The 72,089-nt window shown below is 39.0% G+C and overlaps 1 pseudogene; it reads left to right on the top strand.

Annotated features, from left to right (window-relative positions):
* The first annotated feature begins 23,333 nt into the window (after positions 1 to 23,333).
* Positions 23,334 to 55,422, top strand: LOC121990878 (annotated as a pseudogene).
* Positions 55,423 to 72,089: the final 16,667 nt, after the last annotated feature.

Here is a 72,089-nt window from a genome sequence, read left to right as displayed (position 1 = left end):
ATAAGCATTCTTGAGTCCAGGCTTTACCCTATGCATCTCACACCATTCTATGTTTTTCAAACACAAGCAAGGTATACCTAGGTGTTTGTGAGATGCTCTGGCTTAAATCTAGGGGAACATGATTTCTAGGGTAGAGCCTAGGCTAAATCCAACTTTTGAAAATTCTAAGAAATTGGGATTTTAAAATCATTATTTTTCCTAGATTTTTAAAAGAATAAGAGAATGAGTTTTGAAGTAAGATAATGAATTTTGAAAATTAACATCTATTCTACCCAGCACATTCCTATTTGTCTTCTAAGTGCACTGAACTCAAGTTCAGGTAAGGGTTTTGTGAAAATGTCAGCTAGGTTTGATTTGGACTCAACATAGTTGAGTGCAAGTTCACCTTTAGCTACGTGATCGCTTACAAAGTGGTGCTTTACCTCTATGTGTTTAGTCCTAGAGTGGTGAATTGGATTTTTTGTTAGATTAATTGAGCTTATATTATCAATTAATATTTTTATATTTTTGTATTCTAATTGATAGTCTTTTAAGGTATGCATCATCCACAAAAGTTGAGAGGCACACTCTCCTAGGGCTATGTATTTAGCTTCAGTGGTGGATAGAGCAACACAATGTTGCTTTCTGCTTGACCAACTTACTAGGCACTGACCTAGGATTTGGTAGCTACCACTTGTATTTTTTCTGTCTAATTTACACCCGACATAGTCTGAGTCAGAATAGCCAAACAGGTCAAAGGTGCTAGTTCTAGGGTACCAAAGTCCTATATTGAGGGTGCCTTTTATATATCTAAGTATTCTTTTAACATATGTTAAATGTGATTCTTTTGCACAAGATTGGTATCTTGCGCACATACCAACTGCAAATATTATATCTGGTCGACTTGCAGTTAGGTAGAGTAGGCTTCCTATTATACTTCTATAGTACTTTGGGTCTACTGATTTTCCTTCTGGGTCCGAGTCAATGTTGATGTTAGTGGCCATTGGGGTATTTATGATTTTAGAATGTTCCATGCCAAATTTTTTAATTAGTTCTTTAGCATATTTAGTTTGGTAAATGTAGATTCCATCTTTTGTTTGTTTAATTTGTAAACCCAAGAAGAAATTTAGGTCTCCAACCATACTCATTTCAAACTCATTTTCCATTAATTTAACGAATTCTTTTAGAAATTTAGAGTTAGTTGAGCCGAAAATTATATCATCAACATAGATTTAGGCTATGAAGATGTCTTTTTCTATAGTTTTTACAAATAGAGTTGGATCTATGTGACCTTGGTTAAAGCCTTTGGATGTTAAGTAATTAGATAGCCGTTCATTCCATGCTCTAGGAGCTTGTTTAAGTCCATATAAGGCATTTTTCAATTTAAATACATGATTAGGATAGTCTAGGTCCTCAAATCCTGGGGGTTGGTTTACATAGACCTCTTCCTTAATGAATCCATTTAGGAATGCGGATTTTACATCCATTTGGTATAACTTAAACCCTTTATGTGCTACATAGGCTAACAACATTTAATGGATTCAAGTCTAGCTACTGGTGCATAGGTTTCATCGTAGTCTAAACCCTCAATTTGACTAAATCCTTTGGCTACTAGTCTGGCCTTGTTTCTAACTATTTCACCCTGATCATCCAATTTGTTCCTAAATACCCATTTGGTGTCAATTATGGACTTCTCTATGGGTTTAGGTACAAGTTCCCAGACTTGATTTCTTTCGAATTGTGCTAGCTCTTCCTGCATAGCAATGATCCAGTCTGGGTCGGGTAGGGCTTCTTCTATAGTCTTAGGCTCAATCTTTGAAATAAGGGCAATCTGACTCAGGTTCCTATATGAGGATCTAGTTCTGACTCCTAGGTTTGGATCACCCAAAATTTGGTCAGGTGGGTGAGAGGTACTTGCTCTAGTTGGTCTTATATTTGGGGGTAGAAATTGGTTCCTCTGGTTTATTAGTGTTGGGATGAATTTCATCGTCTTCAATAATTCTTGGATTAATGTCAACATTTTCATTTAAGTTAGGTAGATTATTTTCTTCATCAAATATTATATTAGTTGTTTCTTCAACTTTTAGGGTATTTTTGATATAGACTCTATAGGCCCTACTGGTTGTGGAGTACCCTAAAAAGATTCCTTGATTTGATTTGGGTGTAAATTTTCCTAAGTAATCTTTAGTATTTAGAATATGAACTTTACATCCAAAAACTTTTAGGTAGTTTAGGTTGGGAATTTTATTATAATACATTTCATAAGGATTTTTATTGTGATATTTGTTAATTAGAATTCTATTTTGAATATAATTTACTGTATTTATGACTTCGGCCCAAAATTGATGACTTAAGTTATATTCAGTTAGCATGGTTCTAGCGGCTTCTTGTAGGGTTCTATTTTTACGTTCCACTAGACCGTTTTGTTGGGGGGTTCTACGACATGAAAATTCATGTTGGTATCCATTGATTTTACAGAATTGGGTAAACCTATGATTTTCAAATTCCCCCCATGATCACTTCTTATTCTTTTAATTTTAGTATCTTTTTCATTTTCTGTTAACTTGCAAAAATTACTAAATTCTTCAAAAGTTACATCTTTTGTTTTTAGAAATTTTACCCAGGTGAACCTAGAGTAGTCATCAATTATTACTAAGCAATACTGGTTCTTGCTTAGTGACTTGGCTCCATGTGAATTAAATAGGTCAAGGTGAAGGAGCTCAAGTAAAGAGTTAGTTCTTTCTACATTAGTTGATTTGTGGGTTGACTTGGTTTGTTTTCCTTGTTGACAAGCATTACAGATTGAGTTTTCAATATATTTTAATTTGGGAAAACCTTTAACTAGACCATTTTGACTCATTTTTGAAATGAGTCTAGTGTGAGTGTGACCCAATCTTCTGTGCCACAACTCAGTTTCCTCTTCTTGTGTTAGAAAATACTTTATTGAGGAAGTGGGTAGATCAATTGAGTACATATTATTTTTCTTAAGCCCCTTAAGTGTGATTTCAGGGTTTTCAATATTTTTAACTAAACAACTAGATTTGTCAAAGGTAACTAAGTATCCATTATCACACAATTGGCTTATACTTAGAAGATTAAAATTGAAGTTTTCAACTAATAGAACTTTTCGAATAATAAAATCGGAACTAAGTTTGATGTTACCTCTTCCGATTACCTTAAGTTTTCCGTCATTACCGAATGCAACAGACCCTAAATTCTTTAGTTTGAGCTTTGTGAACTTTAGTTTATCTCCAGTCATGTGTCTGGAGCATCCACTATCTAACATCCACTGATCCAATTCTTTATGTTCCTACACATAAATTGTTTGAATTGGACTCTATTTGATGAAAAGAAAGTGATATTTTGAAGTTAATAATTTTAAGTTAATTAATATGAAATTTTTTTTTTAAGTTAATAAATAATTTTTAAGTTGATTAATTAGAAAAGTAATTTTAATTAATTTTGAAAGTTAATTTTTAGGTAAATTTATTTCAAAAAATAATTTCAATTTAATTAATTTTGAAAATAATTTTTAAATATTTTTGAAATTAAGTTTTAAAAGATTTTTAAAATAATTTTGAAATTGATTTTGAAAATAATTTTGAAATTGATTTTGAAGATAAATTTTTTAAAAAGATTTTTAAAATAATTTTTAAAAGATTTTTCAAATAATTTTGAAATTAAGTTTTAAAATGATTTTTAAAAGATTTTTCAAATAATTTTGAAATTAAGTTTTAAAAGATTTTTAAAATAATTTTTAAAAGATTTTTCAAATAATTTTGAAATTAAGTTTTAAAAGATTTTTAAAATAATTTTTAAAAGATTTTTCAAATAATTTTGAAATTAAGTTTTAAAAGATTCTTAAAAGATTTTTCAAATAATTTTGAAATTAAGTTTTAAAAGATTTTTAAACTAATTTTTAAAAGATTTTTCAAATAATTTGAGATTAATTTCATTTGAAAAAATAAAATTAATTAAGAATTTAATTGTAGAATTTGAATTAATTATAGTTACGAATTTAATTTTGAATTTGAATTAATTACAGTTACAAATTTAATTTTGAATTTTTTAAATTCCTTAGTCATCTGACCCGATCTAAATTTTCAACCAGGTACTCCTATAATTGTTGTGTGATGAATTGAGGTTCAATTTTAGGATTTGGTTTAACTTTGTGTTAGATTCAGGTTTAACTTTGGGTTCAACAAGTAGACATTCTTTGGATAAACTTCTGGGTTATGGTGAGTCACAAGGACATCATTAAAGTAACCATGCCTTCGAGGTTTTCCAAATAGTCCTACCCATTGAACTTAATACAAAATCTTGATCTAACTAGTTAGGATCCCTAAAGGGTAGTTTCGGTCAGTTCCACTTAGCCAAATGCACTAGGTCGAAGTCATATCTTCTTAGACATGCGATGACTAAGTTTCCCCAATGTACTATCATCCAATACTTCACCAGTACCGTGGGTTAAGTTAAACCTAACTCCTTTTAATCTAACCTTAATTACCCTGGCGGGTAGTCTACTCTTGTTTATCCATTTTGGGTAGATTAAGTTGGGTTACCCAGTCGGGTAGATTAGTTGGGGGTGCCAGCTATTCTGGATCCTCCTTCTATAATTTTTTTTTTTATTTAAGTTGAATTTGAATTAATTTTGAATTGAATTTAATTTTTAATTTTTAATTTTTAATTTAATTTTTAATGAATTTTGAATTTTAATTTAATTTCAAATTTTTAATTTAATTTTGAATCTTAATTTAATTTTAAATTTTTAATGAATTTTGAATTTTGAATTTTAATTTAATTTTGAATTTTAATTGAATTTTGAATTTTGAATTTTGAATTTTAATTTAAGTTTGAATTATTAATTTAATTTTAAATTTTGAATTTTAATTTAATTTCGAATTATTAATTTAATTTTGAATTTTTAATGAATTTTTAATTAAGTTCGTTTTATTAATATCGTTTTTCTTTTTGCTTCCCTTGGATCAGAGCCTCGATATGCTCTATCAAGATAGTGTATTTGATCCTTCGGGATCCAATATTGACCAAGTCCAACTTGATTAATCAATTTGGACTTGGCGCCCATGCTTGGACTGTTTTTCTATTTATTCTTTCTATAAGAGATAAGTAGGATTTATATTTTCTTTTTGGTTTAAATCCTAGACCAGTTCTATTGTAAACGACTCTTTGTGTCCCAAGAATTAGGTCAAGATTCTTGGAACCTAAAGAAAATCGTTCTAGTGTTTTTTCCAGATTCTTGACTTGAGTTTTCAGACTGGAGTTCTCTTCTTCAAGTTTTTGAACTTGAGTTGAGTTTCCAGTCTGAACTGGTTCAGTCAAAGATTTGGAGTCAGTCACTTCTTTAAGGACAGCTACTTCCTTTAGAAGTGACTTAATTCTATGATTCGACTTAGCTAATTTTCGTAATAAATAATTGACTAAGTTATTGAGTCGAGGGATACTTACAGAGGGATCGGGCCCTTCGAAAATGGATACGTATCCATGGCTTCGCTTGGACTCAGCCTCCGACTCGATCTCGCTCTTGGATTCGTCAATCTGGTCCCAGGCCATCAGCGCAAGTAAACTCGTCTGATCGAGTTCGTCGTCATCGTCTTCTGAGGAAGATTCGTCCCATGCCACCTTTAAGGCCTTCTTCCTTCTTTGCTTCTTTTCATCCTTTTGATTAGGGCAGTTGGCCTTGATGTGCCCCTTCTGGTTGCACCCGTAGCAGATCACTTCGAACTTTACCTTAGAACTTGGTTGGGCCTCCTTGGATTGGACTGCCTTCTTTAGGTCCTTCTTGTTGAAGCTTTTCTTCTTCTTGTAGAGTCTCTTCACAAGGTTCATGAGCTCAGTTGTTAGTTCTTCATCTTCATCATCTGAGTCGGGTTCTTCTTCTGACTCTGGTTCAGTTCTTCGTCGTGATCTCGGTTCGCGCGTTCGACTGGTACCTGCAACCAAAGCAACCCCCTTCTCGGTTGGTTGTGCATTAGTCTGCTCATGTAATTCAAACTCACAGAATAATTCATCTAACTTTATTGAAGATAAATCCTTGGAGACTTTGTAGGTATCTACCATAGATGCCCACAATGTGCTCCTCGGAAACGAGTTTAGTGCGTACCTTATGACGTCCCGATTCTCTACCTTTTGCCCGATTTCGGGAGAGAATTGAGGATGTCTTGAATTCTTGCGTGCAGTGAACTTGCCGTCTCACCTTCCTGCATTTTCAGATTATATAATTTATTAAGTAAAAGATCTCTTTTACTTACCTTGGTATTGGAGTTCCCTTCGTGAAGCTCGATCAGCTTCTCCCATAGCTCCTTGGCGCTTGAGAATGGACCGACGCGGTTTAGTTCCTCCTTTGTTAGTCCGCACTGGAGGGTACAAGTTGCTTTGGCATTTGCCTCCACCTTCTTGATTAATGCAGGTTCCCAGTCCTCGCAGGGTGTAGGATTGCCGTCTTTATCCGTTGGCAGATCCAAACCAGTCTTGACGATCATCCACATCTCGAACTGGATCTTCAGGAAGTTCTCCATTCTGCCCTTCTAGTAACCAAAGTCTTCTCCGGTGAAGAGCGGGGGACAGACAGTGCTATAACCCTCTTATTGGGCCATTTTAGATCAACTATGAAGAAAATAAACGACAAGAAAATTCCAGGACTTGGTCTTGGATTAGTAGTGCGGGAAGTATTTAAAAGAAAACGATCTCGAGTGGTGTTGTACCAACTTCGAGCAAAAACCAATTCGAGAAAAGAATTAGAATATAGTCATAAAACTAAATTCTAATTGACTCCGAAAAAACTTGAAAATACCACGAAAAATTATTTTGAATGGTGGTTACACCGATTCAAAATAACCCCGCTCTGATACCAATTGTTGGATTGAGAAGCGCTAGAGGGGGGTGAATAGCGCTCGTGGCTATTTCGTTCGATTCGTAAAACTATCGGAGTTAAAACACACAGCAGAATAAAGAAAAACAAACAGAAAGAACATGAGGATTTACTTCGTTCGGAGCCTAGATCGACTCCTACTCGAAGGCTCGCGATCCTTGATCGCTTTACGTGGACAACAACTATAAGCTCGATAAGGTTTACAAGTATAACAATTTACATCATAATTTAAACCAGAAATCTTATATCGACAACAATGGGTGAAAAAGTGAAGCTTCGGGTCGTCGGTGTCAAGTCGCAGCACTTCCGGGTTGTCGATTTAGCAGCACGCAGCAAGAGGATCACTTGGAATAAGTTGTTTTGAGCTGCTGGTCGAAACCCTCTTATAAAGGGTGTTCAAGGTGCCTCCATTAGGCTCCAAGGCGCCTCCATCAGGCTCCAAGGCGCCTTGAATCCCTAAGTATTATCCCATAAATGACTCCGCGATGAAGCTTTGACCGCTGCCTTTTATCCATCTTAAGGCGCCTTCATCACTGTCCAAGGCACCTTAAACCACCTGTTCAAGGCGCCTTGAGCTTCCTTCAAGGCGCCTCCAACTCTTCTGGATAGCTGGCTTCGGCTCGCACTTGAGGCACCTCAGTACAGTTCATCCGAGGCTATTCTTTGCACTTTGGTCCTTGCAAGATACATTAATCCCAAATATACCCTGCAGCACAAAGTTAGCACATAAAACATAATAATATAAGTGAATGTGAAAGTTTCACAGTCTCCAGACTGTCCGTGTCTGACTTCGGATTTTCGACCGGAAACCCTAGGTCGACCCGACGCCTACTGTTCCCTCTACGGGGAACGCGTCCTCACCTACTCCACTCAGGAGATTTACCTGTTGCCAGTGCGATCCTCCAGATCGACTGGACTTTTGCTCGGTGCTCGATGCTTCCGGACTTTCTGCTGGACTTCCGCTTCTCGGCTAGTCCAGTCTTTCACCTGGTTCGCGACATCAGGACTTTCCACCTAGGGTTACCCCCCCCCCCCCAGGACTTTTGCCTGAAGCACTCGACCCACAAGACTTTCCGCATAGGGTTACCACCCCCTATAACTTAGGGTTACCACCCCCTAGGGTTTTTACCTTGCCTAACCACAGTTGGGGCTTTCCTGCAATCTCATTCAGACCATTAGATCACCACACATCTTAACTTTGAATCCTTTGCCATTATCAAAACTTAGGTTCGATCGTCGGATGCTTCCCGCACTAACATGTAGTTCTATAAATCAGTTCTATAACCAAATGAAATTCATGTGAGTACCATGGTTGAAAATCACACGGAATTAGGACTAGAGATGGAGATGCTCACCTTGCTAGCTATTTTCTTTCTTCCGGAGCAAGTTGTTGCCAGAAACAAAGATGGAGTTGCTGCTTAAGCTTGTGCCGACAGCTTTATCTGTGTCGGAGACCTAATAGAAATCGGCTGTTGATATACGTGAAGAATGAACCGGCGATAGATGGCATGACGAGGATAGCACTGCACAAAGGTGATGCGATCGGAAGAGGGCAGTGGATCCAAAACTAGGGCACGACGTCAACAGGGAAGACGACGCACAGGAATCAGATATGGGGTTCGGCTGGCCGATCATGGACCTCGACATCATGGTCGGCGACACTTAGGGAGAGACGGAAGAGGAGAGGTTCGGCATCGCGGCTCGGGAGAGAAGAAGAGAAGACGACCGGTGGTGAAAAGAGAAAGGGGTGCCAGTTGGGGAAGATGATCGGGTTAGGGGAGATGGCGTCGCGAAGAGGAAAAGGGATCGGCGTCGGGTGAGGGATAGGGCACATGACAAGGAAAAGAAGAAAAGAAAAGGAAAAAAGAAAAGAAAAACTAAGGGTGTGCTTGGTTTGGAAAATATTTTCTATTTTCTGTTTTCTATTTTCTATTTTCTATTTTCTATTTCTGTTTTCCTATTTTCTGGCTCTGTTTTCAGAAAACAGAAAATGTGTTTGGTATGATATACTGGAATTCTATTTTCTGGAAAAGAAAACTGGAAAATACGTTTGGTACGTTTATATTTAAAACAATATGCAAAACAATGAGAACCCAAAACAAATTGAATATTTCAGACATCATGTTTCATTAAAATGTTTTCCTCATTGACAATCTTATACGTGCCATAATCGATTATCACATACCGTAATCACAGAGAACGAGGTAATCGATCACCTGATCGATTACCAAACTCTCTGTGCCATTTCCAGAATCACAGAGAACTTGGTAATCGATCACCTGATCGATTACCAAACTCTCTGTATCGCAAAAGGGGACCTTAATCTACTAGAGAGTTCAGTTAACTCATAAGTCAAGTGAAGAGTTCAAATCATGATCAACACTAATCAGAATAGAACAAACAGTTCAACTAGTTTAATACATAACATTAAAGTAAAGGCATGCATAATTTACAATAATAATGTGATAGATGTTTCTTCCACGTGATGTAATCAGAAAACAAAAATTATACCAACTAAGGAAATGGTATTGAATAATGAAATTATAAAACAGATATAAAACAGATTGTAACACAATATTCAATGGTAACAAAAACTATCTTTTCTATTCCTTCACAAAAATCAAGAGCCACAGATTGTAACAAAAATCTTCCCATCTGAGCTAATTATAGATTGTAACAAAAAGCTTCCCAACCAAAATTCAAAAACAAAAAACAGCCAATTATAACAGTCATTCATAACAAAATCAAGAGCCATAAAAGGCTGAACCCAGACATTAGCTAATTACGGATGATGCTCCACATAATCATTCCACATATGGCTTGCAATGTCATCACGAATGTGTCCCATCTGAGCTGTTTGGCTTGGATCAATTGGAATCGGCTCTTGATCACCAAAACTATCTTCAACTCCAGACATGAGCATATCTTCAGATGAATACTCCATAAATAAATTATCCATTGCATGATGCCGACGTATGAAATTATACACCGCACAACATGCAAGTGGAATTAATCTTTGGCTAGTAATTGGATAGTTTGGCATATCTTTTAAAATTTGAAATCTTGCCTTAAGCACCCTAATGCATCGCTCAATAATATTACGACATGTGCTATGCCTATAATTGAACAACTCTTCCTTCCCCCTTGGTCTATCTTGCCGTCGATAATCTCTCAAGTGATACCGTTGACCTCGATACGGAGCAAGAAACCCCGACATATTTGGGTAACCAGAATCAACCAAATAAAATTGATCTGTGATAGTATTTTCATATTAATTAATAATGTAAAATACCAACATAAATGAATATATATAGAGAATCTTTTCTATTACTTACCACCTCACGGTTTAGGAAAATGATTTTCATGCCTAGTCAAAGCGTCTATGAACATCCTTGAATCATTTGCTGTCCCCTCCCAGCCCGTATACACAAATGTAAAAAACATATCGAAATCACATACAAGCATCACATTTTGTGTGATAATAACCTTTCTACCACGAAAAGATGTTTGAATTGATGTCGGTGCCCATGCCGATACGTGAGTTCCATTGATAGCTCCAAGACAATTCTAAAAATACACAATGTCTTAGTAAAGATATGTTGTTAATGTAACTAGATACATTAGGGTAAAATATATACCTTAAAATATGGAAACCACGTTGGATTATGCAATATGTGAGGATGGACGCCATTGTGTTCATATGGTCAAATAATATGTGTGCCCAATGTACAAACAGCTCATAAAACTCGTTTGAACCACTTGCTACAAGTGTACAATGAATGTTGAAATCGATCTGCACATATTCGATGTCGTGTGTTGTGCCCGATGATTAGTAAGAACATAGCGACACCTTCTTCAACAGTAACTTTCTTTCCATCTTGTAATAGATTCATCTCTTTTAATGTCCTACAAAAATTCACGAACACATGTTTCGACATACGAAAATTATCAAAGCAAACTTGAGGGTGCCCATCAAGTATTTCTTGAATATACATCCTCCCAGTAAGAGATGACGTTCGACAAGGCATCCGATCAATAGATCTATGAAACTGAGTCATTTCATGAAAAAAATCATTTGCATGGCTCAAAATAAGAAGCAAATTGATATCTGGGCCTAATTCATCATATTCATCATCAGAGTTTGACATGATCTGCAATAAATCGATATTAAACTCAGCACACATGTATAGAATTAATTATGAATTGAGGCAAACCAATAAATAATTAAAATTTAAAAAGCATGACATAGTCATCAACATTAAATTTCAAAATATCAAATATGTCTTAAACATTCAATCCACAAAATAGCAAACATGTCTTACACATTCAAGTCACAAAATCAAAAACCATCATTACTTAAAAAGTCTCCGGCTAGGTAATAAAAGCAATCCCCATGAACTTGTCAACATATGACCCTACACATGGTCGAGATTGATGCAATCCAACCATTCAGCTCTCCTATTTGATGGAATTTTCATGAAAACCTCTCGTAGCCAAGGTTTACCGAAAGCTTCTGTAGCTTTTGTGTAAACTTGAGTAGATAAGTCATCCATCTGATTTAAAATCTGCATGCACATGTCTATAGAGTAAGGATCACTGAAACCGCTCGTTCCAGTAGAGGAAGAAATTTCTTGTTCGCGTTCTAACTTAGCAGCCCTCAAATCCAAGTATTTTTGCCTAGCAATAGATTCTTGACTCAGGTGTTGCAAGGTATCACTCCACTTGTCCATATAAGCATCATATTTTTCAGTTTTTGAATGCTTAGGATCTTTACGTCGATGACTCTTTGTTGATTCTGTACTACGATGTCGCCGATTGTTAGGTTCCCCTCCAACGTCCTCATTCTCGTCATCGACAACTTCAACATATGAGCTGACACCTCTGTTAATGAATGCTTCTTCGAGCTCTCTCTCTTCATCAGATGTGGGAGGTAATTGAGTAGAAGCTCTATGCATATCACCAGTTGCAGTTGTCCTGCCGAAAATTTCAGTAAGAATGTGAAAATGATCACATCCTTCCTTTCGTATTGACTTATACTCCTTTCTATTTTTCTGTTCCATTGATTACAAAAAAATACATTTTATTATACATAAACATACAATAAAATTATATATTTGATAAGATAAAAGTATTTACCAGATAAAATTCTGCCCACACTTCCTCTGGAGCATTCACTTTATCGGTGTCAGGATCCATTATCACACCAGTATGCGCAAGCAATGCTGCAAAAAGACGTTGTCTTGTGCGTAGACGATTCCATTTACCTTTGAGCCTTTCTACACCATAATTCTTGTTCGTAACCTGATATAATTCTTTCTTGATCTCCTCCCAAACCGTATTAGTGAAGGTAGATGTTTGTAACTTATTGTGCTTCACTTTTTCATAAATGATATAGACAAACATGGCAACATTTGTCTTTGACCAATCATACTTCTCAATTTCGATACTTGGATTATGCCCTCCCATAATGTAATCTCTAAAAATTGCCAATATTAAAGCCGACATAAAAATGTGTTTGGTAACATATATTAGAAAATGTAATACCCAAAGCAATACCTTAAGCAAGTTACATGCATGTAGAGAAAAAAAATTGGTATGTACATCCAAGTTTTAACCTTTTCATCTAGTAAGTTGATGCCCCAATGTAGAGAAAACAAGGCCCTGAGATTGAGTTGCAATAGACAATGGTACTTGTGATATGCATTGTTAGATATAAAGTAGATAAGAAATGCTACTAAAAAATATAAGCAGTATTTAAATGTGAGAGAATTTAGTTTATAATCACTTGCTCTTCACTTGGTACTCTCCTTCCATCTCAAAATATTGTTGCATGCCTGTTCTAGTTTGTGTGCTACTTGGTAAAACGTTTCCCTTTATTAAATTAATAATTTGATACCTTTTTGGTTGTATTAGGAATTTAACATTGAAAAACTGCAACTTCTTGAGGCTGATAAAAAGAAGATCAGGCAAGAATATGAACGAAAGCAGAAGCAAGTTGAGATTCGTAAGAAAATGTAATGTGCCTTGCATCTTCATCCCAAACCTAGAATTTTGAGATCAAAATAGGAGAATGAATCCCAGCGAACAGAAAGGGTCCGTTTGCACAAGAACAAAAAGAAAATAAAGGAAGCAAATAGAAGAACAAAAAGAAAATTTTCCCTTAAAGAAGAACCAAAAGAAAACAAAGGAAATCATGTGAAGAAGCTTACGCCAAGGGAACGAAGAGGTCGAGTCACAGCGAAGTGGGCATGAATCGGCGAACTCAGATTGGTTTGGAAAAGCCTGGAGGAGGAAGCAACGAAGAGGAGGAGAAGACGACGAAGAACATGAGCACGAACCGGAGAAGACGGCGGAACGGGCTCGAGCACGAAGCGGCGAAATCGTGAATGAGGAGCTGGATCGGCTCGAGCGTCACCGGCGCCGCGATGAAGAAGGGGAAAGGGTAATCGGCGTCATGAGAGAGGGGAGAAAGAAAGAAAGAAAAGGAAATAAGGGAAAATGGTAACGGGGGCAGCGCGTTTTCTCATGGAGACAGCGCGTTTTCTCATTTTCCATATTTCAGCGCCTTTTCCCATTTTCGTTAGAAAATGATAAAATATCGTTTTCTATTTTTCTAGAAAATGGCTTTTCATTTTCCAGAAAACAAAAATGGAAAACACACAACAAACAGCTATTTCCAGAAAAAAAGAAAATGAAAATGGGAAAATATCAAACCAAACGCACCCTAAACTTTTCCTCATTTAAATGGGGTAGCCTAAACATGCTTTACCGTGACCCAATAGTTGATCCCCTTAAACTCGTTATACGAGCTCCGAAAAATTCTCAGAAAATTTATGAAAATTCCTAAAATATTTGTTAAAGCTATTCGTCCGTTATCAAGGTGGCATATTTTACATTCTTCCCCACTAATAAAAATTTAGTCCCCAAATTTCGTTATTTATCATCAGCAAATATTAGCAAAAGCTAAACAATATAAATGCTGAACAGAAGTTTAACCCATATATCTTATGTAAAAAGATGGGGGTATTGAGCTCGGATCGTATTTTCAAGTTCCCAGGTGGCCTCCTTGTCAGAATGATACTGCCATCCGAATTTAACCAGCTGGATAGTCTTATTTTGTAGTTGACGCTCTTTGTGGTCCAAAATTTGTATTGGAACCTCCTCGTAGGTAACATCAGGCTGAATGGGAATTGGTATATCTGACAGAACAAGTGTTGGGTCCGCTACGTATCTCCTCAGCATGGACACATGCAATACTTCATGAATGTCTGTTAGAGCCAATGGTAGTGCCAGACGATAAGCTACCGTTCCAATCCTCTTCAAAATTGGAAAGGCCCAATGTATCGTGGAGCTAGCTTACCATGGAGGCCAAATCTCTTCACCCATTTCGTGGTGAGACTCTCAGGAATACATGGTCGCCAGTAGAGAACTCCAGGGGTCTGCGTCTCCGATCAACATAACTTTTCTGGCGATCCTACGCCTCGGACATCCTTCGTCTGATAGTGCGGACCAACTCTACCTCCTACTGACCTCTCTGTAGTGCTAGCAGCTGGGCCTCCCCAACCTCCTCCCAGAGGGTGGGTGTCCGACACGGTTTGCCATACAACGCTTCAAACGGTGTCATCTGAATTGCCGAATGATAACTGTTGTTGTAGGCGAACTCTACCAATGGCAAGTGGTCTTCCCAATTGCCTCCAATATCCATAACGCAAGATCTCAGTAAGTCCTCTAAAGTCTGGATGGTCTGCTCTGACTGTCCATCTATCTGCGGATAGAAGGCTATACTAAATCAGAGCTGTGTGCCTAAGGCCTGCTACAGACTCTGCCAAAACCGGGACATGAACCGTGGGTCTCTATCTGATATAATACTCAATGACACACCATGCAACCTTATGATCTCTCAACAATACAGCTCTGTCAATCGATCAAGTGAATCGGTCTTCCGAATCGCTAAGAAGTGCGCGGATTTGGTTAATCGATCAACGATCACCCAAATCGCGTCATGGCCTCGTCGTGTCCTAGGCAATCCCACCACAAAATCCATAGTGATGTGTTCCCATTTCCACTCCAGAATCAGAATCCTATGAAGTAATCCTGCAGGTCTCTAGTGCTTATGTCACGCCCCCAGAGGAGACCGTACCGAAAAATTTCGGCAGCATCTCCCCTGTACGGGTGACAATCTGAGGCATACATACATACAAAATACATCAGCCACATACGGCTGGAATATATATACACAACCACGCAGTTATATAATCAGCCCACTCGGCTGGAACAGAAATAAATACAACCACGCAGTTATATAATCAGCCCACTCGGCTGTACTAAAATCAACACAGCGGAAATCACAAATAATGATCACAAAACATAAAACAACTAACTGCGAGCCGGCTCGGCTTGACACAATAATATCAAACCCAATACAAACCAATACAAATACATAAACAAGTACAAAATCCAAAATACAAATAACGTAAGAAATACCAAAATCGTAAGGTCGTCCTCGAATGTGACGTGGAACTGGCGGACAGGATCTCCAGGCGACTCCATAAATCCTTTACCTGCTACCTGGTGAAATTACCAATATACGGGGTGGTGAGTATAAAGACTCAGCGGGTAATAGACAGATAGTGCATGAGTAATAGTAAATCAAACTAGAGATGCAAAGGTATACAGTCTCGTATGGAAATAGCAGATACTACAGTGATATCATAATAAGTGTCCATACCTGAAATCATATCCTAGGCTAGTAAGGGAAGGTAGATGTAGCAAAGTCCTGCTACAGTACTGCTCATAACTACATGGTATCATGTGAGGTATATACAGGTCAACAGTAAGTAAGCCAGTGTCTAAACACCTAACACAGGTATAAATCTCAGCCTAAGTAAGCATAACAGCATAAATAAACAACAGTAGTATAATCTAGCAACAGCAGCATAGATAAGCAACAACAGCATAAGTAAACAACCAGCATATATAATAACAACAGCGTATGTACGGATGATCACCCCGCCCACCTCTCTGCACCACGACCCCTGTATGGTCGAGAGGCCGGATCGATGACAACTGTACGACACTCCAGCCGCCACTACTCTCGAGTGACCGAGTGGACAGTTGCATAGTAGCTGAATAGCTACGTCTGCGACGGGGTCCCTGCTGCCGCGACTCCAGCCGCCACTACCCATGAGTGGCCGAGTGTGGCATGACAGGACAAGCGGCACGCTCCAGCCGCCACTACCCATGAGTGGCCGAGCGTGCGGCCCTGGCCAATGACCCTCTCAACCACAAGGGAGACATGGTCGCCGGCATGCATGCAATGACATGATGCGAATAAGGCAGCAGTCATCATATATATATAAACAGAAAACAGGTATGCTACATGGAGCCAGCATGCTCAATAAGAAACATGAATAGATAGCAGTCAAAGCAAGTAGACATGGTATCTGGCATCTATCTAAACAGAAAACAGGTATGCTACATGAAGCCAGAATGCTCAGCAAGGTGTGTAAATAAACAGTAATCAAGTCAGGTAAACATGGTATCAGGTGTCCATATATCCAATATCTACTATCTAGTATCTGGTATCCAATACCTAGTACTATAGTATCTGCTAAATATCATCGATAGCAACGAGAGACTGTATAGATACAGAAAACGAGTAACTCAAAGATTGAGTGGAAGTATCAAACGTAGGAAAATAAGAGTGGAGTCAAGATAGATACAACAACTATCTGAACATAAAGCTCATGCACTAGGATCAAAATACTAAAGAAATAAAGCAAGAAGTACCCGCCTTTATACGTAGCGCGTGTCAACCGTCTTCAACAACTCCAGATGATCACATCCAACTCGGATCCTACAAATACAGGATACAAGACAAAACTAAGGATCTATAATCAATGTATCAACTATCAACAAACCTAAACCGATCCAACCTCTTTATTCACATACTTCCATTTAATCCAAGAAAGCATAATCTACCCATCCAACTTATCTAGTCAAATTTAATTCCATCAACAACTAAACATCATGAATCGAACATGCATAATTCTTCCACATAATCCATTTCTAACTACCACAGCTAACAATCCAACCAACACAACTAATTATTCGTTAATCAAGATACCACAAATTAAAATCTAAATCAGAAATGGATACACAACTATATCCACCCCGCACCATCAACCAAAATCAACCAATCCATCACAAGACTACCAACCAATCTCCAAACACAACTCACCTCATTCATCCATTAATCAATCCAATGCTATTTAATCAACACATCACAACTGAATCCACAACTTCTAATCAACTATCAACCTAAGCATCATAAATCCAATACAACTTAAATCAATTTCTATTCCATAAATAAAAATCCATCCCTTGCATCAATCTACATGTAACAATAAACCAATCTATCGAGATCTTTAACCAATCAAAAGATTGATTTAATCACTGTATGAAAACTATCTACTCCACCTATCTCTTAACCAAAACTATAACAATCTCAACTATTCATAACATTCCATACTCAACTCAGTCTAAGATAAATATAAACTAATTCCAACAACTCACCCTAATAGGAAGACTCCTTTGTGGACTCACAACTGAGAAAGGTGGCTTCCAGAAATGATGGACTGAACTGTGGATCGTCGGCAAATAGTGCTAGCTGAAACCACAAAAAGCAGCTAAATGTCAAAATCTCCACACACCAATACATATAATGGAAAAACAATCTATGCTAATCCATTTCTAAACATTACCTTTCCCCTTAACAAGATCCGTAACCTCCTCTATGAAGAAAACCAAATACTACCATGGTGTCATCCCAAAGCAGAGTGTGGCAATCAGTGAAGATCAGCTGTAATGGAAGCTAGGGCATGGCGCAGACGACAGAAAATCGGCTGAGAGAGCAGCGACCTCGGTGCGGCTTCAATTGGAGCGACTCCTGCGAAAAGCAGCGGTGAAGCTAGGGCACGGGGAATCGAAGAGGGCGGCTAGGCGGTCGAGTGCGAGGAGGGTCCAGCGGTTACGTCAAGCTCAAGGAGACGGGTGGAAGTGAGGGCACAGCTCAACTGGTGTCCGTCGGCAACACAGCAATGGATGGCGTCTAGGTGTTGGGCGAAGACGACACAAAGAAAGACAGAAGGGGAGACGACGCGGATCGGCAATCCAGTGGTGGACCGGCCTCCGTCGCGCTCGCATGGGATGAGAAGAGAAATCGGCGCTACAAGGCTAGCGGTCGAGTTAAGTGAGGAGAAGGCGGAGGTCGCGCGAGGGCTCACCGTCGGCTAAAGGAGGTGGCGGCGATGAGAGTTCGGGAGAGGCGGCGCGTGAGGGAGAGGAAGAGGGGATCGGGAATGAGGAAGAGGGGTAATCGGTGGAGGAGAAGAAAGGGATAATAAAACTTAGGTTTTTAATTAATCAACTTAGGTTAATCTAATTAAACCCTAAATTGGCTTCCTCAATCAACTCCCACTTTTAGGTATTTTAAGCGGGCTTCCACTTAGCTTATAAATGATCCCCTTAAACTACGTCAAACGGACTCCGAAAAATTCCCAGAAAATTCCTGAAAATTCTTGAAAAATCCAATAAGATTATTTATCCAATAACCTTATTATTTAGATATTATTTGGGCACCGTATTTTACATTCTCCCCCACTAATAAAAATTTGGTCCCCAAATTTATCGCTCAACTCAGGAATCCACATCTAAGTGTAACAATCCAACAACATACTCATATACAGCTCCATCCAAATATCCAGTCGTAAGAGATAACTCTGCGGGTTATGTGCTCACCCTGCTTCCGCTACTCTCACTCTACTGTCTAGTCAACTGTGAGTAACTCAATCATCCAAAATCCACAATACCTAGCATCAGCAGATCCTCTAACATCCACATTAAACTCTCAATCTGTTCATCTGTCTAAAAGATGTAAAGCGGTTCTAAAATAGAACTTTATACTCATGGTCTACTGTAAAATCTGCCACTATCGTGATGTGAATCATAAATCTCCATCCAATTCAACACTCAGGGATATACCCTGAGGTCCGATAATCTCTCTACCATAATCCTGCTACTGGATCTAAAGAATCCATCCTACAAATCAATAACTAGGGAGCAAATTCATCAACCAATCACTGATTTCCCAACGCTTCGTATCCTCTCCATGTCCTGTGTAATCTCACAACAAAATCCATCATGACATGCGCTCAACTCCATTCCAGTATCCGAATCTACTGAAATAATCTTACTAACCTCCGAGGTTCAGCCTCCACTTACTGACATACTAGACATCAAGCTACAAAATCCGCGATGTCTTTTTCATGTCATTCAACCAATATAAACGCTCTAAGTCCCTATACATCGGGTGCCACCCAGATGTATCACAAATCCATATCGAGGTGTTTTCCTACAAAAACTCCTCCCGGATAAGAAGTAACTCAGGATCACCCCTAACCTCCCACAGATATAAAATATCTCGTAAGTGTTAAGCAACTAGCTCCACACTTTTCCACGTCAGTGGGGTCATCTATCCAAATGTACCCTCAAGGTCATCCTACCAGGTATATACAGTCTATGGTTAAAGTCTCCATAGAATAGGATACATCGATCCTCTACAAACTAGTCAAGCCAGCAATGGTATGCAGCTAACTTAATCAATTCTTCGTCTGTACAAGTCCTGAACTCAAACGTAACTTTTAGGTTATCTAACCAGCACACATAACCCGAGGATCAGAATCTCTATAAAATAGAGTAAGTCGGTTTCCTACTGACTGAACTACTGACCGAACTAAGAACATAAGAGTGGATCAGTCCTCTACTGACCAAGTCAACAACGGTAAATCGAATCTCTATAGACTAAAGCAACTAGAATAAGTCGATCCTCTACTAACCGAACCAACAGAGTAAAATGATCCTCTACGAACCGAACCAACTAGGATCCTCTACTAAGCGCAACAAGAGTAAATTGGTCCTCTACGAACCGAGGCAACAAGAATAAATCAATCCTCTACTACCCAAGTCAATAAGAGTAAATCGGTTCTCTACAAACCAAGGCAATACGAGTAAATTGGTTCTCCACGAACCGAAACAATATGATATTTAGCAGATACTAACCACTACTAAACTAGTGATATCAGAAATTACTAATACTAGTGGTATGGTAAAAGAAGTCCTATGAGGCTGTATTCCTTGATCTCTAGTAAGGTCAACTGTGATCAGTGAATGACCCAACACATGTGATGTATGCTACAAACAACTGGACAGGTACTAATAAAAGCATACTAACACATAACATAACTAACATAACAACTATGCATGCACTAATAGAAATGTAAGGTAATAATATGCAAACATACCTCCTATAGCTTGGAGAATCCTGTCGTTGCCTGGTCCCAAAACCCGAAAAGTCACATCGAGGAACCAAATCACGAAAAAACCGAACGAAAATAGGCCTCGTAAACCTTGGCTCTGATACCAATAAATTGTCACGCCCCCAGAGGAGACCGTACCGAAAAATTTGAAAGATCTCCCCTGACGGGTGACAATCTGAACATACATAAAAAATACATCAGCCACATACGGCTGGAATATATATACACAACCACGCAGTTATATAATCAGCCCACTCGGTTGGAACAGAAATAAATACAACCACGCAGTTATATAATCAGCCCACTCGGCTGTACTAAAATCAACACAGCGGAAATCACAAATAATGATCACAAAACATAAAACAACTAACTGCGAGCCGGCTCGGCTTGACACAATAATATCAAACCCAATACAAACCAATACAAATACATAAACAAGTACAAAATCCAAAATACAAATAACGTAAGAAATACCAAAATCGTAAGGTCGTCCTCGAATGTGACGTGGAACTAGCGGACAGGATCTCCAGGTGACTCCATAAATCCTTTACCTGCTACCTGGTGAAATTACCAATATACGGGGTGGTGAGTATAAAGACTCAGCGGGTAATAGACAGATAGTGCATGAGTAATAGTAAATCAAACTAGAGATGCAAAGGTATACAGTCTCGTATGGAAATAGCAGATACTACAGTGATATCATAATAAGTGTCCATACCTGAAACCATATCCTAGGCTAGTAAGGGAAGGTAGATGTAGCAAAGTCCTGCTACAGTACTGCTCATAACTACATGGTATCATGTGAGGTATATACAGGTCAACAGTAAGTAAGCCAGTGTCTAAACACCTAACACAGGTATAAATCTCAACCTAAGTAAGCATAACAGCATAAATAAACAACAGCAGCATAATCTAGCAACAGCAGCATAGATAAGCAACAACAGCATAAGTAAACAACCAGCAGATATAATAACAACAGCGTATGTACGGATGGTCACCCCGCCCACCTCTCTGCACCACGACCCCTGTATGGTCGAGAGGCCGGATCGATGACAACTGTACGACACTCCAGCCGCCACTACTCTCGAGTGACCGAGTGGACAGTTGCATAGTAGCTGAATAGCTACGTCTGCGATGGGGTCCCTGCTGCCCGCGACTCCAGCCGCCACTACCCATGAGTGGCCGAGTGTGGCATGACAGGACAAGCGGCACGCTCCAGCCGCCACTACCCATGAGTGGCCGAGCGTGCGGCCCTGGCCAATGACCCTCTCAACCACAAGGGAGACATGGTCGCCGGCATGCATGCAATGACATGATGCGAATAAGGCAGCAGTCATCATATATATATAAACAGAAAACAGGTATGCTACATGGAGCCAGCATGCTCAATAAGAAACATGAATAGATAGCAGTCAAAGCAAGTAGACATGGTATCTGGCATCTATCTAAACAGAAAACAGGTATGCTACATGAAGCCAGAATGCTCAGCAAGGTGTGTAAATAAACAGTAATCAAGTCAGGTAAACATGGTATCAGGTGTCCATATATCCAATATCTACTATCTAGTATCTGGTATCCAATACCTAGTACTATAGTATCTGCTAAATATCATCGATAGCAACGAGAGACTGTATAGATACAGAAAACGAGTAACTCAAAGATTGAGTGGAAGTATCAAACGTAGGAAAATAAGAGTGGAGTCAAGATAGATACAACAACTATCTGAACATAAAGCTCATGCACTAGGATCAAAATACTAAAGAAATAAAGCAAGAAGTACCCGCCTTTATACGTAGCGCGTGTCAACCGTCTTCAACAACTCCAGATGATCACATCCAACTCGGATCCTACAAATACAGGATACGAGACAAAACTAAGGATCTATAATCAATGTATCAACTATCAACAAACCTAAACCGATCCAACCTCTTTATTCACATACTTCCATTTAATCCAAGAAAGCATAATCTACCCATCCAACTTATCTAGTCAAATTTAATTCCATCAACAACTAAACATCATGAATCGAACATGCATAATTCTTCCACATAATCCATTTCTAACTACCACAGCTAACAATCCAACCAACACAACTAATTATTCGTTAATCAAGATACCACAAATTAAAATCTAAATCAGAAATGGATACACAACTATATCCACCCCGCACCATCAACCAAAATCAACCAATCCATCACAAGACTACCAACCAATCTCCAAACACAACTCACCTCATTCATCCATTAATCAATCCAATGCTATTTAATCAACACATCACAACTGAATCCACAACTTCTAATCAACTATCAACCTAAGCATCATAAATCCAATACAACTTAAATCAATTTCTATTCCATAAATAAAAATCCATCCCTTGCATCAATCTACATGTAACAATAAACCAATCTATCGAGATCTTTAACCAATCAAAAGATTGATTTAATCACTGTATGAAAACTATCTACTCCACCTATCTCTTAACCAAAACTATAACAATCTCAACTATTCATAACATTCCATACTCAACTCAGTCTAAGATAAATATAAACTAATTCCAACAACTCACCCTAATAGGAAGACTCCTTTGTGGACTCACAACTGAGAAAGGTGGCTTCCAGAAATGATGGACTGAACTGTGGATCGTCGGCAAATAGTGCTAGCTGAAACCACAACAAGCAGCTAAATATCAAAATCTCCACACACCAATACATATAATGGAAAACAATCTATGCTAATCCATTTCTAAACATTACCTTTCCCCTTAACAAGATCCGTAACCTCCTCTATGAAGAAAACCAAATACTACCATGGTGTCATCCCAAAGCAGAGTGTGGCAATCAGTGAAGATCAGCTGTAATGGAAGCTAGGGCATGGCGCAGACGACAGAAAATCGGCTGAGAGAGCAGCGACATCGGTGCGGCTTCAATTGGAGCGACTCCTGCGAAAAGCAGCGGTGAAGCTAGGGCACGGGGAATCGGAGAGGGCGGCTAGGCGGTCGGGTGCGAGGAGGGTCCAGCGGTTACGTCAAGCTCAAGGAGACGGGTGGAAGTGAGGGCACAGCTCAACTGGTGTCCGTCGGCAACACAGCAATGGATGGCGTCGAGGTGTTGGGCGAAGACGACACAAAGGAAGACAGAAGAGGAGACGACGCGGATCGGCAATCCGGTGGTGGACCGGCCTCCGTCGCGCTCGCATGGGATGAGAAGAGAAATCGGCGCTACAAGGCTAGCGGTCGAGTTAAGTGAGGAGAAGGCGGAGGTCGCGCGAGGGCTCACCGTCGGCTAAAGGAGGTGGCGGCGATGAGAGTTCGGGAGAGGCGGCGCGTGAGGGAGAGGAAGAGGGGATCGGGAATGAGGAAGAGGGGTAATCGGTGGAGGAGAAGAAAGGGATAATAAAACTTAGGTTTTTAATTAATCAACTTAGGTTAATCTAATTAAACCCTAAATTGGCTTTCTCAATCAACTCCCACTTTTAGGTATTTTAAGCGGGCTTCCACTTAGCTTATAAATGATCCCCTTAAACTACGTCAAACGGACTCCGAAAAATTCCCAGAAAATTCCTGAAAATTCTTGAAAAATCCAATAAGATTATTTATCCAATAACCTTATTATTTAGATATTATTTGGGCACCGTATTTTACATTCTCCCCCACTAATAAAAATTTGGTCCCCAAATTTATCGCTCAACTCAGGAATCCACATCTAAGTGTAACAATCCAACAACATACTCATATACAGCTCCATCCAAATATCCAGTCGTAAGAGATAACTCTGCGGGTTATGTGCTCACCCTGCTTCCGCTACTCTCACTCTACTGTCTAGTCAACTGTGAGTAACTCAATCATCCAAAATCCACAATACCTAGCATCAGCAGATCCTCTAACATCCACATTAAACTCTCAATCTGTTCATCTGTCTAAAAGATGTAAAGCGGTTCTAAAATAGAACTTTATACTCATGGTCTACTGTAAAATCTGCCACTATCGTGATGTGAATCATAAATCTCCATCCAATTCAACACTCAGGGATATACCCTGAGGTCCGATAATCTCTCTACCATAATCCTGCTACTGGATCTAAAGAATCCATCCTACAAATCAATAACTAGGGAGCAAATTCATCAACCAATCACTGATTTCCCAACGCTTCGTATCCTCTCCATGTCCTGTGTAATCTCACAACAAAATCCATCATGACATGCGCTCAACTCCATTCCAGTATCCGAATCTACTGAAATAATCTTACTAACCTCCGAGGTTCAGCCTCCACTTACTGACATACTAGACATCAAGCTACAAAATCCGCGATGTCTTTTCCATGTCATTCAACCAATAGAAACGCTCTAAGTCCCTATACATCGGGTGCCACCCAGATGTATCACAAATCCATATCGAGGTGTTTTCCTACAAAAACTCCTCCCGGATAAGAAGTAACTCAGGATCACACCTAACCTCCCACAGATATAAAATATCTCGTAAGTGTTAAGCAACTAGCTCCACACTTTTCCACGTCAGTGGGGTCATCTATCCAAATGTACCCTCAAGGTCATCCTACCAGGTATATACAGTCTATGGTTAAAGTCTCCATAGAATAGGATACATCGATCCTCTACAAACTAGTCAAGCCAGCAATGGTATGCAGCTAACTTAATCAATTCTTCGTCTGTACAAGTCCTGAACTCAAACGTAACTTTTAGGTTATCTAACCAGCACACATAACCCGAGGATCAGAATCTCTATAAAATAGAGTAAGTCGGTTTCCTACTGACTGAACTACTGACCGAACTAAGAACATAAGAGTGGATCAGTCCTCTACTGACCAAGTCAACAACGGTAAATCGAATCTCTATAGACTAAAGCAACTAGAATAAGTCGATCCTCTACTAACTGAACCAACAGAGTAAAATGATCCTCTACGAACCGAACCAACTAGGATCCTCTACTAAGCGCAACAAGAGTAAATTGGTCCTCTACGAACCGAGGCAACAAGAATAAATCAATCCTCTACTACCCAAGTCAATAAGAGTAAATCGGTTCTCTACAAACCAAGGCAATACGAGTAAATTGGTTCTCCACGAACCGAAACAATATGATATTTAGCAGATACTAACCACTACTAAACTAGTGATATCAGAAATTACTAATACTAGTGGTATGGTAAAAGAAGTCCTATGAGGCTGTATTCCTTGATCTCTAGTAAGGTCAACTGTGATCAGTGAATGACCCAACACATGTGATGTATGCTACAAACAACTGGACAGGTACTAATAAAAGCATACTAACACATAACATAACTAACATAACAACTATGCATGCACTAACAGAAATGTAAGGTAATAATATGCAAACATACCTCCTATAGCTTGGAGAATCCTGTCGTTGCCTGGTCCCAAAACCCGAAAAGTCACATCGAGGAACCAAATCACGAAAAAACCGAACGAAAATAGGCCTCGTAAACCTTGGCTCTGATACCAATAAATTGTCACGCCCCCAGAGGAGACCGTACCGAAAAATTTCGGCAGCATCTCCCCTGTACGGGTGACAATCTGAGGCATACATACATACAAAATACATCAGCCACATACGGCTGGAATATATATACACAACCACGCAGTTATATAATCAGCCCACTCGGTTGGAACAGAAATAAATACAACCACGCAGTTATATAATCAGCCCACTCGGCTGTACTAAAATCAACACAGCGGAAATCACAAATAATGATCACAAAACATAAAACAACTAACTGCGAGCCGGCTCGGCTTGACACAATAATATCAAACCCAATACAAACCAATACAAATACATAAACAAGTACAAAATCCAAAATACAAATAACGTAAGAAATACCAAAATCGTAAGGTCGTCCTCGAATGTGACGTGGAACTAGCGGACAGAATCTCCAGGTGACTCCATAAATCCTTTACCTGCTACCTGGTGAAATTACCAATATACGAGGTGGTGAGTATAAAGACTCAGCGGGTAATAGACAGATAGTGCATGAGTAATAGTAAATCAAACTAGAGATGCAAAGGTATACAGTCTCGTATGGAAATAGCAGATACTACAGTGATATCATAATAAGTGTCCATACCTGAAACCATATCCTAGGCTAGTAAGGGAAGGTAGATGTAGCAAAGTCCTGCTACAGTACTGCTCATAACTACATGGTATCATGTGAGGTATATACAGGTCAATAATAAGTAGGCCAGTGTCTAAACACATATCACAGGTATAAATCTCAACCTATGTAAGCATAACAGCATAAATAAACAACAGTAGTATAATCTAGCAACAGCAGCATAGATAAGCAACAACAGCATAAGTAAACAACCAGCATATATAATAACAACAGCGTATGTACGGATGGTCACCCCGCCCACCTCTCTGCACCACGACCCCTGTATGGTCGAGAGGCCGGATCGATGACAACTGTACGACACTCCAGCCGCCACTACTCTCGAGTGACCGAGTGGACAGTTGCATAGTAGCTGAATAGCTACGTCTGCGACGGGGTCCCTGCTGCCGCGACTCCAGCCGCCACTACCCATGAGTGGCCGAGCGTGCGGCCCTGGCCAATGACCCTCTCAACCACAAGGGAGACATGGTCGCCGGCATGCATGCAATGACATGATGCGAATAAGGCAGCAGTCATCATATATATATAAACAGAAAACAGGTATGCTACATGGAGCCAGCATGCTCAATAAGAAACATGAATAGATAGCAGTCAAAGCAAGTAGACATGGTATCTGGCATCTATCTAACCAGAAAACAGGTATGCTACATGAAGCCAGAATGCTCAGCAAGGTGTGTAAATAAACAGTAATCAAGTCAGGTAAACATGGTATCAGGTGTCCATATATCCAATATCTACTATCTAGTATCTGGTATCCAATACCTAGTACTATAGTATCTGCTAAATATCATCGATAGCAACGAGAGACTGTATAGATACAGAAAACGAGTAACTCAAAGATTGAGTGGAAGTATCAAACGTAGGAAAATAAGAGTGGAGTCAAGATAGATACAACAACTATCTGAACATAAAGCTCATGCACTAGGATCAAAATACTAAAGAAATAAAGCAAGAAGTACCCGCCTTTATACGTAGCGCGTGTCAACCGTCTTCAACAACTCCAGATGATCACATCCAACTCGGATCCTACAAATACAGGATACGAGACAAAACTAAGGATCTATAATCAATGTATCAACTATCAACAAACCTAAACCGATCCAACCTCTTTATTCACATACTTCCATTTAATCCAAGAAAGCATAATCTACCCATCCAACTTATCTAGTCAAATTTAATTCCATCAACAACTAAACATCATGAATCGAACATGCATAATTCTTCCACATAATCCATTTCTAACTACCACAGCTAACAATCCAACCAACACAACTAATTATTCGTTAATCAAGATACCACAAATTAAAATCTAAATCAAAAATGGATACACAACTATATCCACCCCGCACCATCAACCAAAATCAACCAATCCATCACAAGACTACCAACCAATCTCCAAACACAACTCACCTCATTCATCCATTAATCAATCCAATGCTATTTAATCAACACATCACAACTGAATCCACAACTTCTAATCAACTATCAACCTAAGCATCATAAATCCAATACAACTTAAATCAATTTCTATTCCATAAATAAAAATCCATCCCTTGCATCAATCTACATGTAACAATAAACCAATCTATCGAGATCTTTAACCAATCAAAAGATTGATTTAATCACTGTATGAAAACTATCTACTCCACCTATCTCTTAACCAAAACTATAACAATCTCAACTATTCATAACATTCCATACTCAACTCAGTCTAAGATAAATATAAACTAATTCCAACAACTCACCCTAATAGGAAGACTCCTTTGTGGACTCACAACTGAGAAAGGTGGCTTCCAGAAATGATGGACTGAACTGTGGATCGTCGGCAAATAGTGCTAGCTGAAACCACAAAAAGTAGCTAAATATCAAAATCTCCACACACCAATACATATAATGGAAAAACAATCTATGCTAATCCATTTCTAAACATTACCTTTCCCCTTAACAAGATCCGTAACCTCCTCTATGAAGAAAACCAAATACTACCATGGTGTCATCCCAAAGCAGAGTGTGGCAATCAGTGAAGATCAGCTGTAATGGAAGCTAGGGCATGGCGCAGACGACAGAAAATCGGCTGAGAGAGCAGCGACCTCGGTGCGGCTTCAATTGGAGCGACTCCTGCGAAAAGTAGCGGTGAAGCTAGGGCACGGAAAATCGAAGAGGGCGGCTAGGCGGTCGAGTGCGAGGAGGGTCCAGCGGTTACGTCAAGCTCAAGGAGACGGGTGGAAGTGAGGGCACAGCTCAACTGGTGTCCGTCGGCAACACAGCAATGGATGGCGTCGAGGTGTTGGGCGAAGACGACACAAAGAAAGACAGAAGGGGAGACGACGCAGATCGGCAATCCGGTGGTGGACCGACCTCCGTCGCGCTCGCATGGGATGAGAAGAGAAATCGGCGCTACAAGGCTAGCGGTCGAGTTAAGTGAGGAGAAGGCGGAGGTTGCGCGAGGGCTCACCGTCGGCTAAAGGAGGTGGCGGCGATGAGAGTTCGGGAGAGGCGGCGCGTGAGGGAGAGGAAGAGGGGATCGGGAATGAGGAAGAGGGGTAATCGGTGGAGGAGAAGAAAGGGATAATAAAACTTAGGTTTTTAATTAATCAACTTAGGTTAATCTAATTAAACCCTAAATTGGCTTCCTCAATCAACTCCCACTTTTAGGTATTTTAAGCGGGCTTCCACTTAGCTTATAAATGATCCCCTTAAACTACGTCAACCGGACTTCGAAAAATTCCTGAAAATTCTTGAAAAATCCAATAAGATTATTTATCCAATAACCTTATTATTTAGATATTATTTGGGCACCGTATTTTACAGCTTAGCCTTAACCTGCTGGCATACTAGACATCTAGCTACAAACTCCGCGATGTCTTCCTTCATGTCGTTCCACCAATATGAACGCCTCAAATCTCAATACATGCGTGTTTCACCTTGGTGAATCGTAAATCGAGAGCGATGAGCCTCCTGAAGTAACTCCTCCCTGTTCGGGTGAGATTGGGGTACGCATAATCGGCCTCAAAAATAAATAATGCCCTCGTCATCTCGGGTGAACTCGGTCTACTGCCCAGAAGTTATCTGGCTGCCAATGAACTGTAAGTGCTGATCACTGACCTGGGTCTCTCGGACCCTCATCCTGATCGACAACTGAGCAACCATGGTAACAAGAATACCCTGTTCTGTCTGTCCCTGCTCCTCAAGGCCCAATTTGGAGAACCCCTAAATCAAGTCCGTGCCTAAAACTCGGTGGTGAGCTAAAGCCCCTCTGAACTTCCGATTAAGGCCATCGGCAATCACATTAGCTTTCCCTGGGTGGTAACTAATGGTACTATCATAATCCTTCAGGAACTCCATCCATCTCCTCTGTCGGAGATGAGTTTCTTCTGGGTTAAAAGATATTTGAGACTCTTTTGATCCGTAAAAATCCAAAATGTAATACCCTACAGATGATGCCGCCAAATCTTCAAAGAAAAGATAATGGCGGTTAACCCTAGATTATGTACAGGGTAGTTCTTCTCTTGCTCCCTCAACTGACGAGAAGCATAGGAGACTACCTTGCCGTGTTGCATCAAAATAGAGCTCAAACCCTGTAGAGAAGCGTCGGTATAGAGTACGAACTCGTCCTCTTTAGAGGCAAAACCAGAACTGGTGCTGACACTGATCTCCGATTCAGTTCCTGGAAGCTGGTCTCGCTGGATTTTGGTCACGTGAACTTCACGCCCTTCTTGGTCAGGTGTGGCAGTGGCATAGCAACGCGAGGAAAACCCTCAACAAACCTCCGGTAATAACTAGCTCGACAAAGGAAGTTGTGAGTCTGCTGTATAGACTACGACGACTCCCAACTGATAACAACCCCTATCTCTTGTGGATCCATGGTATACCCCTACTGGTGACCATATGTTTCAATCATCTCATAGAAGATAATCAAAATACGCACTATTGAATTTCACATATAAATTTTCCCGTCAAAACATCCTTAGAACTATGCGAAGATGGTGTACGTGATACACCTCGGACCGGGAATAGATCATCACGTCATCAATAAAGATAACGGATACTGATCCAATATCCTAGGGATACCCAAATCATCGAGTCCATGATAACATCTAGGGCACTATAAGCCTAAATGATAAAACCAAGTACTTATAATGTCCGTACATCAGACATCCTCAACCATAAGATCCCCGACAATAAACACCAAGGAATAGATCATCAAATGTGAGAGCAACGCCCCATTACAAGAAAAACAACATATGTGGGAGCAACGCTCTACCACAAGCAATCCTCAATATGTGGGAGCAACGCTCCACCACAAACGATCCATAATATGTGGGAGCAATGCTCCACCACAACAATCTATAATATGTGGGAGCTACGCTCCACTACAAACAATCCATAAGTGATCAAGACATCTAACTATCTAGCTAGAGAATGCACGAGATCGTTCTACCACAGGTCACTGTGGGTAGCCAATGCTATAACAACCTAGTAAACATATCAAATCCATTGTCAACTTTCTCAACATTGTAGTGGGCTACTCCCTAGTAGGAGAATTAGTTGATAAGGTATACAGCCAAAGACATAATGGTAGACACTTAACATAGGTAAAATCATCATGATACTACCAATAATACACCTGACTCACGTGCACACACAACACACACGTGAGCACACACAACATAGGTATGATCAGCATGATACCTCCAACAATACATACCGAACATGTGTGCATATATCAGCATGGGTATAATCGACAATACTCCTCCAATAATACTCACCTAACATATATACGCATACGCCAAGAGTATAATCAACGTAATACTTCCAATAAACATAATAGACATGAGTGCACACACAGAACTTATATAATCAACAAGATACCTCGAATAGTACACCAGATCACATGTACACATACCACGACACAGATTTAATCGACAAGATACCTCCATCATAACACCCAAATACATGTGCACATACCACTACCAAGATTCAATCGACAAGATACCTCCAATAAAACAATCAAACACATACACCTAACCACATAGGTATAATCCTCAAGAAACCTACAACAATCATAACTGGACATGTATACAAACACTACCTGCAAATGGACAGTCTATCCTAGGACTCCTACAACATATACCAATCATGTGTACACACAACATAGATATGCATAATCAGCATATTAACCCAATCAACCAGACAAAATCCTATGCTACCTACTCTCATGGGTTAGTAGTATACCTCAAAAATCAAGCATAAGTATCAAGAAGAAAAAATAATAATCATAGACACTCCAAGGTAAGATAGCCTAATCATCCAGTAATAACCATGCTCTAAGTTCAAACGAACAAATAGATGCCAAGAAAGAAATACTCGCCATGGTTCAACATTGCACGTCTATGTTGTACCACTACATAGACTATATCTAATGGTTCACTCAACCTTCTGACTAAGAGTCTACCTATCAAGAGTGTACTTCTAGAACTCTCATAGTCGTGACTATAAATATCCTCCATCAAATGTCGACAAAAGGTTGAACACTCTCTGATCTGACATACAGACCTCAAGACCTTGGTAAATGATCCCGTGATCATGGCCTTAAGCTACTTGATAGAGACAATATTAATTGAGTCATCTAACCATTGTGTTGCAGTACTTCATGCTACGGTTGCTCTACCTGAGGTTCCGTAACCTCTAGAGGTGAGCAATGCACACAAGATAGAGAAACACTATAACTAAATAGCTAGTCAAAATATATGTCAATTGACACTCTACCCCTCGTAGATCATCATATGATATTTCCACTCGAAATAGTGGATCTCATAGGTGTTAATCAACTAACCCCTTGGTAACGGTTATATCTCCTAAGCGTTAAGCAATTATCTCTGCACCTTCTTACATTAGTGGGGGCACCTAGCCCAAATGTACCTTCTAAGTTATTTAACCAAGTACATACAGTCTAAGATTAAAGTCCTCATGGAATAGGATACATCGATCCTCTATAGACTGACCAAGCCGACAATGGCATACGGCTAATTCAGTTTTTTCCACGTCGATACAAGTCATGTACTCAAATATGCTTACAATATCTAACTAAGCACGAGTAACTCAAAGATCAACATCTCTAAACAAAATGGAGTAAGTCGATCCCCTGCTGATCGAACCAACCAAAAATTAGATCGGTCATCTACTTAACTAATCTAACAAGAATACATTAATCCTCCACAAAGCGACTAAGGTAGATCGATCCACGACTACCCAAGTCAACAAGTGTAAATTAGTCTTCTACTGACCGATCTAACAAGAGTAAATTAATTATCTACTGACAAAATTAACTAAGATAAATCGGTACTCTACTGGCTGAGTCAACAAGAATATGCAGTTACTATCCACTATCCAACTAATAATAGCAGAGACTGGTATGTGCCTCCAACTCCTAACCAACTAGTAGTAATAGAAGCTAAAACTAATGGTGATATGATATGAAAAATCACCTGAGATCCTAATCCTTGATCTCTATTAGGGTCGACCATGATCAGTAGTTGACCCAATAAATGTAATATATGTTATAACAACTAGACAGGTACTAGCAAAGAGTACTAACACATGACATAACTATCATAAAAGACAATGCATATACTAACAAAAATGCATGATAACAATATACCAACATACCTCCTATAGCTTGGAGATGTCCTGCTGCTACCAGGTCCCAAAACTCGAAAAAGTCACATCGAGAAAACCAAAACATGAAATCCAAAATATCAGAAAATAGGCATAGTAAATTTGTAGCTTTGATACCAATAAATTGTCACGCCCCAAGGAGTCTCAGCCAGAGAAAAATCCAACAGCATCCCCCCTGTAGTAGTGACAATCTGAATCATTTCTACATCCACAGATATACATCAGCCACACACGGCTGAAATATATACACAACCACGCAGTTTATATTTAGCCCACTCGGCTGTAACAATAAAAAAAATACAACCATGCAGTTATATATATATCTAACATCCCACTCTGCTGGATCATAATACCAAAAAAACACGGCGGAAATGATAGAAAACCATTACAAACCAAAAATAAGACTACTAGCCGGCTAGGCTTACACAACACATCAAACAACATAAAATACCACATAACAACACTCTAGAACCAAAACCCAGATTTACATTGCTAAGTAAACCAAAAAAACATAGACCAAATAAAATACAAATGAAAACTAGAAACATATCTTCGGATGTGACGTGGGAACCGACAGACAAGATACTTCAAGCGACTCCAAAAATCTACCTGCTACCTGAAATAGAAATAGCTCAACGGTGTGAGTTCAAAGAACTCAACGGATATCAAGCTGACATGCCTAGTAGATATAACTACCAGTAATAATCATGGAGTACAGTCTTTTGATCAATAATAAGAAAGCAAATTGAAAAGATAACAGAAGAAGAACTCACCATGACCTCCTATCTAGATGTAAGGGTCGTCAGACTAGATATATGTCTCCTGTATGCATGTCAATCATATGCAATCACCAAAATGCAGCAAATAAAGTGCAGTAATCACAAACAATAAATGCAATCAATGCATATGATGCAAAAATGACATGTGTCACCCCTGACGCCAGTCAACCATCTCACACATGATGGTGAGATCGAGTGGGTAGGTATGACAACTGTGCACTCTTCCATCACTACTCCTGAGTGACCGAGTAGATAGGAGGTTGTCGGAGTACATCTATCCTCCTACCCTAAACAGAGTGGGGGAGCGCAAATGCTCTCATCTCCCTGAGACAGTTAAGAGGAGGGATCCCTGTCGGCTACCATGCTACATCACCACTACCCATGAGTGGACCAGCGGAGCCTAACAGAGCAAAACTGCCACACACCCTGCCTGATATACCACTTACCCATGAGTGGTTGTGTGTGAAGATCATGTAATTGGCGATGTGCTCAATAATAATGGAGCCGACAATTGCACAGCATGCAATCATGCAAGATGATGCATGACACTAAGCATGTAAATCCTAACCATAATCACCTCCACATAATATATACCAAACAAGAAAATAAATCATACTACGACCTATGTATCATAGATCTAAGTACACATGCTAGATAATAAAGTCCAAAAAACTAGTCTTATACTCAGTGAAGCCTAATATGTCACTTCCTCTAGGAACTAAGGTACACATGGTAATAATCAAGAGATATAAACATGGATACATAATAGGCAACAAACAGAACATACTATAGGTATCAAATAGTGACATACTAAGGGCAAATCTAAGCATGATCATTGCTACTAGCTATAAATTACTATGCATATCAAAGTGACAATATCATAAAAGATGAGTCAAGAGATATCCGCTTCAAAAAGAAGATCGTATCCGAAATAAATCCCATGTCGAGACGCCATCTCGAATCAAAGTCCTGTAATAATAAGCATATAATTTTAGCTAATTACAAGTACACCAATTAACTAAATCCAAATTCCTATTAACCCAAGAAACCCAAATCCATCATTTAATATCGGTTAGCTCGATAAGTCAGATCTAACTTGAAACATAGATTAAATTCAACATTTAATCTCAATCATTTCTGAACAATCTCTTGGACCAATTTTCCCTAAGCTTCCTAGCTTAATTCGAATCAAGCTAAAATAGGAATCCAAATTCAACAACTCACCCAAATTAGCCCTTCTCTATTGGATCACAACCGGTGAAACTACTGCTGGAAACTAAAGTCGAAGCCAAGATGAAGTTGCTGATGTTAATCATTCCCGATCAGCACTTGTTAGCTGGAATTCAATAGGATTGTAGTTCTACAAATCAGTTCTATAACCAAATGAAATTCATGTGAGTACCATGGTCGGCAATCACACAGAAATAGGACTAGAGATGGAGATGCTCACCTTGTTAGCTTTTTTCTTTCTTCCAGAGAAAGTTGTTGCCAGAAACGAAGATGGAGTTGCTGCTTAAGCTTGTGCCGGCAGCTTTATTCTGTCGGAGACCTAATAGAAATCGTCTATTGATATAAGTGAAGAATGAACCGGCAATAGATGGCACGACGAGGATAGCACTGCACAAAGGTGATGCGATCGGAAGAGGGCAGTGGATCCAAAACTAGGGCACGACGTCAATAGGGACGGCGACACACAGGAATTAGATATAGGGTTCGGCTGGCCGATCGTGGACCTCGACATCATGGTCGGCGGTGCTTGGGCAGAGACAGAAGAGGAGAGGTTCGGCGTCGCGGCTCGGGAGAGAAGTGGAGAAGACGACCGGTGGTGAAAAGAGAAAGGGGCGCCAGTTGGTGAAGATGATCGGGTTGGGGGAGATGGCGTCGCGAAGAGGAAGAGAGGAGAAGAGGGATCGACGTCGGGTGAGGGCTAGGGCACACGACGGGGAAAAGAAGAAAAGAAAAGGAAAAAAGAAAAGAAAAACTAAACTTTTCCTCGTTTAAATGGGGTAGCCTAAACAGGCTTTCCCATGGCCCAATAGTTGATCCCCTTAAACTTGTCATACGAGCTCTGAAAAATTCCCAGAAAATTTCTAAAAATTCCTAAAATTTTTGTTAAAGCTATTCGTCCATTATCAAGGTGTCGTATTTTGCATTACTAATGCATATGCATGAGCCTAACGCAAACAATTATGTCCTCAAAATACTAGTCAATCAATCTCATCAAAAGAATACTAATCATCTAGTCATAAATCTCGTCTAACTCCCTTCCATCATCATGAATACCATAAACCAACATATTCGAAATCAAGTAGTCATGGGGTTGGTCCAATGGAGATAACCCAGTGGAATACACTATCACTTTTCTGGGGTAAGATATCTATCTCATATAAATAGGTCTAGTCTCGATAATATATATGCACTTATATAGTATACAACTATACTATAATGTCGCTAACATAGGGTTACAAGCCTAAGTGCATCATGATATGGTGTAAATGTCCGATCATAAGTCTGTAACTATACTACAGTAATACTCATACAATACATGCATGAAAATAAAGAAGACTGCATAGATACCAAATGGGCTAAACATAAGGGCAAGCAAAATAAGTATCAATCTCAGGAATCGATCAAGTGTAGAGTCAAGGTAAGTAAATAAGTACTAGCAAATCAATAAAATAAATCATTCACTAAGGTCAAAGATCTAAAGAAACAAGTCAAAAAGTATCCACCTCCAATATAAGTTGTCCTGAACTATCTTCATGTTGGGACGTATCTCAAATCAGTATCCTGCAGGAACATATACAATTTAACTATGTTCATATGAATTAAATATCTAAATTAAAATCTCAAAACTATTTAGAGTGACTCTAGTCATACACGATCTTCAAATAACTTTAATTAATGATTAGCTTCCATTAATCATATTTATGGATCAAATTAGGGCTAACCCTATTATCCACCTGAGTTAACCCATCTTGTTGATTAAGCATCAATCTTTAATCCACCGTTCAATGATCAGAATTTAACCAAGCTAAATCTATTTACATATCAATATTAACCACTTATTAATTAACTTAGTGATTCAACTGAACTCATCATGAATGAAACATATCCAAATCATCCCTAATTGAATCAATCCAAAATTTCCAACCTAAAAATCAATTAATCTCATCCATATGTTCGGTTTTTCGAGCCGCGAAAACCACTTTTTCGCGTCGCGGAAACCCCGAATCACCCTAGCCAACGGATCTCGTGCGAAGAGTATAGAACGAAAATTTACGAGTACGAGTTTACAACTTAGATCTACTCCTAGACCTACATGAAGAAAGATGTATACCTTCGATGCGAAGCCCTTCGCAATCCCGCTTGTCCTCGGTTCGCCGGATCTCGAAAGTGTCAAAGTAGACACTTCTCTATGTGTATCCACACAAGCAAGAGATGGAGAAAAATCTCTAAGGATGTGCTAGCAACCTTAGAGATCAGTAGGGAGGAGAGGGAGAGCAAGAAGAAAACTCAAGAGGAAGAAGAAGGAGTTACAACCACTTGAATGAAAAATCAATTTTCATTCCACCTAAAAGTGGCCGGCCACTTCAAGGCATGTAACCCCCATGGAATATCAAGAGTCAAGTCTCTTGATCTCCTCCATGAGGTGGCATTTGGTCAAGTCAAACTTGACCAAATGAAGAAGCCTTGATGATGTGGCATTGGTCAAGTCAAAGTCAAGTCAAAACTTGACTCTTCATCTTCCTACTTAAGTCAAGTCAAACTTGATCACTTCTCTCCCTTGGTTGATCTAATCTAACCATTGGCTCAAGTCAATTTTAATTTAATGAATCTCTATTCATTGAATTAAATTAATTAAATGAGTCTAAGTCCAAATTAGACTCACTTAGCACATGAACCAAATTGAGTCCAACTCAATTAACCTACTTTGGATTACTCTTAATCCAATTTGGTTCATCATATGAACGTAATCATTTAGGTTCATCTAATGAACCTAATCTCCATCTAATTTCCCTTAGTGTGTGACCCTATAGGTTCTTGTAACGTTGGCAATGCCCCTAAACCCATTTAGGAGCATAAGTAATGAGCGGTATCTAGCAACACATCATTACTACCCAAGTTACAAGAATGTTGAGATCCAACATCACCTTGTGACTACTAATTGTGACTCCTCACAAAATATGACAAGTGTCCTTCTATCCTAGACATCTAGATTGATCAATGTGAGGCATAGACTGTGTCATCCTCTAATCAATCTAAATCTTGAACTCCAAGTAGACTCACTCAATCAAATGAGCTCAATATCCTATATTGACTCATTTGGGCATGGCCATGCACTTCGTAGTCTCACTCTACCAAAAATATCGATGTCGCTCCCGTCATATAGGAGGGATAGATCCCATCTACATCACTCACATCCCCATGCATAATTCGTTACATACCCAGTAATCGCCTTTATAGTCCACCCAGTTACGGGTGACGTTTGACGAAACCAAAGTACATAACTCCTTATGTAGGGATCCATGGTGACTTCAGGTCTAAGGACTAGTAGTCATGCTAATAGCCACATGAGAAAGTATATGACACTCATATAACGATCCATGATACTTTCTCATGGCGGGTCATTCAGTATACATTCTCCAATGCATACCCATGTGTCAACTTGATATCTCTATATCCATGATTTGTGAGATCAAGTCATCGAGTTGACCTACATGCTAGTCTTATTGCATTAACATTGTCCCTGAATGTTAATACTCAACTAGGAATGATTAAGAGTAGTGTTCCCTATATCATCTCACTATCGGTTCAACTAACCGATTGATATAGGTGAGAACCGTCTACTCAAGGACGTTATTATACTTAGTTTATTTGGCACCAATACAAGTAAGTATAATAACTAAAAACCAAATGCCTTTATTTATATAGAATATGATACAACAAATCCAAAATACAATCATCAAATGATTGGCTCTAGGGCTCTAGCTAACACCATAATCAATCACTAACATATTCATTCTCAATATAATCAGAGAACATCCCATGAATTTGTATGAACAGACTTAGGGAGGGAGATTCGTTACCTATAGCCTCTTCTCCGTCTCTGATAGCCTAGTCGGAGAAATAATGTCGATAGAGGAATTGTGTTGACGATTGCTGCAAGGGCGACTAATAATGGCATCGAGACCTACTCATGATGTGTTAGGGACGACTGTGGCTAGTAACAAGGGCAAGCAATGTTAGCATCTGTGAAGTGCCACATGTGACAGCTGTTGGTACAAGTTGCACTAACGGTCTAACTCAGATTTTAATAATTGATAAAGTAAGTTAAGTTAGGTTTGTTATGATCTAACAATGTAACTAAGTGTGCAGGAAAAGTCCAGATAGGTCAACGGGTTGATCGGATATCTGAAAAGAAATCCAACTAGGTCGACAGGCTGACCAGATAGCTGGTACGAAGTCCACATAGGTCGACGGGTTGATCAAATATTTGGCACGAAGTCTAGTTAGGTCAACGGGCCAACCGGATAGCTGGCACAAAGTCCAGACAGGTCGACGAGCTGACCGTATGTCTGACAAAGCGGTAAGTTAAGGTAAGTCACTAGAGGGGGTGACTTGGTGAGGACATGTTTCTTGTTTGAGGGAACAGTAGGCGTTAATCCAACTTAGATCCATTTTGGAAATCTAAGTTGAGATCTTGACTAGATTCTGGTCTCGAGGAGACAGAATCTAATTATCACTCTACTTGTTGTTGTGCTAACTTTGTTTTACAAGGTAGTATAATTTTTATTTGCCTTGGACTAACATTTTCTTGTAGGAAAACAATTAGCTAGAAAAGGGGGTCCGGGCACCCAGAAGGGATCCGAGCGCCTGGAGTGGTCCCGGCTCCTGGAATTGGTCCGGGCACCCGGAATGGATGAAGCTTATCTTGTCGCTAGCTTGGAGCACACTGATGGGTTGGATGATGTCACAGTCTAGGCACCCAGAAGGGCTTTAGAAGCCCGGAACTGCCTATATAAGCAGCTTTCCACCAGGAGCAAAAAAATAACATTCTTTTGTGATCGCTTTCTTGTGCACTGCTCCAAAGACATTCCTGCGACTCCACGACGTGACTCCGACAGCCAAGTGACACTGCTCCGACGACCGAGCAACACAACTCCAACGATAGAGTGACACGACTCCAACAACTAAAAGCACAACCTTCCAGATCTCTGAGAAGTTGTTGGTATATGTTTATTTCTGCACTTAAATTATAGATTCATTGTATTTCTCTTGTAAAGATTTGCGAATTGTTAATGGATTTCCCAATGAAAGCACTCGATGAGTGCGGGCCTTGGAGTAGGAGTCGACGAAGGCTCCTAACCAAGTAAAACTTGGTTTGTTAGCGTTGTTTTCATTTTTCTCTTCCGCTGCTCACTTTAATTTTGTCTCTATTTTCGACGATTGATATTCACCCCCCCCCCCCCCTCTAGCATTCTTCATGATCCAACAAGTGGTATCAGAGCAGGTACTGCTATGATTTAATGCAACCACCAATCAGGCAAAGGGGGTGAAAATTTTTGTTTTCTCATTTTTTGGTTTCAAGTTTTTCGACATAATCCAAATTGGTACCCTTACCTCTTTGGAAACATTTTCTCGTAGCAAACTAATCTGAATTGGTACAACATTAATTAAGTTTTAATATATTTTTTTTATCCAATACTACTAATCCAAGACCAAAACTCTTGGGCCCATCTCTGTTTGTTTTTATTGTGTGCAAGAGCAATGGCCCAAAACAAGGGATACAACACTATCTGTCCTCCCCTCTTCAACGGCGACGACTTCCCATACTGGAAGAAGCGAATGGAGGTCTATCTGAAGGCCATCTTCGACCAGAGGTTCAGCGTCACCAGAGGCTACAAGGCTCTCGTTGACAACTCTTGAAATCCAATAGACCTGGAACATTGAAATCCAGAAATCAAGAAGAAAGCCCAGACCGACTTCAAATCTCTCAACACACTACAATGCGGGCTAACGAAGGAAGAACTGAACCGCATGGGCTCACACAAAAATATGAAAGAACTGCGAGACAAGCTCATCGAATTGCATAAGGGAACCAGCAACGCGAAGGTAACCAAAAGAGACCTCTACTTGAATAAATTATTTAATATAAAAATGAAGGAAGTAGAATTTGCGAGTAAACTCCACGCGAGGATAAAGGACATCCTCAATGGGCTCCACACCATCGACCACCAAATGGAGAACCACGACTTGATAAGGTATGCCCTAAATGCATTTCCTCGAAATGCACTGTGGGCATCCATCATGGATGCTTACAAGATTTCGAAGAATCTTTCTAAATTAAAACTTGATAAATTATTTTGTGAACTCGAACTTAAAATAGGCCGAGAAAGGTATTGTCCCTTTTGCAAGTTCCTCAAAGGAAAAGTCAAGAACCAAATCTGAACCTGAAGATGAGTCTGACCAAGACTCAAAAGACGAAGAATACCTGGTGAACTTGGTAAGAAAAATGTTCTCACAGAATGAGGAAGTATTACTTGGGCTAGGTGTGATGTAGTCAGCCTAGTGGGGGCAAACACATACACCATGTCCTAAACCAGGTGGGTATAAGACGACTGAAAAGAATGAGGCACAACTCACTGTAGCTGCTGAAGGATTCAGAATTAGTTCTGAGATCTGATGGGATATGCTCGATTCGGGTGCATGCTAAAATACGTTTCATAAACATGCACAAAGGAAAATAAAACAATAATAATTCCTAATTATTACATCACACACACCACACGCATATAAAGATACAATATGTCAAATATGATTGCATAATTAAAATTTTACAGAAAGTAAATTTACGCTATGTATACCTTAGGGATGACCTATAACGAGAAGGCTATCAACTATAGTGATGTTGTTGAACCTCACCTTTATTCATATCTAGCCGAGCTCCTCAAGACAACTCCTTGAGTACAAGTCTCTCCTTTGAAAGTTACTAGCCATGAGCAAAGAAGAGGGATAAAGAGGAAGAAGAAGAGAAGCACACAAAGGAGAATTTTTCTCCCTTGTGGTGGTCATGGCAGCAAGAGGGAGCACCCTCTTATTGGTGGTGGGAGAGAGGAGAGGGAGAGGAGGATTGGGTTTCCAAAGGTCAATCAACCAAATAATGAAATTTGTCATTAATTCTCTTTTAATTACATCTATATATAATTCTCTTTAATGAGTTGGATTAGAAAGCTCAAATCCAACCCATTATCCCTTAATAAAAAATTAGCCCATTAACCCCTTGGTTTTGTTCACAACTAAACCAAATTGGTTCATAACTAATTCATGATTAAACCAAATATGGTTCAACTCTACCATAAGAGATGTAGCCTATCTGTACTTCCATCATGATAAATATTTTCATATTTGTCTTATATATGGTCCAACCAAACATTTATCTCTTGATCTAAGAATCCTATTCTTTAACTTATTTTACATCTTTTAGAGACTCATTAATGCGTATGACCCAATAGGTTCCTAGTTTATCTTGACCGTCTATAATTAACTACCTAATTATAGAATGATTATGAGTGTCACCTAGTAGTACATCATGATCCCCAATTAGCTGATAAGTTATAGTTGATCTTATAACTAATTCTAAACCCTTTAGCAGCTACAGTGAGTCATGTCTTGTTCCTTTCACTCATCTTATACCCACTTGGTTTAGGGCATAGTCTATGTGATTGCACCCACTATACTGACTACGTCACACCTAGCCCAAGTAATACTTCCTTATTCTATGATTTCAAATTACTCGTACATGTGTCTAAGAGTCTCGTACTTTACATGTGATGATTTGGCCAAAGACTTTGGGTAATAATCCTAACGAGTGGTCATAGGGTATACGTCTCCTCACAAGGAGCAGTGAATTCTCTGTGGGCTATCCAAACACTTTTGGGCACTTTAACTTATACCCAATCATCTCGGGTCCACACCTCCAAAAGATGCTTGCTTAAGATGTCAAAGTATAAGTCTCTATGACCAAGATGACTTGTATAACTCAAGTCAAAGGAAACTTGCACTCAAGCTGCAGTAAGAGTTTCACAGACATATCTATATATATAAATAACTATATGAAGTCTTATAATGAGTCACTCCAATAAACTTGTTATCATAACTAGCATCCACATTTAACTCTTGGCATCCCAATGTCTCCAGCCAGTGAGAAAATAGCTGCTCGGCGAACCAAGGAGTATAACCTGTGCTAGTCTTACAGAATTGATGATGTCGCAATGAATCAATTCGATGATTAGAAAAATTCTAATACGTTCATAATTTCACATATAGAGATAATCAGTAGTTGTGATCTAATCATAATTTCTCTCATGCTATGAATTGTATTGTGGACATTTAATAAATGAGTTTAAGATAATCAAACATATAATATGTACTCAAATAGTGAATCTATATTTAATAAAAATCGTAAGGCGATTACCTTAGGACATCCCTCAAAATCTAACACTCCCACTTGTCCTAATGTCAATCGCCATGGTGTCCTAAACCATAAGCATGGATGTGACTCTCAAACTTGCTTTGTGGTATAGTCTTTGTCAAAGGATCTGCTAGGTTCCTTTCAGTAGGAATTTTCTCTCAATTTGTATTTCAGTCCTACTCATGATCTCTTGATCATATGATAGCAACAAAACACATGTTTAGATCGCTTCTTGTTTGGAACCTTTCCAATTTATTGCGCTTACATTTTAATATGAATATGAATCCAAACTGGGACTTGAAGACATCTTTGTCCATATGGAAACTTGCATTTGTATATCCGCGTATGATCATATCACTATCTCCATATACCAAGAACATATCCTTAATTCTTCTCAAGTACTTAAGGATCGTCTTGATAGCCATCCAATGATCCATTCCGGAATCAGACTAGTATTTACTCGTAACACTCAGAGTATATGATACATCAGGCCTTGTACATAACATAGCATACATGATAGATTCTATTACAGACGTATAAGGTATCTTATCCATGCAAATCCTCTTGTCTTCTGTGCATGGGCATATAGACTTAAAAAGGTGAATTCCATGCCTCATAGGTATGAAACCTTTTTTGGATTCAGACATGTTAAACCATTTTAGCACTCTGTCTATATATGTCGACTGTGAAAGACCAAGCAATATTTTCGATCTATCTCTATAGATTTTCATCCCGATGACGTAAATTACTTCTCCCATCTCTTTCATGGAGAACGTATTGGACAACCAAACTTTAATTGACTATATGTAAAATACCAAACCCGATAATCATTAAATAATAAGGTTTAATAGGCTAATAGCCTTAACGGAATTTTTAGAAATTTTCTAGAATTTTCTAGGAATTTTTCAGAGCTCGTATGACATAGATTAAGGGGATAAGTATCGGGCCAGGGAAAAGCCTGTTTAAGGAACCCAATTTAAGTAGGAATTGATTAAGGAATTAACTTAGCTTTAATTAAACTAACCCTAAGTTATAAAAGGAAACCTAAGTTTTCGAAACTGATTAATCGATTCTGGTTATTAATCCCTATTCTTCCTCCTCCTCGTCGAACTCCACCACCTCCCCGTGCCCTAACTCACAACGTCGAACTCCTCCTTCCCTCTCTTCCTCGCGCGCGCGCACCCCAGCAGCTGCCGGCTCTCCTCTTCTCACTCGAGCCACACCGCCGGCTATCCTCCTAACGCAGGCACCATAGGCCGCGTCCTCGTGCCCTAGCTTCACCGTGGTTCTTCGCTCGAGTCACTCCAATCGAAGTCGCACCGACGTAGCTGCCCTCTCAGTCTATCTTCTGTCGTCCGCGACGTACCCTAGCTCTAATGCATCACCAACGCTGACGCGCCATCTCACAGTTATTGTTGCCCTTCGATTGTGCTGAGCACCCGAGCCAGTAACAGCCCTTACCAGCTCCACTATCCTACTCGCGTCGACATCACCATGTGTCGATCGCCGGTGTTGCCTTTTTACCACACAAGAAGTCGACGTTGAGTGTGTTCAAGCCAGCTACCACCGAGAGTAGATTAGCTCTGTGCTCTTGTGCTATTGAGCTGTCAGTTGTAGATTCGTTCATCAGGGCAGCCCTGATCTTTCATCGAGCAGTTAAAAAGCTGGATTGTGGTAAGTTTGGGAAGGTGATCGATTAAGGTGAGTTTTGTTTCTGTTTTCTAGGATTTTTTATAGACCTAATTGCTCTAGGAATAGGATCTGGATTGATAATTGAAGTGGATGATTTACTGTTGGTTTTGGTATCAACAGAGCAATGTTTTGTTGAGGTTTAGGCATTTGGTCGCTTCCTGCATTATCAGGGTGAGTTTTCATCAGTGGTTGTCTTTTGGATTCCCTATTGTTGATATGTTCTATTAGGATTGCTAATGAATTGTTAAATCATGTTCGGCTTGGATCACATATGGATATGTGGAAGGGATTGTTGAAAATGAATGGACGGTAGATGAGGTGTGTTAACTAGAAATGTTGATTTTCATATGGTGGGACGAGAGTGAGATTGAAGTGAAGGAATTGTGGGTTTAATTCAACCTAATTAGATTAAGGATTTAGGTTAATTATTGTGATTAGGGTTTTATCTATGGGTTTGGATCTTTGGGTTTAGCTAGTTGTCACTTATTTAACTAGCTAAACTGTATATTATATGGTTATGCAAGACGTTGATTTGAGACGAGCGCCTCGACGTGGGTATTGTTTAGCTCGATCTACATTTAAGGTGGGTACTTCTTACTTTGTCTCTTTAGTTCTTTGAACTTAGTGCATGAGCTATTTTTGGATAAGGACTGTTTACCTTGACTCCACTCTTATTTTTTTCTTGCGCTTGATACTTCCCCGTGATCTTTGAGATATTCATTTCCATATCTATACAGTCTCTTGTTATTGTCCATGATAAGTAACAGATATTAGATGTCATGTTTGTGTGCTTTGACTGTTGTTTATTTATGTACTATTTTGAGCATGCTGGCTTAATGCAGCATACCTAATTTGTGCTTATATTTGTATGATGATTGTTGCATTTGGTGCATCATGTCATGGCATGCATGTCAACGACCAATTCTCCCTTACGGTTGAGAGAGTCGTTGACCAGGGACGCATCCTCGGTCACTCGAGAGGGTGGTAGCTGGAGTTGATGTCGCTTGTCCTGTCGTGCCACACTCGGCCACTCATGGGTAGTGGTAGCTGGAGTTACGAGCAGCAGGGACCCCGTCACAGATGTAGCTAGTTAGCTACTATGCAACTGTCCCCTCAGCCACTCGTGTCAGTGGTAGTTGTAGTGGTGTACAGTCTGTCACTGACCCCGCCTCTCGACCATATGGGGGTCATGGTGCAGAGAGGTGGGCGGGAGTGACCATCCGTGCATATGCTGTTATTATACTTGCTTTGACTGCTGCTGTTTATATATGCTGTTATTGCTTACTTACTGCTGTTGTTCACATATGTTGATATGTTTACTTATGTTGAGATATATTCTCATTATAGATGTTTAGTCATTGGAAATTTGTATATACCTTGCTTATTACCTCTGTAGTTATGAGTGGTACTGTAGCAGATTAGTACCAGTTCTGACCTACTATACCTAGCCTACGATATGGTTTCAGGTATGAGCATTTATTTTGGTTCTATTATAGTATCTGCTATTCCTCTTCTGAGATTGTATCCTGTTGACACTCTCTACTTATATGTTATGTTCATGCACTATCTCTTTCTTTACCCGCTGAGTTCCAATACTCACCACCTCGCAAATTGGTTTTTTTCACCAGGTAACAAGTAGACGAGTCATGGATGTTTGGAGAGTCCCAGCTGTCAGTCCCACGTCACACACGAGGATAGTTTTCTTTTTGGATTTTGTTACTGTTTGGGTGACATGTTAATTTTGCGTATTTTGCTTTTGAACAAGTCATTGTGGATTTTTGGAGTTTAGTCTGGTGGTTGCAGGTATTTTTGTTAGTGTCGTTGTTGGTCTTATGCTCATATTGTTTTGTGTTTTCCGCTGCGTTTACGTTGTTGTGTGTTTACTTTCAGCCGTGTAGGCTTATTAAACTGCGTGGTTGTGTTTATTTTATTCCAGCCGAGTGGGTTGATGATTATTAAACTGCGTGGTTGTATATATATTCCAGCCGAATGTGGCTGATGTATATTTTGTATGTAAAAATGCTTCAGATTTATTAAACTACGTGGTTGTGTTTATTTTGTTCCAGCCGAGTAGGATGATCATTATCAAACTGCATGGTTGTGTATATATTCCAGACGAATGTGGTTGATGTATATTTTGTATGTAGAAATGCTTCAGATTGTCACCGGTATAGGGGAGATGCTGCCTGATTTTTGTCTGGCAGGGACTCCTCTGGGGCGTGACAATTTTATGGTATCAGAGCAGGTATACGATGTCTGTTCGTTTTTCGTATTTTGGATTTTTGAGTTAATCTGATACCAATTTTATGGTATCAGAGCATGGTTCGAGTCAAATGCTGGTTTTGTGTTTTTCGAATTTCGATCTTGTTCGATTTATGATTTTCGGTGTTCTGATTGTTTTGTTTTCCCTTTGTAAGTTGATCCCTCGATGTGACTCTCGAGTTTTGGGACCAGGCAGCGGCAGAATTTCTCCAAGCTATAGCAGGTATGTGGTATACCATTACCATACACTTTTGTTAGTACTTGGTTAGTTGTTTATACCTTGTGTGCTTGTTTAGTTGTTTGTACCATGTGTTTATACCATGTATGATTTGTGGTGTCAGTCATTGGTTAGATCAGATGTGGTGATATGTTGTCTTTTGATGATCTATTAGTGGATATTAGACTTGATGGTCTATTATTTAGTTTTTGATGTTGATAGTAACTTAAAGAGTATAATGCCCTGATATTTATGGAGTTGGTGATTTTAGTTGAAGATTAGATAACAGACTTTGTGCCAGTGATCTCATTTTTGGGTATGTTTGTTGTACGGACATGAGGAGTCCTTGATATTGCTATTTAGGTTTACAGTGCCCTAGATATTTTTATGGACTCGATGTATAGAGTATCGATTTACTCGCGTTGGTTTGGTTAGTAGAGGATTGATTTACTCTTATTAGCTTGATCAATAGGAGACCGACTTACTCTTTCATAGGCCTAAGGCTCCCTGTATATATAGCAATTATGGAAAGGGAAAATGCTGAGCATTATACTATGAACTTTGAAGTCTGATCCTCTATGTGTCAACAAGTGAAGGCAGGATATCAAAGTGGCACAGTGGAAGCAAGATGAGTCCATAACCCAAAGAAGCATCCTTTTCGGCTAAGGATTTGATCATGACACTATGAAGGATTGGTATATAGGTGTGCTGCTTAGTTGTTACCCAAAGATGAGGATCCTTGAGTTGAGTAGTAAATTTGGAGACCAAATTTTTATTAGTGGGGGAGAATGTAAAATATCAAACCCGATAATCATTAAATAATAAGGTTTAATAGGCTAATAGCCTTAACGAAATTTTTAGGAATTTTCTGGAATTTTCTAGGAATTTTTCAGAGCTCGTATGATATAGGTTAAGGGGATAAGTATCGGGTCAGGGAAAAGCCTGTTTAAGGAACCCAATTTAAGTAGGAATTGATTAAGGAATTAACTTAGCTTTAATTAAACTAACCCTAAGTTATAAAAGGAAACCTAAGTTTTCGAAACAGATTAATCGATTCCGGTTATTAATCCCTATTCTTCCTCCTCGTCGTTGAACTCCACCACCTCCCCGTGCTCTAACTCACAACGCCGAATTCCTCCTTCCCACTCTTCCTCGTGCGCGCCACCCCAGCAGCCGCCAACTCTCCTCTTCTCACTCGAGCCACACCGCCGGCTCTCCTCCTAACGCAGGCACCACAGGCCGTCGTCCTCGTGCCCTAGCTTCACCGTGGTTCTTCGCTGGAGTCGCTCCAATCAAAGCCGCACCGACGTTGCTGCCCTCTCAGTTGATCTTCTGCCGTCTGCGCGGTACCCTAGCTCCGATGCATCGCCAACGCTGCCGCGCCATCTCACAGTTGTTGTTGCCCTTCGATTGTGCTGAGCACCTGAGCCAGTAACAGCCCTTACCAGCTCCACTGTCCTACTCGCGTCGACATCACCATGTGTCGACCACCGGTGTTTCCTTTTTACCACACAAGAAGTCGACGTTGAGTGTGTTCAAGCCAGCTACCACCGAGAGTAGATTAGCTCTGTGCTCTTGTGCTATTGAGCTGTCAGTTGTAGATTCGTTCATCAGGGCAGCCCTGATCTTTCATCGAGCAGTTACAAAGCTGAATTGTGGTAAGTTTGGGAAGGTGATCGATTAAGGTGAGTTTTGTTTCTATTTTCCAGGATTTTTTATAGACCTAATTGCTCTAGGAATATGATCTGGATTGATAATTGAAGTGGATGATTTACTGTTGGTTTTGGTATCAACAGAGCAATGTTTTGTTGAGGTTTAGGCATTTGGTCGTTTCCTGCATTATCAGGGTGAGTTTTCATCAGTGGTTGTCTTTTGGATTCCCTATTGTTGATCTGTTCTATTAGGATTGCTAATGAATTGTTAAATCATGTTCGGCTTGGATCACATATGGATGTGGAAGGGATTGTTGAAAATGAATGGATGGTAGATGAGGTGTGTTAACTAGAAATGTTGATTTTCATATGGTGGGACGAGAGTGAGATTGAAGTGAAGGAATTGTGGGTTTAATTAAACCTAATTAGATTAAGGATTTAGGTTAATTATTGCGATTAGGGTTTTATCTATGGGTTTGGATCTTTGGGTTTAGCTAGTTGTTGCTTATTTAACAGGCTAAACTATATATTATATGGTTATGCAGGACATTGATTTGAGACGAGCGCCTCGACGCGGGTATTGTTTAGCTCGATCTACATTTAAGGCGAGTACTTCTTACTTTGTCTCTTTAATTCTTTGAACTTAGTGCATGAGCTATTTTTGGATAAGGACTGTTTACCTTGACTCCATCTTATTTTTTTCCTGCGCTTGATACTTCCCCGTGATCTTTGAGATATTCGTTTCCATATCTATACAGTCTCTTGTTATTGTCCATGATAAGTAGCATATATTAGATACCATGTTTGTATACTTTGACTGTTGTTTATTTATGTACTATTTTGAGCATGCTGGCTTCATGTAGCATACCTAATTTGTGCTTATATTTGTATAATGATTGTTGCATTTGGTGCATCATGTCATGGCATGCATGTCAACGACCAATTCTCCCTTACGGTCGAGAGAGTCGTTGACCAGGGTCGCATCCTCGGCCACTCGAGAGGGTGGTAGCTGGAGTTGATGTCGCTTGTCCTGTCGTGCCGCACTCGGCCACTGATGGGTAGTGGTAGCTGGAGTTACGAGGAGTAGGGACCCCGTCGCAGATGTAGCTAGTTAGCTACTATGCAACTGTCCTCTTAGCCACTCGTGTGAGTGGTAGCTGAAGTGGTGTACAGTCTGTCACTGACCCGACCTCTCGACCATACAGGGGTCATGGTGCAGAGAGGTGGGCGGGACTGACCATCCGTGCATAAGCTGTTATTATACTTGCTTTGAGTGCTGCTGTTTATATATGCTGTTATTGCTTACTTACTGCTGTTGTTCACATATGCTGATATGTTTACTTATGTTGAGATATATTCTCATTGTAGATGTTTAGTCATTGGAAATTCTTATATACCTTGCTTATTACCTCTATAGTTATGAGCGGTACTGTAGACGATTAGTACCAGTTCTGACCTACTATACCTAGCCTAGGATATGATTTTAGGTATGAGCATTTATTTTGGTTCTATTGTATATCTGCTATTCCTCTTATGAGGTTGTATCCTGTTGACACTCTCTACTTATATGTTATGTTCATGCACTATCTTTCTTTACCCGCTGAGTTCCAATACTCACCACCTCGCAAATTGTTTTTTTTTTCACCAGGTAACAGGTAGATGAGTCATGGATGTTTGGAGAGTCCCGGCTGCCAGTCCCACGTCACACACGAGGATAGTTTTCATTTTGGATTTTGTTACTGTTTGGGTGACATGTTAATTTTGCGTATTTTGCTTTTGAACAAGTCACTGTGGATTTTTGGAGTTTAGTCTGGTGGTTGCAGGTATTTTTGTTAGTGTCGTTGTTGGTCTTATGTTCATATTGTTTTGTGTTTTCGTCTGCGATTACGTTGTTGTGTGTTTACTTTCAACCGTGTAGGCTTATTAAACTGTGTGGTTGTGTTTATTTTTTTCCAGCCGAATGGGCTGATGATTATTAAACTGCGTGGTTGTGTATATATTCCAGTCGAATGTGGCTGATGTATATTTTGTATGTATAAATGCTTCAGATTTATTAAACTGCGTGGTTGTGTTTATTTTGTTCTATCCGAGTGGGCTGATGATTATTAAACTGCGTGGTTATGTATCTATTCCAGCCGAATGTGGCTGATGTATATTTTGTATGTAGAAATGCTACAGATTGTCATCGGTACAGGGGAGATGCTGCCGGATTTTTTGTCTAGCAGGGAATCCTCTGGGGCATGACACTATAAAACTAGCACATCATTTCTTATGATAAATATGTCATCACTATATAATATTAGGAATACGACCACACTCCTTCTATCCTTTTAATACATACAAGGATTGTCTGGATTTTGTAAGAAATTAAATTTTTTAATTGCCTCATCAAAATGGATATTCCAACTCCTGGATACTTTCTGTAGGCCATAAATTGACCGTTGAAGCTTGCATACTTTATTTTTGTCAACAGATGTGAAACATTTAGGTTATGTCATATACACGTCCTCGAGCAGATTTCTGTTAAGGAAAGTTGTTTTCATATCCATTTACCATATCTCATAATCATGATAAGCTAATATGACCAGGAGTATCTGAATAAATTTAAGTATAGTTATAGGTGAGAAAGTTTTATCATAGTCAATGCCTTGCCTTTGACGATCACTACAAGAAAAACCCTCATAGACATCGGTGGAACAACAGCGGTTTTAAGTAAATTTCGGTGTCTTTGAGTATTTTACACTGGTTTTTCCAAAAATCGGTGTCTATGGACGCAGATTTTCGCTCATAGACATCGGTTTTTTTAGTCGATGTCTATGAGTGCCTTTTTTTCGTTAATAGACATCGATTTTAACAACGGTTTTTAAAACCCGGTGTCTATGATAGCTTCCTTGTTCTATCTACGAAATCGGATAGTAAAAAAGTGTTGTTAAAAGTGGTGTTAATGAACCAAAATAAAATAATTTAATTTTCCCACCAATACTTAGCCAAAATTTACAACACTTCACTCTTCCCTCCAAACCTAAACCTATATGGTGTCGTCCACCGTATACCGTCGTGATGCCACCACCACTTTCCTCTTCGTCGCTGGCCGCTCGACCATCTCTCTCAGCCTCATCTCCCTCTTCCCCTTCCTAGATCGACGCCCCTTCCTCTCCCGATCAGGATCAACACACGATGCCCTTGCTTCTCCATCCAACCACACCGCATCTCCTCCAACCCCTTCCTTTTTGTCGTACGCCAACCAAATAAGCCCAACGTTCAAGAACCTTGGAGCATCTTCCATCTTGTTCTTAATTCTTCTTCCATCCCCTTTTTCTCTTTTCTGAATTGGTTTCTTGGTTTTATTTTACCGATCCCACACTCATGCTTTAACAATTTGTTCGATGACTCTTCTAGATGAGGTACAATAACTTTTGTTTTTCTATTTATTTCTATTCTTATCCTTTAAGTCACTTCTCCCCCTTCTTGTTTCTCATTCAAGCTCTTATGTATCAATTGCTTTCTTTTATAAGATGGTTTTATTTTTTAGGAGATTCAAAGCATCAAGTTTTTTTTAAAATTAATTTTGGTCTCAATTGAATTCTTTTTCATTTTTTTTGTACTGATTTTTTTGGATTTTATTATCCTAATATGTTCTGTTTGATTTTAACATAGCAAGTCTACCTAATTTTATATTTCTTAATTTTTGTACCTTTAACCCTAAATCTTTTTCTTGACAAGATTTTGTTGTTGCTTGGTGACTTTTTTGTAATAATCTTGTTCATTTTTTTTTTTGTTTTAACAATCCCTTGCATCTTAGATCACTGATTTTGACAACAATCGATAGTTTACCCCCTTGTTTATGTTGCTTCCCCCTTGTTCTTAATTAAGATCTTATGCATTAGGTGCTTTGTTTTATAAAGTGATTTTATTTTTCAAGTGATTTGAGCCATTAAGTATTTTTTTTTGTATTATGATTAAATTCAAATAAATTCTATTTATTTTATTCTAAGATAGTAAGCATACTCAAATTTAGGTTTCTCGATTCTTGTGTCTTTGTTCCTGAACCTTATCTTCTTGCTTTTGTAGTTCCTTAGGAACCATTTGTTGTTTGATGACGACCTTGCTTATGTTTTGTTTAACAACCCCTTGCAACTTAGATCATCGATCCAAACAACAATCGATCGTTTATGGTAGATCCTGCCTTGAGAGATGGCTAAAACAATGTGGAAAGAATGTTGGAAAGATACTTCTCTTACTTCTGGAACTAGAATCCAATTTCTAATTAAATTATGCATTTTTTTATTTTTATAATATATCTGTTTGTTAATTCTTATTGGCACAATTTGGCAGTGTCCTCAATGTAGTAAGAAGTTTAGGCAAAAATAAATTGTTAATCTTTATGCACCAATGATTGTTGTACCTAATGCTGATCTAGAAAAGGTTACATCTCTTTCTACACTACAGGATCTATTTATTCATGCTATCTAAATGCTGAATAATTTGGTCATCTTTAGGAAGTGCAATGTTTAAAGAAGGAAAACATGTCTCTTAAAATAGAGGTAAGATTAGAGGACTCATTGTTCTCTATGTGTTGTATTATGTGTATTTTTTGTTCCTTTTTTTTATTTGTAACCATTGGATATTGATATTATAACCTTTTTGTTTTTCCTTTATCTTATCCAGTGCATTTTATAAACTGCTCAACATTCTCTTTTTTAGTTTTTATATAAAAACATCAATCATGTATCTTGCATGTGAACTCAACAAACCATTTTCATTGGGTAAAATGAACATTGCAAAACTATTATACCTTGTGATTAGTATAAGCCATTATATAATTGGTAGACAATTCGAGTATCAATTTATCTGGAAATGTGTACGCAAATGTTCCTACAAAGAAAAATTCAGTTGCTTATGCACTACTTAACATTATTAACTGCATCTATAGCTCTTTCCTTAGGAATGAAACCTTTGGATGCCAATAGGAATGAATAAAGTAACTGCGTTGTTCCAATGAGTGAGGAGCTTTTAGCATTTGACCATAAAAAGTATTTTACATGTTAATAAAATTCCCAGTTTGTTAAAGTCTAAGTCAATGCTGGCTAGGAATTTTGTTAACATATTAAATCCTTTATGTGTCATATGCTATAAAGCTCCTCACTCCATAAGCATATGAAGCCACGTTAAACAGTTTATGGGGATGCATTTTATAACAATGATGGTTATCATTAGGGCCTTATGTTGCATTTTTTTTTTGCTGGAATAGGAAAATTATATCTTTTAGTCATGGGTGTATTACTGTTGCTTTAGCATAAACCCATTAGTTTAACTTAGTCTGGGTCAACTAATTGAATTAAATCAATTATGCTGAAATACATTGTTTGACTTGCATGTATCTGATTTGACTGACCCTTAGGAATCTTGCATTCACATGGATGCATGCACTTCTCTTTATAATATATTTTCTGAGGGATATTTTGAATGAACATTAAGATATCTGAGAATGTGAAGAATTATCATATATGTAATTTGAAAGAATTTACCCAGTGTATTTTCTTATTATTTCTTATGTTTTATTATTGTTTGTGTAGAGAAATGTATTGCTCAAGGAGATTAATAAGCAAAAGGTGATTTCATCATGCAGTTAGTTACATGTAGCATCTTCTTATCATTTTTCATCATTGGAGATTCATCCTAAGAAATTGTAGGAACATGACCAGTAAAATGTCATGTCATTGGCTATTTTGTTATAAGTTTCCCTGCAAATTTGTTCTTACTTTTCCTTTTTAACTTGTTCATGTGTTTTGTTATCAGAAGCGTGCAAAAGATATGGAATGTTTCTTAATAAATGTAAGAGATTATATTCCTTTTTTTTAATTAACCATGTATATCAGATTTTATTATTTTTATTTTTATTTATAAGTGTCAATGTTAAAATTACTTGCTTAGTACTTGTATCAAATTGCTAGTTCCTTTATTTTGGCCAGGGTCATTTGATACTCGTGTAATGTTCTATTTTATTCTGTGTAGATTAGCTTGCTAAGCCAACATGTAAGTAAAATAGAGCTTCCTCCCAACACTAGCGCTATTAAGGATCTTCATATCCTTCCAAATGGACTTCCACTTCTTGCATCATTGGGCAAGAAATTATTACTTTACAGGTTAGTGTGTTTCCTTTTGGACAAATATCATCTTGCAAAACTCAGTAAATGTCCTTGTTTGACCTAGCTGATCACTTTGTATTCAGTATGGCGAGTAACAACCTTGCACTTAAGTATGACTTACCGGTAATTCTTTGATCTCAGTGGTACTATTCAAAAAATTTCATTTCTGTTTATTTGATTTAGTTCTCTTGACATACAATGCTTGTTGGATGTATTGTGTTATATTTTACATTGCCAAATTTTGAGTCCGCATTAGGTTTTTTTCCCTTTCACAAAGCAAATTGACTTTTATTTTTTTTAAATACGTGCTAGGAATCCTAGGTCTAGTTTGATTTTCTTTTACTATTTGTGTATTAGACAATTTTGACTTCGGTGGTCATGAGTTCGAGTCGTGGAACCAATCTCTTGCAATGGTAAGGCTGCGGAAGCTTCGTGCACCGTGCACCAAGCTTCCGCACCAAGGCTACGAAAGATGGCAATCCTATAGTTCCCTGAAAGATTGGAAATATTTTGTCAATCAAACTTTAACCAAAAGTTGACAAGTTTTTAATTGTTTCTCGTATCTGGATGAGAAAAGCTTTCCCTGACAGATTGGAAATATTTTATCAAACTTCAACCAAAAGTTAACAAGTTTTCAATTGTTTCTCATATCTGGATGTAAAAAGCTTCCTCTTAGCCTCTTGAGCAAGTATAATATTTGCAGTCTCCTGCTTGGTCATGCTGTTGAGATAAAAGCAATTCACATAATGTGTATGCTGGATTGCAAGTCTACTTATCTGCTCTTTACGAATGCAATTGCTAGCTAGTGTTAATCATTTGTATTCATGCAGAGAAGGTTTCATAACACAATTTTCCATAATAGTCATAGAATGGCATGCTCTTGGTCTTTGATATCCGCCAGACCTCAGAACTCATGCAATTAATAGAGGGCTTAACTAGCCACCCAGCCCATTCTGTTGATTTCGTTGTGCTAAATGATGGTTTTTAGTGCTTCTTCTTCAGGTCCTTGTGTCTGGGAAGTCGGCTTCAACTGTCGAAGGTATGGCTGGGACATCATTACTTTGTAGAATTTACGGTTCTTTTCAGTTTGTTACAATTTAATCTCGAGTGTGATTCATCTTAATGTGTTCGAACATGGTTTATGGGACTAATTCTTGTGGTGTATATCAGCTCTAAATTCTCGTGGTGTTCATTCTCGGTGTGAGCTTTATTTTGTTCCTCATTTCAATTGGATTGTAATCATCATATTCATAAATACAGAAATATTTCATGATAGATTGACAAGGTTGCTGGTATTTTGTCATAGTGATATCAAATATTTCATGATAAATTTTGTACTATTAAAATGTTGTATAATATCGGGTTTTCATTCTTTCGGAAATCGAATCGGTGTCGTTAAACAATACTGATATTATATCGATTTTCCACCGTTGCTAAAATCGGTGTCATTAACTGATATTATATCAGTTTTACATCGTTGATGGAATTGGTGTTGTTAATATTACATCGGTCGTAAACCGCTGTCAAAATTGGTGTTATTAACATATATTACATCGGTTTTACACCGTTGCTGAAACGGTGTCGTTAAGTGATACTACACCGGTTCATAATCGATTCGAAAACTGGTGTCGTTAAGTGATACTACACCGATTATAACCCGATGTCTAAAATGGCAGACCTTTTACATCACCTTCATAGACATCGGTCGATTTTGTAATAGACAGTAGTGGAAAACCGATATCTATGAGGGTTTTTCTTATAGTGGATGGTCTTTCACTACCAACCTTACCTTGTAGGTAATTACTTTACCATCCATGTAGGTTTTCTTCTTGAAAACTCACTTGCACCCTATAGACGTTATGCCTTTAGGTGGGTTCACCAAATTCTAAACTTGGTTTTCATACATGGAATCCATTTTCAACTTCATGGATATAAGCTACTTATCCTTTTCTGAACTATTTAGAGCTTCTTTGTAATCAGCAGGTTCCTCATCCTCAATGAGTAACACATTATTTGATTCTCTTACAAGAGATCCACATCTCTTATGAATAGTGTGTGTCCTACCTAATCTACGAGGAGATTGTGTCATAATTTGTTGTGGTTCTTGACTAAGCATCTCGTTAGTGTTTATTGGAGTCTCTTGAACTTCATCAAGTTCAACCATACTCTCACTTACTTCTTGTAAGGAAAATTCTTTCTTTAGGAAATTAGCACGCCTTGAAATAAATAACTTTTGTTCCAAGGGGTGATAGAATTGGAAACCCTTGGTTTCCTTAGGGTATCCTATAAATAAACACTTATCAGACTTAGCATCCAACTTGTCTGATATAGTCTCTTCACATAAGCAGGACATCCCCATATCTTCAAATAAGACATGAGGGGTTTCTTATTAGTCCATACCTCATATGGAGTAGTTGAGATTACCTTCGTCGGGACTCTATTTAGTAAGTAAACAACTATCATGAGTGCATAACCCCAAAATATTTTGGAAAGATTTGCACGATCCATCATAGACCTAACCATGTCCAACATAGTTAGGTTACGCCTTTCTGATACACCATTATGTTGCGGCATATATGGCGGAGTCCATTGAGACAACCTCAATCGGATCGAAGTATCTTGATATTTTTACCAAGTTATTTCTCAAATTCACTTCTGAATTCTCTAAACTTTTCAAAGGCTTCATACTTGTGTTTCATTAAATGCACATATACATAATGAGAGTGATCAATAATAAAAGTAATGAAGTAGCTATAACCTCCTAGTGTATGAGTTGACATTAGTCCACATACATTGATATGTACGAGCCCAAATAACTCATCAACTCGTTCACCCTTTCCAGAAAAAGTTAACTTTGTCATCTTACCTTTTAAATATGAATCACATATATCTAATTCAAATGATTTGAGAACTGCAATATTTTATAATTCAAACATGTGCTTCTTGCGTATATGGCCAAGGTGACAATGTCATGAGTAAAAGATTAATTGATTATCTAATCGGACACATTTATTGCTCGTATCGCTATTGAATACGTCACTAGATGTATCTAACGTGTAGATGCTATTGTATAAAGTTCCAGTGCCATAAAGAACATTATTCAATGTTATATAATTATAATTGTTATTAAAAGTTAAATGGAAGCCTTTTCTATTTAAACATGAAATAGAAACAACGTTCTTTATTATTGCGGGAACAAATAACAATTATCTAGTTCTAAGACAAATTCACTAGGAAGCAGTAATAAGTATGTTCTGATAGCGAGTATAGCAAGCTTTGCTCCATTCCCAACTCGCAGACTTGTTTCTCCCTTGACAAGTCTTTTTCTATTCCTTAGCCCCTATATGTCATTACATATATGTAAGCCACACATAGTATCCAATATCCAAGTGTCGGAGGAAATAACATGACAATCAATAATAAAAATACCTAAAGAGGATGGGGCATCGGATGCCTTATTTTTCTTCATGGACTCAAGATAAATCTTGCAGTTTCTTCGCCAGTGTCTCATCTTGCCACAATGATGGTATGGGTCCTATTGTACCGGTTCTACTATTTTGGCCTTTTTACTCTTCCCCTTAACATGATGTTTTGGTTTCCTCTTAGAAATTTTCTTGAAGGAGTCTACTAACATCACAATTTTCTATTCACCTTTAACAGAAGAATCTATAGTCTTGAGCATATTAACCATCTCGAGAATATGGTCAATTCCAAATTGTTCATCCAAAAGTTCATCACAAATTGTAAATGACTTTCAGTAAACTATGTAGAATTAAGTCAATACTTAACGTAAAACCGAGTGATGCTAAATGCTCTATATAGCCATTCATCTTTAGTACATATTGTACTGCGGATGAACCCTCCCGCATCTTTGAGCAAAAGAGAAACTTAGAGACCTTTGTTAGGGTCGTTTGGTGCTAGAGGGGGGTGAATAGCTCGTCGCTCTTGATTACTTGCTTCTTTAATGATGATATGCAGCGGAATGAACTCAAAGCAAACTTACAACGCTAACACAAAGAATTTACTTAGTATCCACCTCAAGAAGAGGTGACTAATCCAAGGATCCACACACCACACGCTCTCCACTAATAGAAACACTCCTTATCGATCGCAGCCGGAGGCGGAGAAGCCTCATATAAACTCACACAATAATATACAACACCCACAAGAAGAAAATACAAAAGATACAAATGGAAACTCTTTCTTCTTACTTCCTTGTTGCTTGTTGTTGCCTCTTGAATCTTAGAAGTGTAACTACACTTGTCTCCAAGAGCCTTTAAGAACTGGCTGTGAAAGTGTGGAGAAGCTCGTCAATCGTCGCTGAGATCGCACTGTAGTCGCTAGAGAGAGATCCGCGAAGATGACACTCGCCAGAAGCCACAACCTGCGCAACGATCGAATCTCAATCGATTGAATGACTCTCAATCAATTGGGGAGGCTTTGAATCGATCGGTTGATCGATTCAGAGCACCTCTATTCTATCTGGAAAATGCCTGAAATGATTGCCCTATCAATTCAGGCTTTCTCGCGATCGCGCGAGAGAAACCAACTCCCAATCGATCGGGCGATCGATTGGAGGTGCCCAATCGATCAATTGATCGATTGGAGGTTCCCAATCGATAAATCAATCGATTGGGAAGTGTTCTGTGCCTGTAACAAAGGTACCCAATCGATCAACCGATCAATTGGGCCGCTGCTTGTCACAGCATAGTGTAAATCGATCAGTTGATCGATTGAACAACTGATAAATCGATTGGTCTCCCCTTGACTTGCTTAAACCAAGTCTAGGGTCCCCAAATCCAACATCCGGTCAATCGTGATCTGTTGGAACCTCATGCCTAGCATCTGGTCAACCTTGACCTGCTAGGACTTCTTCACCAAGTGCCGAGTCAATTCCTTTGACCCACTTAGACTTTTCTCCTCGTGCCAAGTGTCCGGTCAACCTTGACCCACTTGGACTTACCGTCTCGTGCCAAGTATTCGGTCCTCCATGACTCACTTGGACTTCCTTCAACCAGATGTTTGGTCACCCTTAACACATCTAGATTTCCTTGTGCCAAGTATCCAGTCAATCCTTTTACCTACTTGGACTTCTCAATACCATGTATCCGGTCAACCTTGACCCACCTGGATTTTCACATGCCTAGCTTCACTCACCAGGTATTTCCATCTACCTAGCTTCACTCACTAGGACTTTCCATCTACCTTGTTTTACTCACCAGGTCTTTCACCTAGCTTTACTCATTAGGATTTTCACTTGGCTTCACTCACCAGGATTTTTCCATTGCCCGGCTTCACTCACCGGGACTTTCACCTACCTGGCTTCACTCACCAGGACTTTCACCTAGCTTCACTCACTAGGATTTTCAAACTGCCTAGCTTCACTCACTAGGTCTTTCACCTGGCTTCACTCAACAGGATTTCCCAACTGCTTGGCTTCACTTACCAGGACTTTCAGCTGCCTAACTTCTCGTTAAGACTTTCCCAGTGAAGTATCCGGTCAACCCTTTGACCTACTTGACTCTTCTTCATATCTAACTGGTCAACCTTGACCAAAGGGGAATTGTATCAACAATCTCCACAAATAGACGATTGTATATGCAATCTCCATGTATTATCAAACATCGAAACTCAAACATCAAGACTCAAGCTTGAGCCAACTCAAGCTCAGTCAACTAGGTCAACCTTGAACTAGGGATATTGCACCAACAATCTCCCCCTTTTTGATGTTTGACAATACCTTTAAGTTAGTCTAATCCCATAGCCTCAACTTCCTTTCATGCCAAAGTATGAATGAGGGTTTCCTTCATTCTCCCCCTTTCCTAGAGGGTAATTCCCTCTTTGGGTAATGAAGGCCTAACTTAACCCTACATTCTCCCCTTATTGGCACACATCAAAAACTCTCTCCCCCTGAAGAGTTACTCACCGTTGTTCACAACTTCACTCGTTGTTCACAGCACCACAATGAAGGTCTCATACCCTTCATTATCTAACTTGTGAGCATTAAATCTCTTCACAAACACAATGAAGGTCTCATAACCTTCATTGCATCCAATGCTCATCCTTGAGCATTTTTCAAGCGAAGGATATACCACCTTACATGGTTTCAGAAAATAATTTCCATGTCCTCAGTGAGTGACTCCCTCTAAAGACATGCTTCAAACTTCTGTCATTGCACCAACAATGACTTGGGATCCCTAAACCTTTAGGAACACCAAAATTAGAAGTTTTGAGGTTTAAGTATCAATATTTGAATGCAAACCACAACCTAAACTTCAACTTAGTCTTCTTTAACCAATCCATCTATGTTTTCATCATGAAAACTTCCCCTAAATGTATACAAATGTGTGTTAAAGGGTTAGGAATGGTTACCTACACTAAAAATGGTTTAAAATATTGAAATCATACTTTCCCACCCAAAATCAATATTTTCAATCGATTGAAGTTGGGTCTCAATCGATTGAAACCATTTCAATCAATCCACTGATCGATTCCGTGAGCTTCTGTTCGTGAAAATTACCCTTGAATCGATCGGCTGATTGATCCAGCCTGGGTCAATCGATCGGTGGATCGATTCCGCAACACTCTGTTCACGAAAAAATGCATTCTCAATCGATCGCCCAATCAATTGAGACACTCCAATCGATCGGGTGATCGATTGAAGCTCTGATTTCCTGAAATTTGATTTCAATGAAATTCAAAAACTCTCTAAAAATTCTACAAAATTTTAAAAATCATGAAAATTATTGTAGACATTATTTAGGGTATTTACTTTCATGGAAAAATAGTTTTCTAAGAAAATACTTCCTATTTTCAAAGATTGACACAAATTTGAAAACTTGTAAAAATTGTAAGGAACTAGAGCGCTCAACACGCTTATGCGCAGCGGAAATCATCTAGTTCCTTCAAGGAGATCCATGCGAAGGGAAAGAAAAATATACTAAGTTTTTCATAAGATAATAAGAGGGTTATACCTTTGGTGCGTGCTCACGGACTCCAGACAGCTTGGATCTCAGCACGATCACACGTTTGTGCCTCTACAGTATCCACACGAACAAGCATTCGTTTGTCTCACAAACTCACGAAATGGAGATAGGTTGTGCTAGCAACCTAGAGAAAGGGTTTCAGCAAAGAGAGGAGAAGAGCAAGAAGAATGAAGAACTCTCTCAAAAAAAATGAAGAGGAATTGCTTAAGTATTTTCATCCAATGAAAACACTTAATTAGCATTAATAACCTTAATGATCATTTACACTCCATTAAGGACCACACTTAAACTCCTCATTTTAAGTTCAATTTTGAAAATTGAATGAAATGAATCATCGAATTTTGAAATTCAATAAATCTCTCCATTAATCCTCACTTAAGTCAAACTCAAGTCTCCTTACTTGAGTCTAACTCAAGTCTAATTCACTTGAGTCTAACTCAAGTCTAATTCAATCGAGTCTTACTTAATTAATCTCATGCAATTTTAAATTCAATGAATCACATTTCATTAATTTGAATTGACTCCTTGAGTCTAGTTTGAATTGGACTTAATCCAATAATTAGATTCAATTGAGTCTAACTCAATAAGTCCAATTTGGATAAGACTTAATCCAATGATTCATCATATGAACCCATCTTCAAATCTACTTGTTCTTTGTGTGTGACTCAATAGGTTCTCGTAACGTTGGCAATGTACCCAAATCAATATTTAGATATATAAGCAATGAGTGGCATCTATCAAGGCATCATTGCTACCCAAGTGACGAGAAAGTCGAGATCCGACCTAACCTGTCTGTGGTTATTATCTTGTATGACTTTATCACTCTATCCTTGATATCTAGATTGATCAATGAGGCATAGACCGTGTCATCCTCTTATCAACCTTAGTGTTTTTTGATCTCTAAGTAGATACACTCAATCAAATAAGCTCAATATCTCATATTGACTCATTTATGCATGGTCATGTTTTCTTGTGTCCTACTAATCAAGGGGCCCACAGATATCACTTCCGTCATATGAAAGGGATAGATTCTATCTACATCACTCACATCTCTGCATAATTCATTGCATACCCAGTGATCGACTTTATTGTCCACCTTGTTACAGGTGACGTTTGCCGATACCAAAGTACGCAACTCCTTATGTAGGGAACTGTAGCGACATCAGGTCTAAGAACTATTCATACTAATAGTCACATGAGAAATTTTATGACACTCATATAATGATCCATAAAACATTCTCATGGCGGGTCATTCAGTATATATTCTCTAATATATACCCATGTGTCAATCTGATATCTCATATCCATGACTTGTGAGATTAAGTCATCCGTTGACCTACATGCTAGTCCCAACGCATTAATATTGTCTTTGTATATTAATGCTCGACTAGGAATAGTTAAGAGTAGTATTTTATGTATATCTACAATATCTCACTATCAATTCAACCAATTGATATGCTATAAATAAGAACCTACTACCCAAGGACATTATTATACTTATTCAATCAACACTGAACTGAAATAAATATAATAACCACCTTTGTCTTTTATTGTCACACCCCCAGAGGAGTCCCTACCGATAAAATTTCGGCAGCATCTCCCCTGTACCGGTGACAATATGAAGCATAAGTGCATATAACCATAGACATACTCATCAGCAGTATATAACAACCCACACGGCTGGATAAATAACACAACCACGCAATTTTAATATGCAGCCCACACAGCTGAAACATAATACAGTGAAAATCATAACATGAGAAACATAAAACAACAGAACAACTAACTGCGAGCTAGCTTGGCTTGACACAATATTAATAAACCAAATACAAGATACCATAAACGATACTCCAAATAACAAAATACACAAGTACAAGAACAAGTACAAAACCAAATACAAATAGTGTAAGGAATACCAAAATCATAAGATCGTCCTCGAATGTGACGTGGGACTGGTGGGCAGGTTCTCCAGGTGACTTCATAAATCCTTTACCTGCTACCTGGTGAAATAACCAGTTTACGGGATGGTGAGTGTAAAGACTCAGCGAGTAATAGACAAATAGTGCATGACTATAGTAAAGAACTAGAGATACAAAGATATACAGTCTTGTAGGGAAATAGCAGATATTACAGGGATATCATAATAAGCGTTCATACCTGAAACTATATCCTAGGCTAGTAATAGAAGGTCACAAGTAGCAAAGATCTGCTACAGTACTACCCATAACTACAAGGGTAGCATGTGAGGTATATACATAATACCAATAAGTGAGTCAGTGTCTAAACACATACAACAGATGTATATCTCAACATATGTAAACATAACAGCATAAGCAACAACAGCATAAACTAGCAATAACAGCATAAGTGAGCAGCATCAACATAAGTGAGCAGCAGCAGCATAAGTATAATAATAACAACGTATGCATAGATGTTCACCCCGACCACCTCTCCGCACCACGACCCCTGTATGGTTGAGAGGCCGGATCAATGACAATTGTACAACACTTCAACCGCCACTACTCTCGAGTGACTGAATGGATAGTTTGCATAGTAGCTATCTAACTACGTAGCAATAGGGTCCTTGCTGCTCACAACTCCAGCCGCCACTACCCATGAGTGGCTGAGTATGGCACGACAGGACAAGTGACACGCTCCAGCCGCCACTACCCATGAGTGGCTGAGTATGGCACGACAGGACAAGTGACACGCTCCAGCCGCTACTAACCATGAGTGACCGAGCGTGTGACCCTGACCAATGACCCTCTCAACCACAACGGAGACATGGTCGCCGACATCCATGCAATGACATGATGCGTACAATGCAGTCATCATATATATATATATATATATATAAACAAAGAATTAGGTATGCTACATGAAGCCAGCATGCTCAATAAGAAACATGTATAAATAGCAGTCAAAGCAAGTAACCATGGTATTCGATATCTATAAATCCAATAACTAGTATATGGTGTCTAGTATCTGCTAAATATCATAGATAGCAATGAGAAACTGTATAGATACAGAAACGAGTAGCTCAAAGATTGAGTGGAAGTATCAAACGCAGGAAAAATACAAGTGGAGTCAAGATAAATACAGGAACTATCCGAAGGTATAGCTCATGCACTATAAACAATGTACTAAAGAGATAAAGCAAGAAGTACCTGCCTTAAATGTAGATTGTGCCAAATAATTCCATGTACGTCTGTCTTGAATCAAAATCCTGCACCAAATCATAAGATCACAACCAAATTCCTTCATAGATCAAATAGCTAACCTAAATCCAAATCCAATTAGGTAACCCTAATTGGATCCATCATAAATCCTTCAAATTCCACCAATCACTAATTAACTCCCAACATCAATTTAGTGATTCTGATAATACTCACGAACTCATTTAACTCAATCCATCAACTATCCACACTACAACTAAAAATGAAATCCAATCTCATCTTGTATCAACTGATTCTGAAACTGATATAAATCCAAATCAATCGTTAACTAACCTAATAAACCAATCTCCTAACTGGAAATTTAGAATCTGATTAATCTCATACCTAATCCTTACCTTTACATCAGCGTTGGAACAGTGGCGACCCCTCTGCTGAACGGACCATAGTGGATCACAGCACTGAAGAGGGTGTCGACTCCCATAGTAATCAACCATGTCACCCCTCCCGATAGCCTTGGTTGCAACATCGTCGAGCTGACCTTACCCCAAGGGTGGCAGCATCAAGCTGGAATCATCCTGTACAAGGACCACTGTGACTCGATCAAGCTAGGGCTCAGGCTAGGGTGATGGCGATGTCGAGCACAGATCGGACCCAATCGGTGACTTCCAACAGATATCTAGCATGCTCAGCCGGTTGTGAATCGACGGCTAAGGTTCAGTTGAAGCAGTGGAATCAGATGCGATGAAGTGACCTCATAGCTCCTCTTCCCATCGGCGAGCAAGGAGAAAGGATGGCAACGACTCCTCGCTTCTAGTCGGAGGCGATGGTGGCAGATCTGGAAGAGAGGAGCGCACTGGTAGTAGTGAATCGGGAGAAGATATCAGCGAGTCGGCTTGATGGGGACCAAGAGAAGGCGACGGAGAAGGAGGCGCGGGAAAGAGGGGAACTGTGTGCGGCGGCGAGAGAGCCCGCGGCAAGGATCCCCGCGCCAACGCCCAGCAACGCGGTCTCAGGTGTGGCAGCCAGTGAGAGAAGGGTGACGTCGATGACATTGGGTAGAGATGAGACGAAGAAGAAATGGGGAGAGGAGATGAATCAGGAGGTGTTCGGCGCATAAGAGGGAGAGGAGGAGAGGAATAATATTATATACCTTGGTTGAGTTAATTAAACCCTAAGTCCATTCGTCAATTAACTCCCACTTTTTGAGTATTCTAAACAGGTTTTTCCCAAGCCTATGAACGTATCCCCTTCAAGTACGTCGTACGAACTCTGATTAAATCACAAAAAATTTCTAAAAATTTTTGAAAAATCCAATAAGATTATTTGTCAAATAACCTTATTTTTTAATTATTATTTGGGTACCATATTTTACATTTATTAATAATGATATATGATACAAAATGAGCTCTTTACAATCATCTCATAATTGGTACTAGGGCTAATACTAACAAAAACTTCAATATTTTCTTCTAGTTTGTGTCTAACTTTTCAATGATGATTACTATCAAAAGATAGTTTTTACCAAGGTTTTCCAAAGTATATTTAAAATCATTGTCAAAACCAATATCCAACCATATTCTTTGGGCTCAATGCACATGACTTGTACATTAGCTTTTCCAATGATTGGAAAATACATAACTATGTGTTTTGATGAACCTAAAACTCAAAAAAATGCACTAAATCAATATCTTAAGTTTTGTTCATCATCCTAACATCTCACTTGTATCTAATGTGTACTAAAACATATACAAGTTACCTTATAGTTCTTTGTGAGATGTAAAGTTTGGTTATACCCTAAACTAGGGATCATGCATATCTATCTAGACATTTTGGATTATGAACATCCTCCTAGGATGTTACTTGTTAGTAAATGTCATTATCCTTAATTGTAAGGAATTAAAAATAATGCATGATGAGTTATGACATACATCAAAATGAATAATTTTCAAAAGAAAATTTACTATAACTACATGATGTATGTATGAGATGACATGGTATTTTTGTGTTCTTCATAATAAGCATGAATGCAAAATATGATGGCATGGCATATGATGGGTAAACAATCATGGCAAATTATCATAAATAAAATATACCTAGATTATCTATCTACGTATTCTTAAACCTTAGCTAACTTAAATTTAAATCCTAGATTGCCCACTTTTCTCAAGGAAATGTCAAACTCCCAATTTTGACATTTCTTTTTCTTTTCTTAATTTGTGTTAATTTAAATTAAGCATAATTCCTCAAGGTTTGACATACTTTACTTTTTTAAAGAGTAATCATTTTAAATTAAGACCTAACTTGCCCTTAACTTCCTAAGAAAATATCAAAATCCCAACTTGGCATTTCTTATCCTTTTCTCAAATGTGCCAAATTAAATTAAGTCCAATTCCTCAAATTTTGACACATTTTACTCTTCCAAAGAGTAAACAATTTATCCTTTACATTTTCAAAGGTTAACAAAAACCTTGAAAATGCCTCCAAGTGTCAACTTTATTAAAGTTGGGTTAACCACCCTTCCAAATAAAGTTGACACTCTCTAACCTATTTAGGGGTAGAAAAAATACTCCTAGGAACTCAAAACCTATCTGTGCTCCTTGGATGCTCTAGGTATTCACTAGGGATGACTTCCCTAGATACCTTCCTAGTGACCTTGTTAGGCTTCTTAGAAGTCTTGATCACTTTCTCTAGGTCAACTCTAGGGATAGTTTCCCTTGTGACATTCTTAGTGACTTTGTTAGCCTTCTTAGAAGTCTTAGTCACTTTTGTCTTTTACAAAAACACTTCTAGGGATAGCTTCCCTTGTGTTTTTGACTTAACCACTAGGGCCTAGGGTTGGTTCCATAGCTATGTGGAACCTTATGATAAGAAGGAACATCCTTCTTGGCTTGAGATTTGTATCCCAAACCTCTCCTACCATTGGATGGTCCTTGTCTAACTCTTCCTAACTAGATTATGCTCATTTTGACCCTTAAGAATGTTTTCCATTTTCTTTACGGTCTTTTCCATTTTATCAAGCCTTGACCTCAAGACTTGATTTTCTCTCCATAAATCCCTAGATTTTGGTTTGTTATTAAATCTTTGAGCATTTCTATTTTGGGGCTTGTATCTATTATCCTTAGTGTTCTTGCCCAAGTAGTTATCTACCTTCCTAACCTTAGGTGAGGTAGTTTTAGCATGAAGAGTTACATGTTTTCCTTAATGCTATCATGCTTTCTATTTGTATGGTAAATGACATTAAAATGATATAAACTAGAACTAGCATGCTCTTTACCATTTTTAAGAGGAATTGCATTAATAAATGTTACCTTGGGTTTGCTCTTAAGAGCTCCCCCTTGACTTGTGCTTCCTCTTTTGGGCTTGACCGTCTTCTTCCTCTTTGGGCATTGGCTTCGGTAATGCCCTTTTTGATTACACAAGAAGCAAAATATGTGCTCCTTGCTCTTCTTTGTTGTGGGGGCAGTCTCATTGGGTTTCTCCTTGCCCTTTGGTGCCACTTGGCCCTTCTTCTTGGCCAATTTATGGCACTTACTCTTGTACTACCCATGTTCCCTACACTCAAAATAGATAAATATGATTTTTATTTTTAATTGAACTAATTATACCTTCACGTGTAGGGATTACACTCGATCCTCCATTTGATTCTTCATGACTTTTGGAGGTTGCATCATCTTCTTCTTCTCTTGACCCGGAAGTAGAAGCTTCTCCTTCTTCTCGATCTGGTGTCAATGAAGGTCGCTCCCCCTCAATCCTCGAGGTGGAGGCCTCTTCATCTTCATCCTCTACATGTAACAAAGAGTATGATCCCTCTTTGCCCTTCTCATTGCATTCCGTTGAAGATGAGGCTTCTTGGACTTTTTCTTTGGGTGTTGAGCATTTCTCAACTTCCGAGTCCTATTCTTCTTCCTTTTGGTCTTGATCCAATGAATCACACATTTTTTATTCTTCTTGGTTTGGTATAGTGGAGGGTTCTTCATGAAGCTTGGCCAATTTGTTCCAAAACTCTTTGGCATCCTTAAATTCTTCAATTTGCTCCAAGATATTGCTCGGCAATAGATTGACCAATAGCTTGGTCACTTTATCATTGGCCTCACATCTTTGGATTTGCTCGTGGCTCCACTTGCTCATCTTGAGAATTTTGCCCTTTGAATTTGTTGGAGCTTCAAAACCTTCCATTAGAGCAAACCATTGCTCTATCTCCACCATAAGAAAATTTTCAATCCTTGATTTCCAAGAATCGAAGCTTGTGGGTATGAATGGTGGAGGCATCCTCGTGTCAAATCTGAATCCATCTCCGAATTCCATTTGAAGTTGAGCTTTTTGAATTCTTTGACTTTGATGAACTTGCTTCAACATCTTCACCCTCTAGCCTTGTTGCTCCTTCCGGCGATGATTCCAGTAAAGAGCGACCTCGCTCTGATACCACTTGTTAGGGTCGTTCGGTGCTAAGGGGGGTGAATAGCTCATCATGCTTGATTGCCTGCTTCTTTGATGATGATATGCAATAGAATGAACTCAAAGCAAACTTACAATGCTAACACAAAAGATTTACTTGGTATCCACCTCAAGAAGAGAAGACTAATCCAAGGATCCACACATGACACACTCTCCACTAACAAAAACACTTCTTCTCAGTCATAGCCGGAGGCAAAGAAGCCTCGTATAAACTCACACAACAATATATTACACCCACAAGAAGAAAATATAAAAGATACAAATGGAAACTCTTTCTTCTTGCTTACTTGTTTCTTGTTATTGCCTCTTGAACTTGGAAGTGTGACTACACTTGTCTCAAGAGCCTTCAAGAACTGACTATGAAAGTATGGAGAAGCTCGTGAATCGTCGCTGAGATCGCACTATAGTTGCTGGAGAGAGATCCACGAAGACGACACTCACCAGAAGCTATAACCTACGCAACGGTCGGATCCCAATCGATTGAATGGGTCTCAATCGATTGGGGAGGTTTTGAATTGATCGACTGATCGATTCAGAGTGCCTCTGTGCTTCTGGAAAATGCCTAAATCGACTGCCTGATCAATTCAGGCTTTCTCGCGATCGCGCAAGAGCAACCATCTCCCAATCGATCGTGCGATCGATTGGAGGTGCCCAATCAATCGGTCAATCGATTGGGAAGCGTTTTGTACCTGTGACAAAGGCGCCCAATCGATTGATCGATCGATTGGGCCGTTGCTTGTCACATCACCAATCGATCAGCTGATTGATTGAACTACTGATCAATCGATTGGTTGATCGATTGGTCTCCCCTTGACTTGCTTAAACTAAGTTTAGGGCCCCCAAATCCAACATCCGGTCAACTGTGACATGTTGAAATCTCATGCGTAGCATCTGTTCAACCTTGACTTGCTAGGACTTCTTCACCAAGTGCTCAGTTAATCCCTTTGACCCACTTGGATTTTTCTCCTCGTGCCAAGTGTCTGGTCAACCTTAACCCATTGGACTTACCGTCTCATGCCAAGTGTTCGGTCCTCTAAAACCCACTTGGACTTCCACCAGATGTCCAATCACGCTTGACCCATCTGAATTTCCTTGTGCCAAGTATCCGGTTAATCCTTTTACCTACTTGGACTTCTCAATATCAGGTGTCCAGTCAATCTTGACTCACTGGATTTTCACGTGCTTGGCTTCACTCACCAGGTCTTTCATCTGCCTAGCTTCACTAACTAGGACTTCCCAGCTGCCTGGCTTCACTCACCAGGTCTTTCACCTAGCTTTACTCATTAGGATTTTCACCTGGCTTTACTCACCAAGATTTTTCTACTGCCCGGCTTCACTCACTCAGACTTTCACTTGCCTGGCTTCACTCACCAGGACTTTCACCTAGCTTCACTCACTAGGATTTTTAAATTGCCTAGCTTCACTCACTAGGTCTTTCACTTGACTTCACTCACCAAAATTTTCCAACTACCTAGCTTCACTCACCAGGACTTTGAACTGCCTAACCTCCAATTAGGACTTTCCCAGTCAAGTATCCAGCCAACCCTTTGAGCTACTTGACTCTTCTTCATATCTAACTAGTCAACATTAACCAGAGGGGAATTGTATCAATAATCTCCCCAAATGGACGATTGCATCTGTAATTTTCATGTATTGTCAAACATCAAAACCTAAACATCAAGACTCAAGCTTGAGCCAACTTAAGCTTAGTCAACCAGGTCAACCTTGACCTAGGGATATTGCACCAACAACCTCGAACCTTTTGGATCTAGCTTTCTCATCAAATAGCTCATGAAGATGATAGACAATATCATAAGCATCCAAATGCTCATGTTGTTTCTGTAGTTCAAGAGTCATAGCAACTAGCATGATATAACTTGCAAGTACAGAATCATCCTTATGTTTCTGAAGGGCCAACAATTGGTCTACAGTTATATCGACATCAAGACTTATGGGAAGAGGCTGATCAAGGACATAAGCTAGTTTCTCAACTTTGAGAACAATTCTCAAATTTTGAAACTAGTCCAAGAAGTTTGTGTAGGTGCAGCGGAGGCCGGCAAGAGAGGGGGTGAATTACTTCTGAAAAATTAAAACTATACCCTCCTCATACTTTCAATTCAAATAGTGCAATACTAAATAAAATAATGAAGCAATAAAGAAACAAAAAGATAGGAATTTAACCTGGTT

This window comes from Zingiber officinale, chromosome 6B, assembly GCF_018446385.1.
Source record: "Zingiber officinale cultivar Zhangliang chromosome 6B, Zo_v1.1, whole genome shotgun sequence".
NCBI lineage: Eukaryota > Viridiplantae > Streptophyta > Magnoliopsida > Zingiberales > Zingiberaceae > Zingiber > Zingiber officinale.
Note: the sequence above shows the minus strand (reverse complement) of the source record. Positions and strands in the feature narration are given on the sequence as shown.